The sequence below is a fragment of the Saccopteryx bilineata genome, chromosome 3 (assembly GCF_036850765.1).
Source record: "Saccopteryx bilineata isolate mSacBil1 chromosome 3, mSacBil1_pri_phased_curated, whole genome shotgun sequence".
Classification (NCBI taxonomy): domain Eukaryota; kingdom Metazoa; phylum Chordata; class Mammalia; order Chiroptera; family Emballonuridae; genus Saccopteryx; species Saccopteryx bilineata.
The window spans coordinates 278,120,148-278,181,095 of record NC_089492.1 but is presented as its reverse complement, the minus strand read 5'-3'; the positions used below and the strand labels follow the sequence as shown (position 1 = coordinate 278,181,095).

General features: G+C 55.2%; 1 protein-coding gene across 4 annotated transcripts; it reads right to left on the bottom strand.

The window, feature by feature from the left end:
• Nucleotides 1–3,190: 3,190 nt before the first annotated feature.
• On the bottom strand, nucleotides 3,191–53,749 carry RAP1GAP (RAP1 GTPase activating protein). 4 transcript variants are annotated; one of them, XR_010730501.1, is made up of 25 exons: nucleotides 53,609–53,749; nucleotides 32,139–32,232; nucleotides 26,105–26,140; nucleotides 24,988–25,035; nucleotides 23,768–23,806; nucleotides 23,243–23,428; nucleotides 20,175–20,278; nucleotides 19,823–19,901; nucleotides 19,359–19,412; nucleotides 17,834–17,917; nucleotides 17,531–17,631; nucleotides 17,271–17,400; nucleotides 16,085–16,240; nucleotides 15,581–15,652; nucleotides 14,875–14,961; nucleotides 14,343–14,480; nucleotides 12,140–12,271; nucleotides 10,011–10,088; nucleotides 9,012–9,121; nucleotides 7,947–8,060; nucleotides 6,500–6,623; nucleotides 5,286–5,388; nucleotides 4,840–4,974; nucleotides 4,627–4,665; nucleotides 4,088–4,222 (listed from the first exon to the last, which is right to left on the bottom strand). XR_010730501.1 is itself a non-coding variant. In XM_066270188.1 (25 exons), exons 1-24 carry the CDS (start codon nucleotides 53,650–53,652, stop codon nucleotides 4,657–4,659), a joined length of 2,226 nt encoding a protein of 741 aa, XP_066126285.1. In that variant the 5' UTR covers nucleotides 53,653–53,748; the 3' UTR covers nucleotides 4,088–4,222; nucleotides 4,627–4,656. The 4 variants fall into 4 exon arrangements, 3 of the variants coding, with proteins under 3 accessions (XP_066126283.1, XP_066126284.1, XP_066126285.1); XM_066270188.1 differs by having other exon boundaries at nucleotides 4,840–4,943; nucleotides 53,609–53,748; XM_066270186.1 differs by lacking the exon at nucleotides 4,627–4,665 and having other exon boundaries at nucleotides 3,191–4,222; nucleotides 4,840–4,943; nucleotides 53,609–53,748.
• Nucleotides 53,750–60,948: the final 7,199 nt, after the last annotated feature.

Genomic DNA, 60,948 nt, shown 5'->3' with positions numbered 1-60,948 from the left:
AGAGGCAGAGACACAGAGATAGAGGGACACAGAGAGTGAGCAGATGGAGACAGTGGGAGAGAGCCAAGACAGAGAGACAGAGAGCTCAAGGAGCCCACTAGGGTTTGCTCTGAGTGGACTGTGGCAGATGCTGGGCCCTGGGGCCCTAGGCCCTGGACAGGCAGGCCCTGGGAGGCAGCTTGGGGTCTCCGGCACTGGCGGTCAGGGGTGGGCATCCTCCCCAGCCCCTGCCCTTACCCTGCCTCCCAGGGACAAACATAAGGACATTCATGGCTTCCCAGAAGGGCCCATGGGCAGCCAGAGTGGCTTTTAAAATTAGCCTTGCTAACCAGATCTGGTTATTTCAGGAGGCTCCGTCCCTGGCTGTCCCCTTGGCAGGGCGGGTGCAGGGAGGGACCTCCACATTCCAGGGTCCCTGGTGAAGCACCCCTGTGGCCTGAGCAGCAGAAAACATCCAGGTCCCCGTCCCCTGGAACTGGGCGGGCCTGCGCCTGTGGCTGTCTCTTTGGCAAGGTGGCCCCAGAGTTAGCCATGGATGTCCGGGGACAACCCAGCTGCTGGGGGACAGGGCAGGACCCCTCCTATTGGGCATGGGTTCTATACCAGGTACTTTAGAGGCCATGACAGCCTCTTCACAGAAATAGGGCTTTGTTCCCATTTTACAGGTGAGGAAACTGAGACCTGGAGGGACAGGTTCCAGCTCTAAGCCAAGGAGGTGAGGATGCCAGGTTAGCCAAGTGCCCAAGTTCCTCCATGGGAGGCCTCTTGCCTCCTGCGTCTGGAGAAACCTCTGGCTGCCGTTGCCACCACCGGAGTTATTTCCAAGAGGAGTCCAGCGCTTCCCGGAACCTGCGGCCCCCCGCCCAAGCCCTAATTCCAGCCTCAGGGCAGTGTCCTGGCCCGCCCTCCCACCTCAGAGCCAGGGTGAGCACGGAGCTGGCGTGGGCACAAGAGAAACATCCCTGGAGGCTTTGATCCCAGAGGCCGAACTGGTCCCCAGCCTCCCCCAGCCCCACCTTGGAGCCGAGAGGAGGGGTGGGGGTCTAGGCTGAACCCAGCCCGAAGGCCTGCAGACAGGGTCTGGCACAACTGGGGGCAGAAGCAGGTTCAGCTCACCAAGCTGCCCCTGCATCTGCCACAACAGACCCCAGAGCTCGGGCTCAGCTGTGGGTCAGAGCTGTAGGGTGGGGGACAGCGCAAAGGAATACAAGTGGGGCTGCCTGAATATTTTTATAAAAGATCATCACCCCCCACTCCCACCCACATAAAATTGGGAAGCTGAGGCTCAGGGAAGCAACAATTGTCCATCGCCAAACCTCAGGTCAGACGTCTGTGCCTGGTGGCACCAGATACTTCATCCTCCACGCTGAGCGCTGACCCTACACCCTCTGATGTGGGTTATGGATGTGGTCCTCAACCCTGGCTCATCACCACCACCACCATCAACACACACACACTTTTTGGAGCCCACCATGGGCCAGGGCCATACCAAGAACTTAATGAAGTATCACCTCACTCAATCCTCACATCAGGGTACCAACCAAGGTCAGAACTGTTAGCATTCCCACTGTACAGATGAGGAAACTGAGGCCCAGAGAGTCAAAGTAATAGAGCTAGGAGCTGAATGACCTCAGAGCCAAGCTCTTGACCTGGGTGCTAAACTGTACCTGCTAACCCTTTAAGGGGGGATGGGAGGGACAAGTGAGGGGCTAAGGAAGAGATTCTGAAGTCAGGACCTGGGAAGGGGCAGGAGGGTTAGAGAACAGGGGTGAGGATGACTAGGGGAGGGGGTTGGGGTTTGGAGGGTACCCAGTGAGCCCAAGGCAGCCTAGAGTCAAACTTAATGTTGAGGGGAGAGCTGGAGATTGGTGTGGGTCAGCCTCTGGGTGGCCCCGGACATCTGCGAGTCAGAGAAGGTCCCTGCCAGGAACAGCATGGCAGCCCCTGGGGTGCCCTCAGCATCGTCCTGGGGAGGTGTGGGGGCTGGTGGCGCGGAGCGGCAGGGTGGCTGCGCGGCTGTCAGGAAGGCCAGGGCGTGGTGGATCCCTGGAACACAGTTCCGTGCCTCCCCCCAAGCCCAGTGTCCTCCACTCTCCCATGCTCCCCCCTTCATTCACCCAACACCCAGGCTGGTCCCTTGAGAGCCTACTTGACTCCCCCCTCGGTTCCATATCCCACCAGGCCCTTCATCCTGATGCCCAGGCCTTCTAACCCCTTCCAGGGTCCTCCTGGCCGCCCTCTGTCCCCAACAGCCTCCTCGGCCCTCCCCTCCCTGCCCTGCCACTGCCCAGTCTCCACCAGAAGCCCGTTTCTCTTGCATAGCACCTCCTGTTTTAACGTCTCCATGCCTCCCTGTTGCCCTCAGCATAAAGCCCTAACCCCCTTGGTCTGGCATTCCAGGCCATGTGGCCTCTAGCCTCATCTCTCCCCATCTCCCTGTCCCCTCAGTCATCACATTCCATCATTCAGAAAGTTTGCCACCTCTCCGATTCCAAGCACTCTCCCCTCCATCTTTGCAGTCCCCTCGCCCAAAGATACTTTTCTAAACCTTTCCAGGAGGCTCAGGCACCACTGCTCCAGTCTTCCCCACACCCCACTCACGGAGGCGGCCCCCCTACTTGTGCACACCGGTCACTCATCACCCTTTATTCTAACTGCTCTGCACCATGAGCTCCTCCCCAAGCTGGACGGATTCATCCCTAACTGTCCCAGTAGGCGATCCCTTGGCGTCCCCTGGTGGCCACATAGGGAAAATTCTTGGGCTTCGCTGAGCTTGAGTAGAAGGAAGTTGATCGTTGAGCACCCACTGTATGGCAGACATACAGCAAACTCTTGGGAAGGGTACCACTGCTCCCATTTTACAGAAGTGGAAACTGAGGCTCAGAGAGCCTAGTAAGTTTCCCAATGCTACCCAGGTAGCAGATATGCCAGAACTCAAAGCTGGGTTGGCCCTATTCAATGCCACATCCTTCCCCTGTGAAGGGGACAGACAGGGTGGAGGGAGGAACAGCACCCTGAGAAGGAAGCTACAGCTGGTACTATAGTTACAAAGCCCGCAGTTTGGCCTTGGAGGTGCTCTAGACCCGACTGGGAGGTTGGGGAGACAGGCCTCCTCTCCACCTTGGTACCAATGACACCTGTCTGGGGTCAAGTTGGACAGGTTTCACGCAAAGCCAGGTGCAACTCGGGGTACAATAGCGATAAATAGAATTTATTTTGTACAACTGTTACCAACATACACATGGCCACGGGGGCTTCCCACATGGGCGCTGGGGCGGGAAGGCTGGCCTTTGGCGTGGTGCCTAAAAAGTGTGGACAGACACACAAGAATGTAGACTCACAGCAGATATGCCTAGCTGTCCCCTCCATGGGAGTAGAGGGTTGCAAAGGTGAGACCTGTAACTCTAGGCCAGCCAAGACCCCTAAGCCTGGAGTGCCCAGAGCATGGATGGCAGGGGTGAGGCTGGGGGGCTGGCCGAGGGCCGGTAGGTTCCCCTCCCTCCCGCAAGGGGTCACTGTCTGTCATGTGGAGGCAGTGAACAGGGCATTGGCATATCTATGGTAGAGCTTGAGGGTCCAGGACAGGGAACAGGTGTAGCCAGCTCCCTGCCCCTCAGCCCACCTGGGGGCCCCAGGGACCCCAAGGAGCAGGGAAGGGTGACAGGAGGCCCCTGGGAGGACAGGCCCCCATTCTGCGGCAGGTGCATGGAATCACAGTCTTCTGTAAGCTCTGAAATAATCCTGTCCCTCTGGAGCAGAGGCGCCCACAGAGGGAGAGCCCAGAGACACAGCAGAACCCACACTGGAGCCAGGACCCAGGGCTCCCAACCCAGTGCTCATCCCGTCACTTCTCACATCCTGCTGCCTGAAGGCTCTGTGCACTGAGGCGTCTCAGCCCCCCTCTGTCTTACTCCCCCTGAGTCTAGAGGGGCACCAAAGTGTGTGGGGACAATCCAGGCCTGGAGTCTTACTGCAACTGACTACTCCTAGCCCCAGCCTGGCCCCCAGCCCGGAGTGGGGGGCGGGAGTGAGGATGGTGCCAGCAGCTTCCTCACTCCCAGGTATGGATGGCTCTGCCCCGCAGAGACAGCCCGGATGGTGGGCCCAGGGGAGGGTTGGGGAGACAGGGGGCAGCCCACAGGCTGGTGGCGGCCTTGGGGGCAGAGGTCCCATTTGCCTGGATTTGACACAGCATCTTCACCTTGTGCTTCTCCGGCCTCATCTGCAGGGTGAGAGGAGATGGAGACGCCGCGAAGCAGGGACAGGGCCCACGCTCGGCGTTCCGGGACTGGGACCTCCATCCCACTGGGAATCCCCCAGAGCCCTTCCTCTTCCTCCCAGCAGCGCCCAAGCCCCTTTCAGACTCCCATCAAGTCCTCCCAGCAACTCTGGAGCAGAGGTGAGGCAGCATTTATTAGCCCCATTGCACAGATGAAGAAACTGAGGCAGAGAGAAGCCAATGGTCTGCCCAAGTCTCCCAGTACCTGAGTGGCAGAGGATTCAAACCCAGATATAAAGCTCTCAGCCCAGAGAGGGGACAGAAACAGGAAGGAGTTGGCCCACCCCACTACCCACTACCCACTCCCCTCCCTACCCACCAAACAAGAGCTGAGGGCTGGGTCTGACCTGCTCAGGCACCTTCCAGGGGGAACCTGGCTAACAGCCCTGCACAGACAGAACGGCGGCGAGGCAGAGGACAGGACAGATGGCAACGTGGAGCAGAAGACACAGGCGAGCAGAAGTCACTGGCTGTGCCCAGGCCAGACGAGCCCAACCCTCCTGGCCTAGGGGGACCTCTCGGTCCCGTCCCGTCCCTCGGTCCCCTGAGGCTGCACGTACCAGCTGGGGTGTGTGCTGCTCAGCTGCTTCCAGCTGGATCTTGATCTCCGGACACGCAGGCTCCCCCGACTTGCTGGCGTCTGGGTGGGGTGACCGCGAGGGGCCTGGGAAGGGGGGCAGGAGGGAGCCACCTCACTGGCCGCGGGGAGGCACCAGGGAGACGGGCATGGATGGGTGGTCGGCACTGGCTGGTGCTCCCCAACATCGCCAAGTCCCTCCCCCAGGGACCCTACCCTGACTCCCTTCTTTACCTCCAAAACCCCTTCAGAAGCCACCAGCCCTCCAAGCCACCCAATCATCTTAGGCTGAATGATGAGACACCCACTGTCCCCTGTGTCACATACGCAGCAGCTGGGGCATGAGAAGTGCCCCCTGTCCCCAGCCCTGTCCCCCTCCCACCATTAGAATGGCCCTACTTAGTGGGGGAGCTGCCCCTGGCGTGCTACCTGGGGAGCTGCCCCCACTCGTGGTGCTGACGCTGTCTTCCAGCCACGTGCTGTAGATGAAGGAGTCCCGCTTGTGGGGAGTCCCTGAGGATGAGACGCTCTCCTGGGGTGGGGGGAGGAGAGGAAGAGGGAGGGTGGTCATCCACAACACTGGCTGGCTCGCCTCCCCCTCCAAGTCACCTTTGTCCTGTTTCAATCCACAACACCCCACACACCCCGCCTCCCTGCAAAAAGGATGGGGCCCAGCAATGTCTGCCCCAGGGAGATCACAGGAGGACAGCGTGGGAACAGGCACACACCACAAACTCCTATTCCTTCACTCAACATCCCCTGATTTCTCCTGGGCCAAGCCACTGAGAGACATCAGGCATGATCCTTGCCCTCAGAGACCTCAGAGTATAGGAGGCGAGACAGACTGTGAAGAGAATATTAGAATGCTAGACTCCAGGCCCCACTGGACAGGAAATGGGTCTGCACTGTTCCCTGCTACACTGTTCCCTGTTCCCTGCAGCTGCAGCATCTGGAACAGAACCTGGCAAGGAACGGCTGCCCACTGAAGGTGTGTTGGATGCAAAATGACAAAATGGTGCTAAGGGCAAAGTCCAGGGGTCTGTGAGAGCAGAAAGAGGGGCTCCCAACCTACCCTGGGACCAGAAAGTCAGGGGAGGCTTACAAAAGGTGATGTGAGGCTGAGGGTAGGGAGAACTCAGTCAGACAAAGGGGGAGCAGGAGGCAGTCAAGTGTGCCAGAGAAAATGGCACGTGCAAAGGCCCAGAGGTGGAGGAAGCCTGGTATGTTTGGGGGACTGCAAAGGAGTGCAGAATGGCTGAAGTGGTAAGAGATGAGGCTGAGGAGGGAGGGGAGGAGGGAGAGTAGAAGGAGAGAAGGAGGGAGAAGAGGAGGGAGAGGAGGGAAGGGAGGAGGGGAAGAGGAAAAGGAAGGGGAGGAGGGAGAGGAAAGAGAGGAGGGGGAAGAGGAGGAGGGAGGACTAGATCTTCAAATGTCTTAGAGATAGGGCTCTCAGAGAAGAGCACTGGGGAACATGGAAGGCTTCAGAGTCAGGGAGGTTTCACCTGCATTATTCTTTTGGGCTGGGTCCCCTGATCATATCTCAGCCACACCCAGGTTCATGCTTCTACCCAAAGATTCTCCAGGGTCCAAGGAGCCCCCCTTCAGGGCCACTGTGGAGTGTCCCCACTCCCTGGGCGTCTCACCAGGCCTGTGTCGTCCCCGTCCACACCCTCCGTCTCCTCCACCACACTGGCGAAGCTGCTGGCGCTGGATGAGGAGCGGGAGGAGTCCTTCAGCACTTCTGCTCTCTGGGCTGCTGTCTCCGCTCTGCCACAGACAGCACCGCGTCAGCCAGCATCAGCCCAGGGGCCTCCTGGCCAAGACCCAGGTCCCCTGCCCTCAGCGTGCCCAGCACCTCTGTGGTCGCTGTATAGCTCCCTAGGCCTCTGAGCGTCCCCCTGCCATTGTCCTTCCTAATACATGGATCTGGTCATGTTCCTCCCCTGCTCAACGCCCTCTCAGGGCTCCCCAATGCCCAGATAAAGTCCAATGTCCTTGGCTTGGTGCTCAATAGTAACTGTTAAGACTACCACCTAGTGCACATTTGCTTTGCTCCAGGCACTATTCTAAGTGCTTTTACCTGAATTATCTTATTATTAGACCCATCTTACAGATGAAGAGATGTCAAAGCACAAAGAGGGTAGGCACACAACTCGAAGACACCCAGCTGTAGGTGGGAGAACAGATAGGACTAGGCCTGCGAACTCCACAGCCCGCTTAGTCCTCGCACTATTCTGTTCCATGCTCAGGCCCTTGTCTCCTGCCAGGAGTCTTAGTCTTTCCCTAAAATCCCAAAAAGCGAATTCATCTTTCAGAAATCAGCCAAGGGCTCCCTATTCAGGGAGGCCCTCCCTGACTCGTCCTCCCATGGCAGGGTGACCCTCCCTGCTCTGGTCCTGCATGCCTTGTCTCTTGCCATCCCTCTCACCCTTTCCTGCTTCTGTTCACCTACCTGATTCTTCATCCTCGGCTGAGTCCTCTCGATGCTCCCAGAGCCAGAGGGGGCTCAGCCCAGAGAGGGCTCAGCTGACAAGCGCTGAATGGAGGGGCAGCCTGCTTGCGGGCCTTCCTGCTTCCATTCCTGCCCCTGCTGCAGCCCCTGCATGTGAGCCTGGCCCCTCACTTGCTCGGCTCCAATGCACTACCCTTCTTCTATCCTGCAAGCATGCCTCAGGGCCTTTGCACTGGCTGTGCTTCCTACCTGGAACCCTCTTTCCTCTGGACTGACTCTTCACTCAGCTCTCAATTCAAACCTCACCCTTTAGTTGATATCTTGCCTGAGCACCCCCTAATTCCTCCCACCCGATCATCCATCATCGCACCCCTGCCTTGTTTTCCTCAGACTGTAACTATCTAGAAATAGCTTATTAGGCTATGTGACACTAGGTTGTCACTCCATGAATGCCCAGGTCACCACTGTGTTACAGAGCTTGGTGGTGGGTGGGTGTCAAAGGACCTGAGAGAGTGTCCAGGTCCCCAACACCCTAGTGTGGCAGAGTCAATGTTCCCTGATGCCCCAGGCCCAGGCAGGGAGGGAAAAATGAGCCCACCACTCCCAAGTCCCTGTCCCAGAAAACCCCCAGCCCCAACCTGTTCTTGGTCGTTGGCATCTCTGGGGAGCTCTGAGTGGAGGAGTTCTCCGACTTGGGCTCCTGTGAGACGTGCCCACTATCTGGGGTCTTCTGGCCAGCCGGGGGGCTTTCCCTGCAGGGCACACAGGGGAAGCGGGGGATTCAGCACCAGGCCTGGCATCAGGGTAGAATGAGTCCCAGGTGGTAAGAGAAGGTCATGGGGGCATACCCTGCCTCATACCCACACCCTGCATCCTCAGGGCCAACCCAGAGCAGCCCTGCAGCTACGCGGCTGGCCTGGCAGGTGCCACAGAGCACCTACATGAGACAGGACACCCCCAAGTTCTCCTCTCCATAGAAGGAGGTGTATCTGCTCCTGTCAGGGATCGGGAAATGGGAGTCCAGAGATGGAAGGGAAACTGCCCAGGGATGCAGTGCTAGGACATACCAAAGCCAAGACTTGAACCCAGGATTTGCAGGATTTGGGGCTCTTGTGGTCACGAGGGCGGTGCCAGCACCATTCCTGAGCCTCAGTGCACCTGCTGCCCCTCTTCCAGTGCATTGCACCGCTCCCACACCACCCTATGACACTGGCTGTGTTCTCAGCCTCATTTTCCAGATTGAGACCATGAGGCTCAGAGAGGTATAGTAACTTTCTCAAGGTCACACTGCCCCATGTGGGAAAGAGGAGAGTCACAGCCAAGAACTAACCTTGGCTTCCCAGGGGCTTCCCTCCGCTGATATGGCCTACCACCACCCCTGCCCACGCAGATGCACGCACAGACCCCCAACACTAACCCCAAATCCCAGCTCTGCCCCATACTGCTGAGCCCATGGACCCACAGCATCCTGATGTGCAAGGTGGGACCCCCAGGGAGCCAGAGGGACTGCTGAGTAGATGAAAGCATTTCACGTTAGGTGCTAAGCTGGCCTGGTGCCTGGCACACAGCAGGGACCTGACCGTATAGCTGTCACCAGTGGGGGACAATGGGGCAAAGGGTAGGCACTCCCTCCTGCCTGCTTTGCTTTGCTTTGCCAATGAGTAGGGGTCAGGGATGGGGTCAGAGGAGACACGGCTACCCACCTTTTCTCCTGCACCTCCTGGATGTTCTCGATGCCGATGGCGCTGCTGCGGCGTGAGCCGAATGGGCCTGACTTCTTCCTCGTGGGGCTCTTCCCAGGGACAATCAGTGACTGTGGGGAGAGGCCCCCAACTCAGTGCCCACCTCCCCTGGGAGTCCTGGTGCCCCCCCACGCCACCCTGAGCCTTGCTGCTCCAGGCCCTGAAGCAGAGGCAATGAGCAAGAAAGAATAAGAGAGAATGTGCATCTCCAGGGAGAGCCCCCCACCGTTACAGAGGGACACAGCCCAGTGAGGGCGAGCCCCCCCCCAGATCACACAGCAAGGCCTGGCCTGAGGGGGCTGGCAGCCACTCCAGCTGGGATGGGAGAGGCCAAGTCCTCACAATGGCTGCCCCCTCTCCACCCCCAGGGCTTCTGGGTCCTGTGGCTTAAGGGCAGTGGGGAGAGAATGAGGTAGCAACCCAAGTCCCTCCCCCATGCCAGCCCTCTCCACCTCAGTCTCCAAACTGGCCGGGGAGGCTCTGGGCCAGCAGTTGACAGGTATCCCCCAGTTTCCACATACAGAGAAGCATGCCCCCATCTTCTCTGGGGAATCAGGAAGGTGGGCCCAGGGAGACGTAGGGCAGGAACCCCCAGGGTGGTTCATGGTGGGGGGGGTCAGGGCAGAGGAGAGGATGGAGCTCCATGCAGAACTGGCGATATTGGGGGACGTGCGGCTGGACATAGGGTTTTGGGTACCAGATCCTGGCAGGGCCTGGGCCAGGGTCCTAGCGGCCAGGGCAGGGCCAGAAGCCCCTGGCAGGGGCACTGGCTCTGGCACAGGTACCAGGCCCCAAAGCAGGTGCTGAGTGCCTTCAGAGCTGCCAGCACTCCAACCCGCACGCCCCTGGGCCTGTCCCAGGGGAAGGGGGCAACGTCCCCAATATGGCCTCCGTCCTGAGAGCGAGCGAGAGCAGCGCGTGCAGGCGGCCTTCAGAGCCGGTGGCCCCGCGGGCGACAACCTCTTCCACGGTTCCTATGCCTATGGCACTGCCCCGGCGTCCGAATCTACTCGCACTTTTCCCAGGAATAAGCAATGACTGGCAAGCAGCAGAGGGAAGGGCAGAGACAGACAGACATAGAGAAAGTCAGAGACGGACAGAGATGGCGGGAGGGGAGACCCAGAGAGGTGAGACAGGGAATGAGAGAGGGAAAGAAAGAAGAGAGTGGGGCAGGGCGGGAGTGGGAGAGAGAAAGACAAGGCCGGGGGAGAGGGAGGAGAGAAGAGGTGGGAGGAGAGACAGGACAGAGGAGAGAGCGATTGACAGACAGATGGTTATACAGAAACGGGACAACGGGAGGAGCCCATGGGAGGGGCAGAGTGGGGATACAGACAGACACAGAGACGGGCCCAGGGAGGAGACAGACAGAAAGGGAAGGAAGGGGGAGGCAAAAAGGAAAAAGCAAGGGAGAGAACAGTGGGAGGGAGGAGGAGGAGGAGAGGGAGAAAAAAGACAGGTACCAGAGGACAGAGGAAATACAAACATGGAAGAAGGTAGAGAGAGGCCAAGGAGAGGAGAGGGGAGAGAGAAAGGGAAGGAAAAACAAGGAAAGAGAGTGGAAGGAAAAGGCAGCAACATGAAGAGAGGGGAGAGTTGTGCAAAAACAAAAACAGAAATGGGTCTGGTTACTGCCATGGTGGGTGCTGCTGGCCTGGCCCTGTCTCTGGGGCCCCCTACAGCCACCCACAGGAGGCTGGGCCACTGTGGAAGGGAGTGGCTTGTCAATCTGGCTTGAGGGGAGGGTGGGCTTGTGTCTCCAATGACATTGGGCTTGGTGACTGCTGGACAGCCAAGGACCCAGCTTGTGCCCTGGCCAGGCCTGATCATGGGGCAGGGGCTGGGATGGGAGATCCATCTCACCACAAGTGACACAGCCTCACAGCACAGGGCTTGGCATGCAGCAGGACAGTCAATAAATGAGGGATGGAGGCGTGGAGGGGTGGAGGGGTGGAGGGGTGGAAGCATGGAGGGGTAGAGGGATGAAAGGGTGGAGGGATGGAGGGGTGGAGGCATGAAGGGATGGAGGCATGAAGGGATGGAGGCATGAAGGGATGGAGGGGTGGAAGGATAAGGAAGGAGGATGGATGGAGAGGGGGAGCAGAGCAGAGCAGTGAGTGCAGCGTTGGGGGTGGCTATGAGGCGGCGGAAAGCAGAGATAGGCCCACAATTGAAGGCCTTACCCATCTGTGTGTCCAGCACACCCCCTGAGTATTAGTAGTAGCAGAATCCCACAGAGCCCAGCAGGCAGTTAAGTAATCACACAGTAGGTGCTCACTCAGCAGGTGCTCAAACAGAAGCCCAATTCCTGACACACAATAGGTAGCCACAGCCACACAGGACCTGGCACAGAGTAGGTGCTCACACAGCAGCCTAGGGCCAGGCACACAGAGTAGGTGCTCACAGAGTACATGCTCACTTAAACAGCTCCCTTCTGGACACACAGTGAGTACTCACTGATATCCAGCTGAGTACACATTATATACTCACTCAGCAGGCCATTATCTGACATACAGAAGGTTCTCACAAAATATCTCAGGGCCAGGCACACAGTAGGTGCTTACAGAGTTTATGCACACACAGCAGCCCAGGACTGGACCTGACACACAGTAGGTGCTCACAGAAACTCAGGGCCAGGCACACAGCAGATGTCCACACCACAATCCAGGTCCCCCCCAGCATCTCAGAGCCAGGCACACAGCAGGTGCTCACACAGAAGTCCAGGCCCTGACACACAGCGCATGCCCACAGCCTGACACACAGTAGGTGCTTCCAGAAACTCAAGTAGGTGTCCACTCAGCAGCCCAATTCTTAGCACATGATGGACATGGGTGCTCAGTAAGGAATGTGATACAGAGGCTGCCCCAGAGCTGACCCAAACTCAAACTCACACCTACATTGGGGCGAAGGGTGGAGGGCTGAGGAGCTGGGAAGGGGACAGAAGGCTCTCAGCACCACAGTGGCATGGCCTGGGCACTAGACCCCATGGAGAGCAGTGGCTAGACCAGGTCTAGAGCCCAGGATGGATGAATGTTAGGGAGCAGGACAATGGGGGTAGGGGAGCGATGAAGGCCCTGGGGCAGGGCACTCACTATTCCAGCGGCCTTGGCCAGGTCAGGGTTGTTGGGTGCAAAGCTCCCGCTGTGGCTGGTGGAAACCGTGTTGGGCTTCTTGTTGCTTAGTCCCATGGCATCCATGGACTGGCTGCGGCTCCGGATGACCCGCTGCGAAGGTGGGGTGGGGTGGAGGAGGCACAGGATTCCTAAGCTCCCACCCTCAGGGACACCCAGAAATCCAGGCTTCTGGCTCCTCCCCACCAATGCTGCTCTGAGTGACCCCAGGGAGTCCTTTCCCATGAGGCCACACAAGAGTCGAGTCCATATGGCAGCAAGGGTAGTTTGGGCCTTGGCTCTGCCACCAGTTTGCCAGGTGACCTTGAGCAAGCCACTTACCCCTCTGAGCCTATAAGCCTCTCATGCGGCTGTTGTGAGGACTGCAGGAAATACTGGGTCACAGCCAAAAGCATACACAGAGAACCCTCCAGAAACGTCAGTTTATTCCTTTTAGGAAGGCTTACAGCTTTTCTTCCTCCTTCCCTTGCTTTTCTCAGCCAGTTCTACCCAATGGGGCCGGGTACTCTACATCAACTTTCTCATTTAGTCGTCGGCCCTACGAGGTAGGCACTATTCCTACGCCCTTTCTACACATGCTGGAACTGAGGCGGAGGCAGGTCAGGAACCCAGATGTCAAGCCCAAACCCTTAACTGTGGACTCGGACCTAATCCAGGTTCACTGTCCAGTGCCCACACCATGTGGGATCACTGGAGCCCCCCACCCCCAGAAGACATCCAAGACCCAGGCTCACCCGCCCACCCCTGTCTCCAGAGGCCAGAGGCTGGGCTCTGTCCTCGGGCCTCTTTCTCAAAGAGGGCTGTTCGTGTTAGTGCAGGGCAGGCCTGGGCAGCCAGCTGATCCCCTTAGGTCAGGGGTCGGGAAGCTTTTTGGCTGAGAGAGCCATGAACGCCACATATTTTAAAATGTAATTCTGTGAGAGTCATACAATGACCCGTGTACCTTATGCATTATACAATAAAAATTTGGTGTTGTCCCGGAGGACAGCTGTGATTGGCTCCAGCCACCCGCAACCATGAACATGAGCAGTAGGAAATGAATGAATTGTAATACATGAGAATGTTTTATATTTTTAACATTATTTTTTTTATTAAAGGTTTGTCTGTGAGCCAGATGCAGCCATCAAAAGAGCCACATCTGGCTCACAAGCCATAGGTTCCCGTCCCTTGCCTTAGGTGAGGTGAACTCATGTCTCCAGCTTTGTGGCCTGCCTGGCCTGAGGGTGGGGCCCAACCAACCTGGCTGGGCACCTGGAGGACAGACAGTCCTCCTGCTGTAGGTAGAGGAGCCGATAGCTAAGAAGCCACCGCCTGGGGACACACAGCCTAGGGGAGTTCAGGCACTGTCTGAGGAGGAAAGGACCTCCCTCCCCTGCCTCGCACTCTGGACAACAGTTGCTGAGGTAGGTGGTCAGGATTTTGCATTTTACTTTTGAACTTATATTGCACCAATCTAACGGCTTTACAAATAATTCTCTACACTTGTGTGAGATACCTTGCCATTACCCTACCTAACAGATAAAGAAGTGACAGAAAATGACCAAGCCAGTAAGTGACAGAGCCTAGAACTGTGCTCTCAATACTACACTAAGCCAGAGACAGTGGGTGGGTCACACGCTGAAGGTCACACAGGCCAGGTCCTTCTCCTACTGGACTCCGTTCACACACCCCCTCCAGGACCTTTGTTTTTTTACTTTCATCAGGACAGAGGCCTCCTCCTCTCTTCTCTACCTACTGACACCGCAGCCACCACCCCTGGCACCAGAGACACCTTGTTGCCACCCAGAGGGCTCCAATCTGCAGCTGAACTTCCAGGCAGCTTCGGTCCCCACGCCGAGGCCCTGCCTCCAACCATTAACTCCTCCCTAGACAGTGCCCCACCTTACATTCCCACCCACAAGCTCTACCCGCTCACAAAATACACCTTAAACCCACTTAGAGCCCAAGTCCACAGCCAGCCACGCCCCCACCCAACTCCAACCCGATGAGAGCCCTCATCTAGCCCCACCCCCATATTTGTCCGAAACCCCACCCAAACCACGCCCCCAACTCCACCTGCTGAGCCCGCCTCTAGCCACACCCCCATACCTTGTTCACATCCCCACCCCGGCTCCACCCCAGCCGGGTCCCCGGCTCTCTAGCCCCCGTAGACCTGGCCCTTCACCTTGAAAGACTCGAAGAAGCCGCCGCCACCGCTGCCATTCTCCATCTTGTCCTCGTCGCCACCCAGGCCCATCATGGACTGGCTGTGGATATGCAGTTCCTCGTAGAGGGTCTCAAGGAGGGCAGCCCGTGTCCGCTCCTGTGGGCCAGGCCCAGGCCATGGGGAAAGACCCCAGGGATTAGCCCTTCCTCCCACAATTCAAATCCAGGCCACTTGGGCCCCTCCTTCCCGCAAGCCTACCTGGGCTTCCCTCAGATCCCTCCAAGACCTGGCCTCCTGCCCCCACCCCCACTTTCCCCTGCCCGACAGAGTCCTCGGTGCCAGCCTGCCTACCTCCAGCTCCGCCCCACCCCCGCATTCCTAGAAATGCCTTCCATCCTCCCCCTTGACCCTAGCCCTGCTCACCCGTAAATCCACTCCCCCTATCAGCCCTCCCTAAGGCTGAGGCCTGGTCATGGCTTTTCCCTTCCTAAGGGGCAGGGCTGAAACTCCAAGTTGGGGGAGGGGCTCGGCCTCAAAAGCCCATCCTCACCTCCAGTTTGGCAAACTTCTCTGCTTTGTAGCAGGCATATTCAGCATTGATCAGTTTTGTCAGCAAAAATTCCTGGAACTCTGGCCCCTGGGAAACCCCAGAGTGGAGAGAAGAGAGTGGGTCAGGCGAACACAGAGACCAGGGGTGGGGCCCTAGCGTGGCAGGGACCTAGCGTGTCAGGGACTGAGCTGCACCCTGCTGGAGCCCAAAAGGTGTCCTCTTCATTCCCGGGGCTCAGCTCCCCAGCCCAGGCACCTGTGAGGGCCCCCTCTGTCCTTCATGACTGCCGACCCCTCAGGAGAGCAAACCCACAGATGTAAGGGGTGAGACAGGGTTTCCTACCACCTCAGTCTGTGGCAGACTGAGGCCAAGGCTCTACATGTGGATTGAGAGGTGAGAGAGACATGCCCCCTCGGACATTTAAAAATAAATAGGACTAACTGGCAAGAAGATAACAGAAATGAGGAAAGGCCACAGTCTGCTATGAAAAAGGTAAACAAATGATATATTGTTTTGTGACTTCCTAAATAAAGGTCCGTTTTTCTCAAGATGAACAGAAAAGTCAGGGTGTAATTGCCCAGTCAGGAGAGCCCAGCTGCTCTGACACACAGTAGGGCTTTAGGACCTAGTATGGCAGAATGTGTATCCCCCCCAGTTCCCACCAGTTTAGTTCTACCCATGACTGGGGCTGGGGGCGGCCTCTCACCTTCCTGAACACAGCAGGGTCTGGGAGCGGGGGCCCAAAGAAGGGCACATCATCCCTGGCTGTGACAGAGACCTGGAAGAGAGGGCAGCAGTCCCTGTGAATCTCCACCCCCAACTCGGTCCCCTAATTCCACCTCCCTATCCTGCCCCACGCTGGGCACAGGGCCTGTCCCTTGGTGGCCGAGGTTCAGTGACTGCTGATTGAGTGACTGAACCCCAGGATTTCAGCCAGCCATCCTTGGCCCTGAACTTGAGTGATGGGAAGGGGTGTGGAATCTCAGGAGTCATGAGGGATAATCAAAGGGGAGGAGGCTAACCAGCCTCTGTGAGGGTGGAAATTTGGGGAGCAGAGAGGGCAGGATGGGAATCCCCCATCATTGGAGCAAGAGGGAGGTGTAGAGCCCTCAGGACAGTCCCCCTATCTACAGGCTCAGAGAGGCCTCAGTGAGTAAGGCTGTGCTGTGTCAGGGTTGGCGAAGCCCTGGGAGGCTCTGAGATCACCCACCTTGTAGAGGGGGCCATCGGGCCCGCCACCCTCGGCCTGCACCACCACATAGGCGTGCAGGAAGTTGGACGCAATCATGTCAGGGACAAAGGGCGTGTTCTCATCCTGGAAGACCACAGCGACGATGTCATTCCCGATGTGCCGCTTTCGCTGCAACTGAGCACAGAGCCACAGGCCTTCACCACCTGGCCAGAGGGCCACTGGGCGTGGGGGAGGCTGCCTGCAGGGTGGCGGAGGGCTCTGGGGGAGGCAGGGGGCTCCTCTAAGGATTCACAAAAAAACATGATGAGAAACTTGTCTTATATTATTTTCATTTTCTTAGAATCTTTTGACAGATGAGGACACTGAGGCCAAGAGAGAAGAAGTGATCTGCAAGGCCCTATAATAAGTTAGAGGACGTGAACCCAGGGCTCCTGGTCCCCAGGCCCTGCCTCTCAACCCTTCTCCTGTCTAAATACCCCAAACATGGCCCCTCCTGAACAAGTTCCATCCAGTATAAATTCATGGTGCTAAAATGAACAGAAAATCTTATTAAAAGAAAATAAAATGACAGTAAAGGTAAGATGTAAATATATCCATTTTTCTCACATTACCGTTTTCTCTCCCTGGGGTGGGGGAAGGGGTGGGGGGGAGGGTAAGGCAAGCGGTCTGCAGGGAGCTTAGGACAAGGTGACAGATTTCCAAGCTCAGCACCAGAACACGCCCTGCTGGCCTTTGCAGAAGCCATTTTCTCCACCTGAGACACCCCACCCCCCACTTCTCCCAGCTTCTTTGCAGCCTAAAAAGGCTCTTTATCTGGAAAACTTGACTCCCACCTCTGCCAAGTCTAAGTTCCCCCACATGATCCCACAATGCCCTCCACTCCCTGTATAATTACTAACTCATATCTATTGAGCTCTTGCTATATTAGATACTCTTCTAGCCACTGTATGTGCATCGCTCATTTATGCTCACCTATGAGGTAGGTGCCATTATTATCCCCATTTCACAGATATGGTAACTGAGGCTTTCACAATTTTGTAACAGCTTGTCTCCCCTTCCCCAACTAGAGCCCATAAGTAGGGGGGACTGGATCACTTCCATCTGCCCAGGGCCCACTGAGCCTGATGTAGTGGACACTCAATGGACAGGTAGTGGGGGAAGGAGGACAAGTAGAAGCAGGTGGGTGGATGGGTGCCCAGGCTACCTGCTGGGCGTCCCCTTCTGTGTAGGGCAGCTTGGTGGACACGTGAAACATGATCTCCTTGTTGCGGAAGTTGCAGTACACAGACTCGGTCCCCGTCTGCCCGTGGGTCACGTCCAGGCCTCCTCGGAACCTGCCCCAGGTCCCCCAGGCCACGGCTCAGTCTCCAGCCCCGGCCAGGCCTTTATGGGGCCAGGACGGGGACTCCCTCCCTGCCCAAGGGCATGGGTCAGATTGTACACTGCTTATCCCCTAATGCTTACCCCTTAAAATCCTGCAGTTTGACCTTCTGGCCAAGAAATTCGAGGAACTCCACGAAGGCAGGGCTTTCCTCATTGGTACTAAAGAGTTCTTCCTCGGAGGTCTGGGGACACACAGAGGGCAGAGGTCATGGAGTTAGGGCTCCTGAGCTGCCCCTTCCCCACACCCCAGAGATGCCTGGAAGGAGGACGCCTGGCAGCCCTGGGAAACTGAGTCCCTGAGGAGGTACACTCCCTGGCAAAGGTCTGAGGTCCCAGATACATGGCCAGGTAGGTGGGGGAGCAGGGAGGAGTAGGTGAGCACACCTGCCCAAGCTTCTGATAAATGACTCCAAACTTGAAGTTATTGCTGATAACATGTTCATCAAAGGTGACGATGAGCCGCGAAGCCTGGGGGGAGAGGGCAATGGCTGAAACAGACTGCTTCTTCAAGGTGCTGTTTGCTGCTCCTACGTGCCAAGCACTGTGCCTGGTACGCCTTGTGCATCATCTCGTTTAATCCTCAGGACAGCCCTGGCTGGTTGGCTCAGCAGTAGAGCATCTGCCCGGCGTATGGAAATCCTGGGTTCGATTCCCAGTCAGGGCACACAGGAGAAGCGCTCATCTGCTTCTCCACCCTTTCCCCTCTCCTTCCTCTCTCTCTCTTCCCCTCCTACAGCCAAGGCTCCATTGGAGCAGAGTTGGCCCGGGCGCTGAGGATGGCTCCATGGCCTCTGCCTCAGGTGCAAGCATGGCTCTGGCCGCAATGAAGCAACGCTCCAGATGGGCCGAGCATCACTCCCTGGTGGGTATGCTGGGTGGATCCTGGTCAGGTGCATGAGGGAGTCTGTCTGACTGCCTCCCCACTTCTAACTTCGGAAAAATACAAAAAAAGAAAAATCCTCAGAACCGGCCCATGAGGGAGACATTCCTGCTTTTCCCATTTTACAGATGAAAAAACCAAGGTTCAGAGCTTCAGTAACTTGTCTAAGGTCAATAGCTTGCAAGGCAGAGTGGGGACTTGAATTCAGGTGTGTTGGATTCCAACCTCAAGCTCATTGCTCCTGAGTTTTGCCTTTGAGCCCCCACCCCCACTCCATTCTACAATATCCAGCTCCCTCCTTGGCTCCTCTATAAACCCACCTCATTAATCTAGAACAGGCCAGTCCCACTGACATGCAGTGGACCTTGAGGCTAGATCCTGTCCTCACCTTGGGCCGCAGTTTCCTCTTCTGTGACTGAGAGATGGAATCTAATCTCTGAGGCCCCTTCCCTCAAGAACCTTCCCTGGCCCACAGCACCTCTCAAGGACTACATCTTGCTCTAGAATGCAGTCAGAGCAACATGTCTTTCAAGGCCTACTTCTTTCAGGAAGCCCCCCTGGCCTCTTGAAGACAGAGTCACTACCCTTTCCTCACATTGTCACAGCACCTGGAGATGCAGCTGCTGTCTGTGGGCACCATTTATGAAGGTGTTTGTGTTATTCTCTCCCACCAGGCCCCCTCTGGGGTCAGAGAGAAAGGCCAGTGAGTCCCCTGGCTCAGGAGCACAGGTCGCCCTTGGGAGGGTTGCCAAATTACAGCGAGAGTTTGCAGAGGTAAGGCATGCCTCCAAGGCCAACAACACTGGGTGTAAATGCAGCCCTTTGTTATCTGCTGGGCATCCCTGGGTAAAATACAGAACCTTTCTGGGCTTCTGGTTCCTTTTCTGCAAACTGTGGACTTGGCAGGCTTATTATAGAGATTAAATGAGAAACTGAGGAAAATATTCTGCACACAGCAGGTGCCCATCAATGCTCAGTCCCCCAGTCACCCACCTACTTTCAGAAACCAGGGCCCAGACCCAGCTGTACCTTGGGGTAGAGCACAGGATAGAACCGGTCCACGTTCACATCTTCACACACCAGCTGCAGGAGGAGATAAGGGGCCGCCTAAAGGTGGGGCTGGGAGGGGGGTGGGGCCTCTGGGTCTCCCAGGCCAAGGTCCAGGGGGCACAGTGGAGAAAGGAGAGGGGACAAACAAGGCAGAAGCAGGACTGAGGGCTCACTGTTGCTCAGAATGGGGTAAAGAGGACTGGGGTCTCATTTCCAAAAGTGCTCCAAAACAGTGCCAGGACGCACAGGCAGGGGACAGGGTCTCCCGCACAGGGGCATCATGGGAACACGTGAGAGGCAGGGCCTCCAAGATGGTGCTGCAGGACGCAGGGCTAGGACCTAGCTAAGGAGGAGGGTGTGCTAAGGCCAAGCCGTAGCCCCCAAGCTGTGTGCCCACCTACGGTATCCAAAGAGAGCCCAGCACGAAGGAGCAGAGGCCTCACCTTTGCCATCTGGACCACATTGGGGAACTCGGTGAGGCAGGAGATTGGGATGACATCATGGTATGTCCGGCATTTGGTCCTGGGAGAAGAAAGCCCACGATCAGGGGCTTTCTAGGGGCTAGGGTGCGGGAAAGGGAGGCAGGAGCCCCTCCACACAAAGTAAGACTCCAGCAAGGACCACTGGTGATGATGGGAGCCAGGCCTGGCTCCACACTAACATGCTGTGCAACCTCAGGCACACCCCTGGCCCTCTCTGGGTCTCGATTAGAAGACTAGGTAAAATGAGATGGGTTTTCAGATTATAAGACCTCAGCCCTCCCTACTGTCAAAGGGCCCCTCACCCGCCCCTCACCTGAGCAACAGCCGCAGGTGCTCCTGGTCCCCGATGACATCATACTTGAGTGAGAAGACAAGGTGGCCCAGGGCAGTGTCCAGTGAGTAGTAATTGAAATGCTCCTGTGGTGGGAGGTGAGGCCAGGGGAGTGGGTGAGGCTGAGCTCGGGGTTTCTGGAAACCAGACTAGAAAGCCAACTCACTCCTAGATGGGGGTTCTTCACCAAGCTGCAGGTGTCACCGCTAACAGACTCTGCACCAGAGAGACCTGCCTTCAAATCCCATTCCCCACCTGCCTGCTGAGTAGCCTCAGCTTCCTAGTCTATAAAACAGGAGGGAGGCCACCTACCTGTGGGCTGGTGGCAGGGACTGAGATCAAGTGCCTGGCACAGAGTAGGTGGTCAGTGAATGTTTATAGAAACCTCGGCTCTCTGGGTTCTCACCAAAGTCAGGACCACATTTGCATCTCCATGTGTATCCCAGCCCTGTCCTTTTCTGGGCTGAGCACACAGTAGGGGCTTAATAAAAAAGATGTTGACTGATGGATTGCTCAACCTTTGGCCCCTGAAGCCAGGGCCTGTGAGAAACAGGAAGTGAAACATCTAGTGAACTCATTGGGTGGCTGACCTGGCAGGTTCTCACCCTCCTGCCTCACCTGCAGAAACAGCAGCAGGTTGGGAAGAAATAGAAGAAATACCCAGAGGGCACAAGGGAAAGCTGCTGCAGGGCTGGTATCCCCAGACAGGAGCCCAGGGCTGGCACCTCCAGGTGGGGAGTACCAAAGCCACGGGCCAGGAGCACCAAGCGATCACACACCAGCCTGGCTTTGGGCTCCCTCCTGCCAGCCTCGGCTCTGGAAGTGGGGCTGCCTCCCCAGCCACACCTACCCCAGGAGTCATCCGGGAAGTGAGTCCTGTTTAAACATGAACACCTGTGCTCAGAGGGCAGGAGAAGAAAGTGGCAGGGGCCCAGGGATGCGCCCCACAAATCCACAGCTCAGGGAGAGTCTGGGTGCACCTGGGGCAGAGTCCCCCTCAGCCCTGCCTGGGCACAGAGTGGCGGAAACCCCCAAATGCTCGGCACCATCTGCAGAGCAGGAGATGCAGGCACTTGGCAAGGAGGGCTGCCCAGGTCCTCAAGCTGGGGGGTTTCCCTATACCTCCTGACTAAGCCCAGAGGATCCTCCCCCTGGGATCCCCTCCTCTCTGTGTTTCTATCCTGACTCTGGTCATCATGCCTCTCTGACCTCCCAACCTGCACCTCCTCAGATCCTTCTCTGCTCAAGGCATTTGTTCTATCACTTGTCACTCCTTAGCAGACTTTTCCGAGTGCCAGTTGTGTGCTAGGCTCACCCAGCCCCCAGATGCCACCACCCGCAGCCCCAGCCAAGAGCCTCTGGACAGTGGGTAGCAGGACGCAGGTCTCTCCGCCCGCATGCTCGGCCTGGAGGTGGGGCCCTAAGCCTGACCCGGGGCTGCGAGTTTAGTCTGTCCCAGTGGGTTCCACCCCTTTCCCCCCAACCCCAGCACTAACAGCCCCAGGGCCAGGCCTTCAGCTCAGACTGAGGTCACACAGCTCCCAACTCCCCAAGGAATCACACCTCCTCCCAACACATACATGTGTACATGTGCAAGCACACGCCTGGCAACATGACCCCTCCCGTAATATGTCTTTTAAAAATATATTTGACATATAACTGTATAAATTTAAGGTATACAACATGCTACTTTGACATATTCATATACTGTAACATGATTGCTGTTGTAGTGACATTTGCCACATTACATAATTATAGTACAATATTGTCCATTCCCATAGCGTGTCTTAGTAGAAGATCAGCCAGAGCGAGGTCCAATTCTCAGCTCAGTAATTCTGTGACCTTGACCAAGTTGCTTTACCTCTCTGAACCTGTTTCCTCTTCTGAAAAACTAGGACCCTGATCTCACAGAATCAGTAAGATATAATAATAACAGCTAACATTTATTAAGTACGTACTATGTGCCAGGCATGGTTTTCTACGCCCTAATATACGTTTATTACCTCATTTTTTTTAAAGATTTTATTTATTCATTATAGAGAGGGGAGAGAGAGAGAGAGAGAAAGAGAGAGAGAGAAGGGGGGAGGAGCAGGAAGCATCAACTCCCATATGTGCCTTGACCAGGCAAGCCCAGGGTTTTGAACCGGCAACCTCAGCATTTCCAGGTTGACGCTTTATCCACTGCGCCACCACAGGTCAGGCTATTACCTCATTTTTATAGATGAGAAAACAGGATCAGGAAGGTTAAAAAACTTGCTCACGGTCATACCATTAACAAATGGTAGAGCCGAGATTGCCACCTACGCCTCAAGACCCTAGGTCCCACACTACAATCTGTCACCTCAGAGTAAACTGATGTAGAGATAGCACCAGGGGAGGAACCTGGCACACACACGGTCCAGTGTGAGACCTCCCCTCCAGCTCCCACAACCTTGCCCAGGAACTCGTGTGGAATACCGCTGGGTGACACTCTAATAATTTGTGACCGGGCAGGGTCCCTGCTCTGGGGCTGGTGATGGGGTGGGGGTAACATCAATCCAGGTCACACATGACACTTCTGTGTCTTCCATGCCCCACCTCGGTCCACCTGAGGGAAGGGCCTGGGTGTGCTTTGTTTGCTGCTACACATCTGGTGCCGTGCACAGGGCCAGGCACACAGCCGCTGCTCATTATTTGCTAACTCCCAGTGAGCCTTACTCCATGCTAGATGCCATTCAAAACCTTTTACAAGCATCCTGTCATTAGAGTCGTGTGGCAGCCTTATGAGATGGGTATCATCACTAGCTCCATTTTTACAGGCACAGGGAGGATAGTGACTTGCCCACGTCCCATGCAGTAAGTGGCAGAGCCAGGAGGAGGAGCCTGGTAGTGTGTCTGCCATTGAACGCTACACCATGGGACTGCTTTTTGCAATAAATATTTGTTGAATGAATGAGTGAATCTACCATGCATGCTTCCTGAGACTTGGGGCTCTGGGACTGTCACCCAGCCCTAGCCCAAGGGTCCTCTCCCTCCCAGACCCAGCCCTTCAATGCCAGCGGGCCGCCCACCTTGCCAAGGAAGTGCTTCCGGTAGATGCGGGCTGTGGGGTCGCACTCCAGCTTCACCTTGGTCGTGGGCGACTGCAGCGGCTCCGTCTCTGGGGTGCTGCTGATCTCGTGGTTGGTGCCTTCAATCCAGTAGCCCCCAAACTGGGGCAGCAGGATGAGGGGGAAGGGCCCTTCTCGCCCCAGGACCTGAAGGGGAACTCAGCTGAGAGCCACCCACACTCCACCCCACTGGGGGCCCCCAGGACAGCTCCCCAGCTCAGATCTAAGGGGTACAGGGACAACCCAGAGCCTCTGTGGGTCCCAGAGCACATGGAGCCCCACATCCCATTCTCAGAGGATGGGGGTAGGGGCAGGTAGAGGCCTTGGGTTCAAACGGCCTCTGAGCCTTTGGCCTATAAACTGAGCCTCCAGCCCCCCACTGCGGTTAGGCCCCTGACAGGGAGGAGAGTCAGGCACCCTGACTCTCTGTGTGAATGCCTCCCAGGCCTGGAGTGAGGATGGGGTCAGGGCCGTCCAGCTGGCTACCTCGTGGACACTTGGGTAGGGAATGTAGTCCTCTTCAGTCTGCAAAACACAAGGAGGGCCGAGACTCAGCTGGGATGGGTCCGCAGCCTTTGCTTCCAGCGTCCCTACAATGCTTCTCTGCTTGGCCAGCCACCAGGCTGGGCGTATGGATGGCCTATATCCTGATCTCTCCACCTCCCCATCTCACAGGAGGGGCAGGGTTTGCTTTGGGGTGACCCCACGAGGCTGAAGCTGAAGCCGGCGTAGCTCACTGAATGCTGGAGGCCTCTTCTGGGCCTCGTCCCGCCTGCGGAGGCGGCCCAGTGCCTCCCCGGAAGGAAGGGACATCCAGAGCAGTGGTTCTCAGTGCATCAGAATGGCCTAGGGGCTCATTAAACACAGATGGCCTCATGCCACCCCAGAGTTTCTGATGCCCTGGGTGGTGTTGATGGGGCTAAGCTGAGGACCCCACTTTGAAAACTCCTGTCTTAGACAAAGCATCAGGCTTATGCCCATGAACTCCTTTTAATTCTCACCCCTGCAGCCGTGGGCCCACTACCCCAGGCCCAGCCTCCAGGCTTCTTGGATGGCTGGGGTCTCAGATCACCAACCAGAGAACCATATGCATACCTAGGGGGGCTATGCAGTCCCCCCTGCCCAGGAAAATCCAAGAGCCCCCTCACTCTCCTTCAGTCCCAGGCTTCCTGTCAGTCTCATCATGGGAAGGTTGGTGGGGGGCAACCATGTCTCGCCTCCCCCAACCCCCTCAGCTTTCCAGGGAGCAGGAGAGCATAAGCCTCCCGGGTCCTGGGTCTGAGTCTCCCTACAGCCTTCCATCATAACTGGAGAACAGCTGACACAGGCTGTCTTGTGAGGTGCGGGGCTTCGACCCTGAGCTGGGAAGCCAGGAAAGGCAGGGTGGGTTTGACTGGTGAAGACGGGGTGGGGAGGAGCTGCAATGAAGACCTCAGACCTAAAGCAAGGGAGCGGTCCTCCACATCTCAGAATTCCTAGAGGGCCAAGCTGGGCACCCCAGCACCTAGCCCACAGAAGGACTAACTCATGAAAGGGGGTGGGTTCTCTTGGGCTAGCTCCGTGGGTGGCAGCACTTCCCAGGCCCCACCCCCACCCAAGGGAGGGAGTCTGCCCCCCTCTTCTGTCCCTGTCCAGGTCCCCACACCCTTTCGAGAGGCTGCTCAGGAAATGCACGGAAGGATGGGGCCTTCGTGGTTCAGACCTACTTTGAGGGGTGGTGGGAAGGAGCATCGTTGTTCATCCATCCTGCTTCCCTGCAAAGAGAGGGCAACAACACTCCTGTTACACCCCTCCCTCTGGTTATACCCCTCCCATGCTTGCTGCGGGCCACCTCCCTGGGGCTCCCAGTCCGTCCAGTGTAGAAGGGAAAAGCCCACCAATGTGGGATGCTCCCAAGGCAGGGAGCTGGGCTACTCAGACCTCTCTGCAGGGCTGGCCTCCTCCTGCTGGTAACCTGGGCTGTGGGAGGCCGGCGGCAGCAGGGAGGGGCTGGGGGCTTTGTACGGGAATGTCTGCCGCTGGGAGTGGGGGTGGGGGTGGTGTGCAGGTGCCTGCGTGTGAGTGCAGGGAGGTGGGGAGGGAGGCTATTGCATCTACACAGATACGTGTTGTTGAGAGAGACCTGGAGAGGGAGAGGGAGAGGGGGGGAGAGAGGGGGGAGAGGGAAAGAGAGAAGAGAAGGGGAGTGATGGAGACTGAAAGACTAAGTAAGAGAGGCAGAGAAACAGGAAGGGGCAGGAGAGAGGGTTAGAGGATGAACTGACATCAGGGAAAACTCCGGCCGTTTTTCCAAGTCACCCCAGCCCCCTGCCCACCTCCCAACACACATTCATTTGAAAAACAGACAAGGGCCTGGAAGCCCAGGGCTGGGGAGTGGAGGGCAGGCAGGAGTCAGAGGGGAAGGGGCTGCCTGGTCATCAACACCTCCCTCGACCTGCAGCACACCTTCTATGTAGTGGCCCTGGCATCTGCCCCTCCTCCCATTTTATATGGGGTCCTGCAGAGTCTGTGTCGCCTCTCGGGGGATGGAGGATGCTATGTGTATGTGGGGTGGGTTGAAGTGGGGACCCCAGCCGTGCTGGGGACCTACACAGGGATGGTAGATGGGGAGATGAAGTGGGGCCTGGACCCCGGGGTCAGATAGGGAGTTGGGCGCTATCAGTCCTCACCCTCTACTCTGGACAGAGTGCTCCGGACAACACACTGCCCAGGGTTCCTGGGCTGTCTCAGAGAGATGTAGTGCTAGAGATATAGCAAAGGCCCCCCACCCCCAGCCCAGCCCCATCTCTGGCTCCCAGGAGTGGGCAACGGATCCAACCTCACCTGCATCTTTTCAATCATCTCAAACAGATCTGTGTTCTGCAACAGAGATGGGGGAACAAACAGGTCGGCCCTCAGGGTGGTCCAGCTGATCCTGCTGGGCCCCCAAGGCGTCTGCACCCAATCCATCTGCCCAGGTCTCCTTAGCCCTGACCAGCCACCTTGGACCTATCAGCCCAGAGCCCGTGGGGCAACCCATTCCACTCAGTCTCTTTCTCCAAAGGAGGAGGCTGGTGTCTCGGACAGGGATGTCCCCACGTCACTACAAAGTTGGCAGTGCCAGGATCAGCCCGTGTACCCCTCAGAAGAGCCCCCATCCCAGCCCCAAAGAGGAACTCAGCTGGAAACCTCAGAAGGGTCTGTGGTTCCACCCTTCCCCCCACAAGTAGTGTGGGCTGGGAGCCTTTGGGGGAGAGGATGCTGGGATAGCCTGTTGGGCCAACACACATGTGTGAGTCCATACGCACCCCCCCCCACAGACAGCCTCTCCTGAGGCTAGCCAGGGCACACGCAGGGTTAATCGGGCATCTGCCAGCTGCCTTGGCAGCTTCAGCCTCTCCAGAGCCAACTCCCTGAGAGCCTTCCTGGAAGGCGGCATCCTTGAGGCTGGTGGGGCTGGGGGCTGGACCTGGGAAGCCCCCAGAGTCTCCAAGACCGTGCCCCTCCCCCAGTCCCTCCAGGCTCCTGCTGCCCTGTGAGCACACCACCTGAGCTCACACACATGTGCTATGCGGTTATGCACCAGGAAATTCATACTCTTTCTCTCTCTCTTGCTCAAACACACACACACAGGCCTACACACCAATATTTAAACAGTCTCACTGTACCAAAGAAAGCAAACAGACACAAACCCACGGGGTCTGTACACACCAATTCTTAGACTCAAAGCTATATGCTAACCTGCAAACTCCCATGTTGCTGTCCTAAGTTACACAACAGCACACCCACTAACACATACACAGGTCCATGTACAAGAACCACACACACAAATGCAAACCCACCCGCTGTGCACATCTGCACACCAGTAATTTCACATGAAGCTACACGACCACCACAAAACCACCCTCACATCTGCGTGTGGAGACACAATAACAGGCAGGCTTGTTCATGGAAACTTCCGGTACAAAGCCCACTCCCACGTACCTTCTCCATCGGAGTCACACACCCTGTTGTAGCAGACATGACAGACTCAATCCCACAACATTAGATGAATTTTAAGAAAAAGGAAAAGCATGCAGCAACTACAGAATGGCTAATCACCAAGGGTGAGGGGAACAGGTCTGAACCCTACACCGCTTGAGTGCACACCACTCTTCGCTCTCTCTCTCTCACACACATGTAGAGACAGACACATACACAGAGCTCTGTTAAAACGTCACAAGACACAAAAACTCCATGTGAACACTCTGAGGCTCGACCACAGGGGCAAAAGCCACCCCATGAAATGAACTACAGGTGTTCACAGGAGACGCTGACCCATGGTCACTTATGGCTACACTCAACAGTTCTGAGCTTGGACAATACAGTTCCACAGGCAGTCAAAACAAACCAGACACACACCTGCAGTCCAAGTAGACAAACATGCCTGTCAATCCAACACCCTGTACAACAGCAGCACTGGCATCTATGTCCACACAACCTCAGCCCAGCACAACCAGCATAACAGTGATGGGGCGCACTGATGTCCCCCAGAGCACCCCACTTAGGGTGACCTAATATGACCAGGAACAATGCACCGGGAGTCACAGAAACACAACCATGCAACACTGGCACATGGTCTTGTCACCCAGGGTATACACACTGCAACAAGTGACACTCACAGTTACAGACTCACAAGAGCAGCAGACACCTGACACATGGAAGGCTGTGAGCTAAGTGGCCCAGAGCATTATGCAAAGTTACACTGTGACACTCAGATCACCCTAAAGGGGTAAGGGATGGACGTGAAGGTTAGTAAGCGCGCAAGCGCGCGCAAGCGCGCACACACACACACACACACACACACTGTAGCCCTGAGCCACAGTGCCACCACGGGCACTCTTTCGTGGGCAGCGACAGAAAAAGCCCAAGGCCCGGGACCCTAGGGCAGGGGTGTGCCCTGTGGCCGCCGTGGCAGGGTGTCAGCCCCAGAAGCTAACACACCCTCCATGACGGTGCCTCGCACACGCTCCCCAGCTGGGAGAGAGGCTGCCAGGCTTCGAGGAAGTCGGACGGACCCGGCGGCGCCGGCAGAGCCCCGGGCCATCTCACCCGGGTCCTCACCTGCCAGCCGGCCCCCGCGGGCAGTGAGCCCCTCCGCGGGCGGCCGGGGGATGCCAGGGACCGCAGCTGCGCCATCCCGAGCCCAGCTCAGCCCCCGCCCCGGTGGCGCTTCAGCTGGTCCAGCCGGTTCCGGCCCGCGCGCCCCGGCCCGGGCCCCGCAGCGCCGAGCTCCGCGCTCCGGCTCGGGCTCCCGGAGGCGCCCTGCCTGCGCTGGGCTCGCCCGGCGGCCGGGCCCGGAGGGGGCGGGGCGCCAGGTACGGGCGGCGCGGGACCGGGGCGGGGCTGCGGAGATCCGGGGCGGGGACACACGAGACCCCGCCCCCCGGAGCGGTCCGACCTGCGGCCCCTGGACATTGCGCCTGCGCACACTTGCCCGAGTGCTTGAAGGTTTCAGCGCGCTGGGTTCTGTGGCACCCCAAGGATCTCCCCTGTGCTCCCCTATCCCGCCTTCTCTATCTTCCCAGACTTTAGGACCCCTCCTCAGGGCCTCAGGGACAGGGTTCTTAGGACCTGCTGTGAAGCCAGACAGGATGATAAGGAGGGGATTACTTTGGGGACAGAGGACTTTTCTTGAGCACCTACTTAATGTTGGACCCTCAGCAAATCGCATTCTCTCCCCACAGCCCAGGAAGTGCGAGTGTCATGCCCATTTTACAGAAGAGAAAACCTATTCCAAGAAATGAAATATGCTCAAAACCACAGAGCTAGGAAAGACAGAACTAGGAATCCAGGGAGAGGCCTGGGGCAGCTTTCCTTTCCCTCCCCCTCTCCTCCTGTCCCATACATAATGCCTGACAGTGGCTGGCCTGTTCCCTCCCTCCTCCAGACCCCATGCTGTACCAGGTTCAAACTACCCCCACCTCCGTCCTGATTGCCCCTGACCCTAGGGGAAACAGTCACAATGACTGGCAAGGGGCTGCCAAGGACCCACCATACGGAGCGGACTTCAGGTCATACGGTTCTTGCTCTGGCCCTTCTACAACTTGCTGAGTGAACTTGAGTGAGTCCCTGACATCTCTATAGCCCTCAGTTTCCCCATTTGTAAAATACAAAACCTCTGCAGGCCCTTCCAGCTGCCCCTGCATTGTGTCTCCCATTGTACAGTACGAGCAGGGCTGGGCCGCTAAACCAGCACTGACAGATGCTGGGAGAGCGGCAATTGCTTCCTGAACTGTGGCCAAGTCAACACCAGCTGCTTTGGACCCTGCACAGGCAGGACTGTCCACCAGCCCCGTGCCCAGCCTCTCTTCATCCTGAAGGAGCTGTTGGCAGCTGCCTACCACCCTCCAAATCCAGGTCCAAGGGCTCCTGGGAGGAAGGCACCATGCCTTCCTTTCCCCCAGACCTGGCCCTGTGTCAGGCTGAAGCCCAGGGAGCCAGCAGGAACTCCAGAGATATGTGTCCCAGACATGGTGTAGCTTTGTTTTTAATAATTAACAGCAGCAAATATTGATTTATGCAGGCACTTCCAGGCCTGAGCGCTTCCGAGCACCCATCAAAAAGAAGCCAGAGAAATATCCATTCCCACACTGGGAAAAGGCAAGACCTGCTGGTATCACCAGAGACATCTGTGTGCCAGGCAGATGGGACGGGGTGCACATGTGTGCATGCAGCTGTGTGTGTGTGTGTGTGTGTGTGTGTGTGTGTGAGAGAGAGACTGAGATCAGATATGGATGTGTGTACCTGGAGATCCTAGGTGTGCTTGTGTGTTTGTATATATGTGTCTGTACATGCTTACATATGTATGTGTGCAAGTTTCTGAATACATGAGAGACAAGTGATTGTGGCCATGTACGTAAGTGTGGGTAGGTTGTATAAGTACAACTGTGCAGATTTCTGAATCCCCGAGTGAAGAAACCCCTATAAGAGGGCAGCATAGGAGGGTCCTGGGTATCTCAAGTGTGGCTCCTCAATGAAGAGAGTCCCTTCTGGGTGTTCTGTCCTACCCTGGGAACATAATACTGATAATATAGTTCAGCTTCCTGATTTCTACTTTCCAAAGCCTTTCAAGGTCATCACTCAACTGCAAGCTGGCAAGGTGGGTAGAGGAGGCAGCTGTCACCTCTATTTTACAGAAGAGAAAACTGAGGCCTAGAGAGGGGCAGGGATTTTCCCACTGACACCAGGAGATCTGCCCCTCAAACCAATTCTATCAACATTATAAACTGGTGCCCAGTTAGGGTGCTGGGGTGGGGGTGGGCAATGTATCCAGGCCTGGTTCCCTCAGCTCCACCGCTGGTTTGTTGGGTGTGCAGATGAATCAGTCTCTCTGGACCTTCGTTTCCTCCCCGTCAAAGGAGATAATTCACAGACTGTGTCTTGATTCTGGAGTAGGGGTGGGCTGTGCTAGAGGTTTCTACACAAACTAGGTGGAGGCCAGGAAGTCCAACGGGAGGCATCACAGACCTAATACAAGAAGGCCAGCCCCAGGCTTTCTGAGCGGGCAGGACTTAGGGTTATAGGCTATTCCAACCCTAATCTTCCAGATAGGAAGACTGAGGCCTGGGGAGGAGAAGATATGGTCCAAGGGCACACAGCCCCTGGTGAGAACCCAGGCCTCCTCCCAGATGCTCACTTATTGAACCCAGCTGCCATCAAACCACTCCCTTCCTGCTAAGCCCCAGGATCTATTTGGCTCATTTTGGGCTGTTGCTGAGGCACAGAGAACAGAAAAGGGACCCCCTTGGAGGTAGTAGTCCCCAATAAGGACACCATTCTTTGGCTATCTGTCTTCCCAACCTAGGAGAAGAACATGGATAGTCCTTGTAACAGGCCAGATGCTGGGAGAGAAGTTTGGCAGATTCTGCCTCTGCTATTTTCTGTGAGACCTTGGGAAAACTACTTCACCTTTCTGAGCATCTGGATCCTCATCTGGAGAATGCCTACCACCCGAGGTATAATGAAGGAACCAAGAGGCATGATGTCTGTGGACGTGCTTTAGCAACTGTAAAGTGTACTGCAAAAGTGAGGGCTTACGACTGCATTTGAGAGGCCACAAGACCAGGCACTCTGGTCAGACAGCCTGAGTTCCCGTCCTGACCCCATAACATTCTATACTATGTGTCTTTGAACAAGTAACTTAACCTCTCTGAGCCTTGATTTTCTTATCTGCAAAATGGGACTAATAATTGTAGCACACAGTATTTACAATTTGAAGATGAAATGAGATACCGTATTTAAAGTATTAAGTACCCACATGGCCCACCAATAAATCTCAATCAATACTACCAGTTATTACTGGTATTTGACACTCTGCATAAGTTTAATTATTTCTCTCCAAACCAGCTATGACTCCTTGAGGGCAGGTTCTGCGTCTAGTTGATTTCTGGCTGCTTAGCACCCAGCACAAAGTCTGACACAAAGCAGGTACTGCGTGAACATTTGATTTTGATGATAACAGCAGGCTAATTTATAAGGCTTTTACTCTGTGCCAGATAGCATGTATGGGGTGCATTATTGGCAGTTCTCTATTTAATCCTCGCAATAGCCCTGTGAATTAGGTACTGTCATTATACCCAATTTACAGATCAGGAAAGTGATGGCGGTGTTGGTGATGAAAATAAGGAAGAATAGTTGGAACCAGTTTATTCCCAGCTGTTCTTCCCCACCCCCAGCAATGCTACAGACCCCTGTTCAACCTCTGAGACTGTGCTAGGCCCATCCAGGGGTGAGGAGTGCTAGTCGGAACATTTTACCTCTGCCCGGTCATCACTTTTAGGTATCCCTCAGCCCAGGGGGCCTCCAGACCAGGGACAGTGGGGAGGGGGGCACCTACCTTTGGGTAGAGTGAAGCAGTGTGTGGGGAGACGAAGTCCACTTGTGGCAGGTCTAGTGCCTGAGGGAAGCGCTGGCTCTGCCCATTACTCCTCCTTGAAGAGAAGAATAGTCTGAGGTCAGGTAGAGCCCCAAGCTGGGAGATCTGTGAAGTTTGGGAGGAAGAGTCAACCTCAGAGTTGGGGGATGTGAGGGGATAAAGATTTTGTGGAGGAGGGGGTACTGGGTTCCCCAGGAGGAGGAAGAGGAGGAGGAGGAGGAGGAAGTGCTTCCTGAGCAGGGCTCCTAAACAGGCCCCTCCCCCAGGGACCAGCATATGAACAGGGCCTCTCCCCAAGCTCTCCATTAGGCCTCCCTCACACCTTCTCCAGCCAAGAAGACAGTCCACAGCCCATTGGGAAGATAGGTGGCCTGAGGTGGGGGCAGTGACAGCTGCTGTAGATGGCTGAGCCCCTGACCTCGGGATTAGGTAGGGCGCCCCAGCCTCTGTAATAGTGCCTGACACTCATTGGGCCTACTGTGTGCCAGACCCTGCGAGCCTGCTCTCCAGGCCTGAGGGCACAGACTCCTTGCCCGACTGGTATTCCCACTTGACAGACAGGGGCCCAGAGGCATGCAGAGGTCACCCAGCTGGGCTGCAGCACAGCCTGCATCTGAGTGAGGCCTGCCTGTCTCCAAGCCTGGACTCTGCCCACACCACCCCTCCCTGAGGAAAGAAAACAGGTCTGGTGAGGGTGAAGTCAGCCCCTGTCACTCTAAGAAGCCTGCTGAGGAGGCCACCTCCAGGGTCAAGGAGAGGAAGTGCCGCGTGGTTCCTGGGACCCAGGGAGCCCAGGGCTGAGGGAGCAGGCCTAGCTTCCGCTGGCTGCCTAGGGCCACCCTGACGTGGCTGCCCCCCCAACCCCCCCGCCCGCCCAGGTCCCATCAACCAGGAGGATGAGTCATGTAGGCACACAGCTGCTTGAGTCAGGTGGAGCTGGGGCTGCCACACCCCAAGAGGGGACGAGCCTGCAGGAACCTGGCCCCGGAAGGAGACCCTGAGGAAGCTCTGAACCCCTGCTGACTCCCCTCAGCCCTGTTCCTCCAGTAGGAGAAGCACCCCAGAGAGAGTGTCCACAGCCCTGCCACGTGCACGCACGCACGCACGCGCCTCTCCACCTCCCAGGGTACATCTGAAAAGAAGGTCTTGACCCAGAAGGATGGATATGGAGACAGTAGCATTTCCATCCTGTAGCATCAGTGTGGGGGAGGTATTCCCAAGCACTTATCTGCTGTGTGACCACAAGTGACACACTCCTCTCAGCCTCAGTTTCCCCCCCAAATTGTCACAGAGCCTGAGCAGCTACTAGTTATTCACTCAATATACTCTTTGATATTCATTCATTCATAGTAAACTCTGGCTCTGCAAGTTAGGATCTCAGTTAGTATTTTTTGAATAACTGAATGACTCAATGAAGGTCGGCAGTGGGGAGGTATGGAAGGTTTGTGAACCTAAACACAGGCTCCTGTAGATTGCAAGGCATGCTGACATGGGGAGAGACTGGGGGCAAGGGACTAGAGAGAGGCCTATAGAAATGGCCCAGGCAACTTCCACTGTGGCTGCCACAGGGACTCTTCGTTGAGACCTACTGTGTGCTGTAACCATGTCATGCACATTCTATTCTCACTACGGTGCTATGAGGTTGGCATTATTTATCCCGATTATTTATTTGTTTGTTTGTTTGTTTGTTTGTTTATTTTTATCCCGATTTTTATAGATGAGAGAAAATGAGGCTCAGAGAGGGGAAGCCACTTCTCCGAGCAAATGGATAACAGACTCCAAACTTGGAAAGGCCGTGCCTGTGACCGAGCAGAGCCAGGGCCAGCAGGATGGGGAGCAGAGGTGGCCCAGGGGTCAGGACACCCTGGGCTTGAGGCCCCGGCGAGGTTGGGCTGCCTTGGTGGCAGGGACCACTGTCTTGCCATGGCCCTGCCTCCCGAGCGGAGGTTGCTGCCCTAGATGGAGCTGTGCCAATGGTATCCTCCTGACGGTCCCCGTCATGCCCCCAGGCTCCAACAGTGGTCACTGCAGGTCAGCCTGGCAGCAGCTGCCTCCCATGCTCCCCTTCCAGAACCGTCTCAGCTTCTGTTTCTCCATGCCCAGGTGTCCGCCTCACTCAGGACTGTCCATGTTGGCACAGGACCAGGGAGGTCTCTGAAGACAGGGGGGTTCTGACTTCCATCCAGAATCCAGCCCTGAGGCCCCTGGCTCTCCGGTTCAAGGCCGGCCGTAGTCCTACTCCTCACAGGAAACGCCCAGTCTTCCTACCCTCACCGCCAGGCAATTTCACCTAAAAGGTCAGACTGAGGTCCTAAAGGGCAGGGGCAGGAAAGGAATCCGGGACAGGGCAGGGATCGGAAGCTCTGGGCCTTGCCTACCCCCATCATCCCAGCCGTGGGGGATAGAAGGGCAGTAAGAACACACACAGCCAACCTGTGCCTTGCATGACCTTATTTAATCCTCATAGCTCCCTCAGGAGACGGGTATTTAGAAATGGCCAGCTTGATGCATGAGGAAACTGAGGTACGTAAAGGTCCATTAACTTGCCTTACACAGTTCATGAGGCAGAGCAACCATTCAAACCCAGCTTTGTCACTCCAGAGCCCAAGATCTGAACTTCACAGTGTAGGCAGCTGGCCCCATGGACCCTGTCACATTGGAGAGTAATAATCACAGTAGCGACGTGACAGCAGCCAACGCTGATCCAGAATGTACCATGTGCAGGCCCGGTTTCAGCTGCTTCCCTGGCATTAGCTGATCTAACCCTCACCTTTCAGACTAGGGAACCAAGACACAGAGAGGGCAAGTGATTTGTCCAAGGTCACACTGACAGTAAACGTAAGTGAAATACAGAGAGGATTTGAACCCCTGACCATCCAGGTCTAGATGCTGTGCCCTAGTGCTACCTTATACTGCCTCTTAGTAAATAGCAATTTCTCAATAAATACTTCTGAAGGAATGAATAAATTCAGCCTCTCACCTCCCTCCCCATCCCTCTCGCCTCCTCCTCCTCTCAGCCTTCCTCACCTCTCCATCTCTTCCCCATCTTTCTAGCCCACCCCTCCCTACTTTCCCTTCTGCCACGGGAGATCTCCCCCAGCTTGGTCATTCTCCTCCCTCTTCTTGAACTTGAACCTGTCTGTCTCTCCCCTTTCTCTCTTATCACACCCTTGACTCCTCCTGGTCTCCACCATTCCATTCACATGCGGCCCCCTAATCCTCTGTCCCTCCCCACTTAGGACAACCTTCCTGATCTACAGCCTGACCCAGTTTAAATGCTTTGCATTCTTTCTGCAACATGTAGCAGCTGGAAGGTGCCCGGAGCATGCCTTCCCCTGCCATGACCATCGTCATATGTCTGCACAGCGCTCTACAGTTTACACAGGCATCGTCTCATTGGATCACCACAGCAGCTTGGTGAGGCTGGCGTATTATCAACCTTTTTCCAAATAAGAAAACTGAGGTTCTAAGAGGTTAAGTGACAAGCCCAAGGTCATACCCGGGAAAGGGCAGTGCCAAGGTCTGACTCCAGTCCAGGGTTCTACTATACACATCACAGTGGCTCTCACCCCGGGGCCCTCAGTCCTGCCACCTGGCCTGGGCCCCCTGTGGCTCCCAGCCCAGCTTCTGGCTCTTGCAGCCACTACTAAGCATCTTCCCTAGGTCCAGCATTAATCCTGCCCTGTTTGGCCTGGACACCTGCCTACAGGGACAGGACACCTGGACACAGAAAAAGGTGGTAGCCAGGGAGGAGGTGACTTGCTCAAGGTCATAGAGAAAGCTGGAGCCAGCCCGGAGCTCGGGCCAGGCGCATTCCTGGGTCACCTTCAGGCCCTGCAGAGGCAGGCCACCAGCCAGCTGACTTCAGCTCCCTCCCTCTCAAGCACCCATCTCTTGCAGGGGAAGGGTGCGGTGGGTGTGGGGGGAGGGCCCAGTGGCCCGGCTCCTGAGTGGGATGGGCCTGGCAGAAGCCGCTGCTGATAGCTCCCGGGTTTCTTGGCAACTGTCACTGTACCTCCTCTCCCTCCCTTATCTCCACATCGAGGTAACAATAATAATCTCACCGTGGTAAGTACAGCTCTTTGTACTTTTCAAAAGCCCTCTTTATCTGCTCACCCCTGGGAGACTCACTGGAACTGGATCCAGAGATAAGGTAGTCACTAAAATCCCCAATTCCCAGAAGGGTAAACTGAGGCTCAGAGAGATTAAATCACCACCTTCAAATCAACCAGCAAGATGGGGACAGAGAGGGGACTAGAACTCAAGTTTTCCATCAGTCGAGGGCTCCCGATGCCACATTGGGGCGAGGGGCATCTCAGCGATGTCTTACACTCTGCAAAACACAGGTCAGACCCAGACATGGTAGGGGAGATAGGGGAGACCGAGGACAGGTGACCAGATGCCGCTCTGGGTTGCTTCCCTGTTAACCCGCTGGAGAGTTGGCAGGAAGGTCCTGTCTTTTTCTCTCATCTGCAAAATGAGAGTTAATGTACCTACCCCAAAGGTTGATAGGTGCCATGGAGCAGAGTGAGCACTCCAGAAGTGATTGCTGTTATTATTATTATTATTAGCCACTCTCCTGGAGAACCCCACCCTTTCAGGGCACTGGAGGAAGCACTAAACTGTCCTGGGGGTAGGGCTGGCTTGGCCCTGGGCCCATCCAGAAGTCACTGCTCTGGCTGGAGGCCCCCAGGTGTGTCTGGCTGCCAGCCTCATCTCCACATACCACAGGCCCTTCCTGTCCTGCGCCAGCTGCCTCATCCTAGCCTGGCTGGGCTGCAGGCAGTTCTCCAAACAAAGCACACTGTTGCACACCGCTGAGCCCCTGTGCGGGCTGCTCCCTCTGCAAGGGGCAGCCTTTCCCTTCTCTTCTGCCTAGTGAACTAATCATGCTTTAAAATTCCATTTAAACAGGTGAAACTCCAGAGGCCAGGACAGGTGACACATGACCACTAAGGCAGGACGCCTGTGATGGGAGCAGGGAGCTGGACAGGTGCTGGGCCGCACATACACGAGCTAGGGAACCAGAGCGGGGCCCGGGGTTTTCTGGAGCGCAGAGGAGCGGCTCCACCAGCCAGCACACACAGGGCTGAGAAGGATTTGGGCAGACTAGCCCAGGACCAGCCTGAGGGGTCCAGGGGCCTCCAGAGGTCCATGAGACCAGCTGGTTCTACCAACCTGGTGATTCATGTAGGGGCCGGGGGAGGAGCACAGAGCTCAGAGTGAGAAGAGGGTACAGAGGGCTACCCCTGTAGGGCACCCCTGAGATCGGCTTCTCTGGATGGGGCCTGGGAGCTCCCTGGTCCCCCAGTCAGGGCATCAGGTCTGAGAGAACTCTAATCTGAAACCAGAGACTAGAGCCGCCCTGAGACTGCCCCCTTCCCCAGGGGCCACAGAGGCCCATTGTCTCCAGAGCTTAACCACCTGGCACTGCCCCCTCTGCTTGCCCCTGGCCCTGCCAAGGTGCCAGGGAAGGTGGCCAGGGGCAGTCCGGTGAGTGAGTTTTTGAAGCTAGGCCCAGGGAGCCTGGCCACCTCTTACCAGACCCACGGCGAGGGGTGGAGGGTGGGACACAGGTATGGCCACCCTGGGCTCTCTTTCCCAGGCCCCTCTGACCTCTGCCAGGACTGAGGAGGGAGCATGGGGGCGGGAGAGGCAAGCACTGTGATATGCAACCCTTACACTAACAACCCTGACTGGGGGCTGCTGTCATCTCCCCATTTCAGAGATAAGGAAGTGGAGGCTCAGTGAGATTGCAAGAGGGGCCCACAGTCTCACAGTCACCGAGGGGTAGAGCTGAAAGGGTCCCCCTGGGGGTGGAGGAGAGGGCCTCGGGCTCCAGGCTGGGCAGAGGGGTGAGCTGGAAGGTGGCACGTAGGGCCCCCACCCTCACCCCAAGCTGGCAGTGTGCCGAGACACCCGGATCCCGGAGCTGGGCCAGGCAGCGGCCTCCTGAGCAAACAACAGGTTGGCAGCCCTGAGAGAAGGTCACAGAACTGGCCCCCACCCAGGCACACAGCACCTGGGGACCGGGCCTCCCATCCACCTACTCCATGCCCAGGTGGCCTGAGAGCCTGACCTTCCCTCCTTCCTAGGGGAGGGACTCCTCCCTGCACAGCGGATGGGGGCGGGGGTGACACTGAGATGACCTAGCCACAGGGCCTCTGCTCGGGTAATACCATCTGTTTACCCAGCCTGGGACTTCACAGTTTACAGACTGACTCCAGTCTAGATCCTCTCGGCAGCCTCACAAGGAACCTAAGTCTGGTAACGTTATCTCCCTTCTACACGGAAGAGAACCGAAGCTGGTGACTTGCCCGCCCACGGTACCACACCCCGAGCTCAAACCCAGCTGCTCTACGTCTTGCCCCACGGGTGCAGGACCACTCCCAGTGCTGGGCCTGGAACACGCTGCCCACCCTCACAGCCCGTGCACAAGGACCTTCCCAGCACCCAGGGGCTGGGGCCTGATGCACGCAAGGTCTTACAACCACCTACACCCCTCCTCCCTCATTGACCTGGTGACCTCACCCCCTTCCCCCGCCCTGCCACTGCAGCCAGGGGAGGGGTCTCCCTCCTCTGAACTCCAGCATTCCTTCACTCACTCACTCCATCATCCACCCACTCCCCCATTTTCCCTTCATTCCTACGCTCAGTCACGCATTCAGGACACGTGTCCTGACGCCTGCCCTGGGCTGGACAATGGGGCTGGGTGCTGGCATCAGAGCTGGGTGAGTCAGGCCTCCCCCACCTCAAAGCAGTGCCCCAGTGACACTAGACTGTTTTCTAGCACTTCCTGGCAGTCCTTAGGCCTCACGGCTCAGACACTGAACCCTCCAATGCTGAGGCCTTATTTAATCCATCCCTCTCCCTCCCTAGCCAGTGGGTTTGCCACTTCGTGGACCCTAGAGCAGGCTGGTGAGCAGAAGTTCCTGCCAGGCCATGGTGAAACTCCCTTGGAAAAGGACAAGGCCACCATCTCCTAACCAAAGGTGACAAGGAAAAGCTCTAGCTCTGTCTCTAAATTGCCATGTGTTCAAGATTAAGTCACTATAACCTCTTAAAAGTTTCTTTCCACTGAAACCTGGAACTTAAACTAGATGATGCTGAGGTCTGACTCGAGCATTCTGCAGGAGGGTGGATGGGAGGATGAGAAACTGGGAGCTGAGCCCACCGAGGACTGATTGAAACTGGACCCCTGGAGTCCTCACTCTGCCTGGCAGGGTCTGTGGAAGGGGCCTCAGACTCTCCAAGCTGCTACTCTTCTGAGCCTCAGCTTTCTCAGCTGCAAAATGGGACAGTCCTACCTACTGTGCTGGGTTGTTGTGTAGAATAAATGAGATATTGTACGTACAATCTGGCTAGCCTAGAGCTGAGCACAGTTACGCGCTGCATAATGACATTTCAGTCCACGACGGATTGCGTACGTGCTGATGGCCGCAGGACAATTATTATGGAACCGAAAAATTTCTATCGCCTGGTGACGTCGTAGCCGTCTTGGGGCTGTGGCACAACACATTACTCACATATTTGTGGTGAGGCTGGTGTAAACACACCTACTGCCCTGCCAGTCATATAAAAGTCTAGCACATGCAATTATGCACAGTACATAATACTCGATAATGATAATAAACGACTGTGCTACCGGTTTCTGTATTTACTGTGCCATACTTTTTTATCATTATTTTAGAGTGTACTCTTCCCACTTACATAAAAGAAGGCTTGCTATACAATAGCGTGCTGTGCGATGCCAGCAAGTCTCACACACCTCATCTTTATCACGTCTCTTGGTTGCATCCTTCTCTTTTGTGCTTGCTGTAATCTCATGTTGTTGTAAAAACTTAGTGTGGTCTAAGCGTACAGTGTTTATAAAGTCTACCTTAATGTCCTGGCTCCTTCACACTCACTCACTGACTCACCGGAGCGACTTACAGCCCTGCAACCTCTGTTCTCGGTCGCTGTCCTAAATAGGTGGATCACTGTTTATCTTTTAGACTGTATTTTTCCAGTACCTTTTCTATGTTAGATATATTTAGATACACAAACACTTACCATTGTGTTACAATTGCCTACAGTATCCAGTACAGTAACATGCTGTACAAGTTTGTAGCCTGGGAGCAATAGGTTATCTATACTATACCACCTAGGTGTGTATGTAGTAGGCTAGACCAGTGTTTTCTTTTTTATATTTTCATAACATTTTTTTTATTAAGTCAGAGGCAGGGAGGCAGGGAGGCAGACTCCCACATATGCTTCGACTGGGATCCACCTGGCAAGTCCCCTATTGGGTGATGCTCTGCCCATCTGGGGCCACTGCTCTGTTGTTTGGGCAATCGAGCTATTTTAGCACCTGAAGCAAGGCCATGGAGTCATCTTCAGCACCTGAGGCCAATTTGCTTAAACCATTTGAGCCATGGCTGTGGGAGAGGAGATAGAGGGGAGGGGGAAGGGTGGGGAAGCAGATGGTCACTTCTCCTCTGTGTCCTGACTGGGAATTGAACCTGGAACTTCCACACGCCGGGTCAATGCTCTACTCCTGAGCCAACCAGCCAGGGCCTAGACCAGTGTTTTTCAACACTCATGTACATCAGGGTGGTTAACTTTTTCGTGGGCAGACATGAAATTTCTGGTGGACTGACAACAATCCACAGACAAGTGGTTCAAAACCACCGGGCTGTACCGTCTAGGTTTGTGAAGGCGCATTCTATAATGTTTGCACGATGATGAAATCACCTAACGATGCCTTTCTCAGAATGTACCCCTGTTGTTAAGTAGCACATGTTTGTATACAGTAGGTATTCAATAAATTATAGGATCCTGCCTGGAGAAGTATCAGAGGTATGGGTTCTGGAACTACACTAAGTTTGTATCCTAGCTCTGCCACCTAACAGCTATGTGACCTTGGGCAAGTTACTTAACCTCTCTGAGTCTCAGTTTCCTCATTTATATAATGGGATAGCAGTGCCTGCCTCCAAGGGTTGTCATGATTAAATGAGTTGATACATGTCAAGTATGTAACATTAACCATGAGCATTCTCTGGCCGTCTCCTCTCTCTTTGTTCTTTCCTTCTCTGCAAGCTGCTAAGGAGTGAGGTAGGATTCCCAGGTGAAAGCTGAGAGACTAGACTAGAGTACACACACGAATCAATGTGATAGAGCTGCCCAAGGGTAAAACCACCAGCCGTGTAAGGCACTGAGCTCCCTGTCAGGCAAAGGCTGGCGAAGCCTCTCAGGGCCATAGTGGGTGGCGGGGGTACCAAGGTGTAAGAACAGGAGGAGTAGAGGGGGCATGGGCTTGACTACATGACCTCCCAGGAGCCTCCCACATCTGGAACCTATGCCTTCTGGTGACTTTAGGATCCCCATGGTTGAGGACAAAGGCAGTGGATAATTCCCATCATTTTGAAAAAATGGACTCTCCTGTGTTGGCTAGGGGCACATGGATAGCTACTACTTCTCTACAGGGTTATATGGCCACCCCTATTAAAGATGAACATGTGCATTGGCCCCAACTCCACTCCTAGGCATTTATCCTCCAGAAACACAGAAATGCACAAGATTATATGAACAAAGGACCATCATTGCAGAAGGGTATGCAATAATAAAAGCTGGAAGCCACCACATAGGTACATTCAAAGGAGGCTGGTTAAATATATCAAGGCACTTGCAAACCATGAAATACCATGCAGTAATGACAGAGGAAGTCTCTAGTCCTGACAGAAAAAGGGGTTTGAGGCATAATGATTAAGTGAAAAAGCAAGTTGCACAACAGAAATCTAGTAAAATTTTTAAATTACATGTGAAGTGCACATGGCTTCCTCCTGGGAAGCAGGACCACAAGGAACTTCTACCTTCTCCAGGGTGTCTTTTCTGGCATTGTTTGAATTTTTTACAATGAGCACTTATTTTTATAATCAGAAAAAAAAAATTGATTTCTTAAAAGTGAACATTTACTATGAGTCAGCTCTCTGAGTGCCTGACTCTTTTACCTTTTTAAAATTCATTTACTGATTTTAGAGAGAGAGGAAGAGAGACAGAGAGAGAGAGAGAGAGAGAGAGAGAGAGAGAGAGACAGGAACATTGATCTGTTCCTGTATGTGCCCTGACCGGGGATCAAACCGGCAACCTTTGCACACTGGGACGATGCTCTAAACAACCGAGCTATACAGACAGGGATCCTCTACCTTTCTCAATCATCTTGAGAAGAAGACAGTCTTCACTCCTCATTCCAAGGAGGAGACGCTGACACCGAGGGAGGTTAAACATGGCTGAAGTCCCCCAGCCAGGAGTGACAGGGCTGGGCTGCACTGCCAGTCTGGCTGACTCCACAGCTCACTCCTTCTCCTACATTAGGCACTAGGCAAACTGCAGCCTGCTCTGAGGGTCAGGGGAGAGAGAAGCAGAAGAGAAGCAGCCTGGGCAGCTGGGACCTCAACTGTCACATCCCGGGAGCCAGGCCAGCTGAGGTCAGCGTGTGAGGGACAGCGCTGTCTCATTTGCAAATGCAAATGCAGGCTCTGCTCCTGGCTTCATCTCCCTGCCCTGAGCTGCCCCAGGCTGGCAGGTGCCCAGCCCCACCCCTGGCACTGCCCCCTTCGAAGGCCACAGGGTCACTAGCAGGTGGGCACGCGCCAGGACTCTAAATAACTTTCCATGTTGATCCACCTGTTTCTGGAAGAATTTGTCATCGAAGGTCACTTGCCACCTTCTCAGGCACAGCCTGGAAAGATGGCAAGCATGGCTGCACATGCCTGAGTCCGATGGGCGAGTAAACAGATTTGAAAGTCAGATGGACCCGAGTTCAAATCCTGACTCCAGCTATGCAGCCCGAGGCAAGTCACTGAGCCTCTGTTTCCTCAGCTCTAAAATGGTGCTGATAATTCTTCTGTGCAGGGTTGCTGGGAGAATTCCAGGAGATAATGCTTATGAACGTCCTCCCATGAGCTAGGAGCCACCTTCCACGTGCAGGGAGTGTTATGATCCTGCACGTGTGTGCACGGGGCACATGCATGTCTGTGCAAATGTGGAGTGAGCAAAGGTCGCTCCTGAACGGAAGAGGGCCCTGCCCCACTGAATCAGCAAGCAGGTGCGCAAACGGCTGACACTTTTGCTGGCAGCCAGCGCCGGGTTTTCTGCAGCTCTGCCCAGTGGTGAGAGAGGGAGTGTGACTCTGTGGGTGAGGATGTAGATGGGAGGCCTGGCAGGAACGTGAGATGTGGGTGGAAGAGAAAGTGTTCGTGTCTGAGGCGTGCGTGGGTTTGTATGTGAGCATGTGTTATCCGTCGCGTCATCCACCTGCCTAACAGCCCCCGGGGCTTCCCACTGCACCAATGGAGACTCACCAGCCTCACGTGGCCCACGTGGCCCTGCGTGTCCACCCCACCTCCAGGCCTCGGCACACTCTGTACTCTCTACCTGTCACACTCTCCCCTGGCCTGCCCATCACCCCTCACATCCCCGCATGTAGCCAGTCCTTCTGGAGCCCCTCCCTAGACCGGGTCAGCCTGCGCCCACTGACCGGCTTTCCCAAAAGCCTGTGCTGGGCCATCAGATTTATCAGGGTGGTTGGCACATGTCCTGTTGTGATTATTCGCCCCACTAGAAATGGCGCTTCCTCAGGTGGGGACCGGATCTGTTAGGGCAGTGGTCCCCAACCCCCGGGCCACGGACCGATACTGGTCCGTGGGCCATCTGGTACCAGTCCGCAGAGAAAGAATAAATAACTTACATTATTTCCGTTTTATTTATATTTAAGTCTGAACGATGTTTTATTTTTAAAAAATGACCAGATTCCCTCTGTTACATCCGTCTAAGACTCACTCTTGATGCTTGTCTCGTAAGTTTGACAATTATATTTAAAAATACCACAGTTTTTACGCCGGTAGCATAATTTTATTTTGTGCATTTATCCATCCCTCCCTAAAGGCCAGTCTGTGAAAATATTTTCTGACATTAAACCGGTCCGTGGCCCAAAAAAGGTTGGGGACCACTGCGTTAGGGGGCCTGGCACACAGCTGATGGCCAGTTGTGGTCTGCTGGTCAGGTGATAAATATTTGTTGAATGAACAAATGGCTAATGGAAGCCATAAAAGAATCCTGTGAGGTGAATATTATCCCCATTTACAGGTGTAGAAACTGAGATTCAGAGAGGGTAAGCCTTTAGTCCAAGGTCACACAGCAAACAGTCAGACCAGGTCAAGATTAGAAACATATCTGACTCCACTAGAACCCTAACGCATCCAAGTGTTTTGTAAACAGTCGTCCCATTTTAGACAGGAAAATGAACCGCAGAGAGCAATGCTCCTCCAGATCACCTGGGCCTGTAATGTTTCCTTTCTCCTGCAACACGTGGTCTGGAACAGCCACACTGTTCTGCTAAGCCAGCCCTTTAAAAGTACCTCCCATTCCTCTCACTCACCCTGAGGTGGGGACTACTAATACCCTGGGCTGCACAAAGGAAGATACCATTGCCACCATTCAGCCGGGGGAGGTACTGCCGAAGGTCACCCAGTCAGGACTCAGTACGAGCCTGTCCGGCTCAAAGCCAGTGTGCTCAGGGCCAGTGTCAAGGTCAGCGCCCAAGGCCAGAAAGCACGCTCACCTGTAAGCAGGTCTCACCTCTAGGCAGGTGGTGTGCTTCCAGAGGGCAGAGTCTGCACACCGAGTAATTCCGTCCCTTCTGCAGGGCCCAGGACACAGGGTGATACAGCAATAACTGTGATTGCTGGCATGGCTCTGTGCCAGGCCCTGGTTTTTTACCTTGGCAAAAATTACCTCTTTTAATCCCCATAACAACCTATGAGGCTGGTGCTCTCTGACTGTCCTCATTCTACAGGTAGAGACCTAGAGCAATTAACCTGCACATTACACAGCACTGGACAGACAGGAAGTAAGAAAAATTGAAGTTGATATTTGAACTCTGCCTGAAAACAAAGCCCAACTCTTTGTTTCGGAGGTGCATGGACCACTCAAACAAAGGGACCCAAGCCTGAGAGCGTCGCCAGGATGGAGAGGCAAGCAGGGCCAGCCAGGCTGGGAACCACAGAGCTGCAAGAGGCCTGAAGGAGCAGCCTTGCCTCTTCACTGTGCCAAAGGTGGGCATGGGGAAGCTGCCCAGGGACGGGACTCACTGCCCACGATCACACGGAGAAGTAGCGGTCCCAAGACCAAGCCCCATCTGGAGGGGATCTTCTCTTGTCTCCTTAAGCGAGAGGGGTGTTTTTCTGGAAAAGGGAACATCTCTCTGGTCTTGGGTCTCTCCCAGGAGTCCCTTCACCAAGGATGCAGCCTTCCCCAGAAAGAGGCCTCTCCTGGCCCCATAGGAAGATAGAGGGGGACAAATAAAGGAGCCTCAAGGCCTGCAAGAGCTGAGCTAAACAGAGAATGAAAAATCAGGACAGGCTAGGACCAGTGACTGTTTAGACCAGAGAGAGCAGACTTGGGGAGAGACTATGTAATCCCCATCCTTATCTCCTTGAAGAGCCCCTGGGGGAGGGCTGGGAGACCCAGGAGGGCATCCAGGCTCAGGCACCTGGTTCCGAGTAAGGAAAAACTTTCGATATCTATCTGAGTTGCCCAGCAATGGAATGGGTTACTTTTAAGCAAGGAAGGGCTAGTCAAGGAGCTTCTAAGAAGTCATGTTGGCCTCAACCAGGGATGGTGGGTTTTAAGGGTCTGTGAAGTTGCTGAAAATAAAGGTGCGTATTTCTCAGGAGACACCAAAGGCTTCTTCCAATACTCAAAGGGTCATGAACCAAAGGAGGGGTTCCTTGCTAAGTGGGAGGCCATAGGAGGGTACCTCAAAGGTCTTTTCCATCTCCAAAGATTCTAGGAGGTCCAAGTTCTCTGATTTTAAGATTTTACAAAGCCGGGAGTCTAAGATTCAGTAATTCTGCATAACAGTCACTGACATTATATCTAAACTCCTACTCTGCCTATAAGACCCTGATCAATCCGGTCCCTCCCCTCTCTCCAAACCCACCTCACTCTCCCATATCCCTCTTTACTTCCTCCCTTCTCCCAGAACAAACTAAGTTTGTTTCTGCCACAGGGCCTTTGCACCTGCTACTCTGTCAGAACTGCTCCCTTGCCCCTGCTAACTCTTCCCTCAGTTTAAATGCTACCTCCTCATAAAGGCCTTCTATGACTCCCTCTGTCTTCCTCCATCCCTATAGTTTAGGGTAATTGCAAACAGGAGCCTAGTTGCTTAGGTTCAAATCTCAGCCTTGCCAAGAGACCTTCAATAGATTACTAAACCCCTCTATGCCTTAGTTTTCTCAGCCCTAAACCAGGGATAATAACAGTACCTGCCTCATGAGATGGTTGTGAGAATTCAATCCATCAATATATGAAAGTGCTTAGGACCACAGCCCAGCATGCCGGAAGCTCTAGCTCAGGGGTCCCCAAACTTTTTACACAGGAGGCCAGTTCACTGTCCCTCAGACCGTTGGAGGGCTGGTCTATAAAAAAATACTATGAACAAATCCCTATGCACACCGCACATATCTTATTTTAAAGTAAAAAAACAAAATGGAAACAAATATAATACTTAAAATAAAAAACAAGTAAATTTAAATAAACAAACTGACTAGTATTTCAATGGGAACTATGCTCCTCTCACTGACCACCAATGAAAGAGGTGCCCCTTCCGGAAGTGCAGCGGGGGCTGGATAAATGGCCTCAGGGGGCCGCATGCGGCCCGTGGGCCGTAGTTTGAGGACCCCTGCTCTAGCTTGTTAGTGTGTACTCTTGCTTTAGAATTCAGCACAACTATCATAGTTTCTTTCTTGCCTATTTATAGACCATTTGCCCTGCTTTATAAATGAGGAAATTGAGGCTCAAAGAGGTGAAGTACTGGCTAAATCAAGCTTTCTGAAGACAGGGGCTGGCCTGCTTCATTTTTCACTAAGTATACAGTCCCCAGAACTGTGCCTGGCATAGAGTAGGTGTTCAGTAATTACTGTGGCTAAATGAAAGAATGATGAGTTAATGACCACGACTCTATCACTCTGAAGTGCTGTGCAAGCAAGAGCCTATGCACTTAAGATTCTACTTCAGCCCGCCTCTGGCCACCCTAGTCCCAAACGACCTCCAGCTCAATCAAGGCCCCAGACTTTCTTAGAAGTAAATGCTGGAACAGGCAGGCTAATGAGGTGGGGACCAGCACCCACGCCTCTATCCCCAGTGGGACCCCCTTACCCCAGCTGGGCCAGGGGGGTGAGGCAGGAGCTGCCTTGGCATTCGCTTTGGGGGATCCCTGCCCAGAGGTATTGGTGGCAGGTGTGGGCTCAGGAAGCAGCTGCTAGCTCCCTCGTTCTTGCTCTGCCAGTTACCCGCCAGGGGCTGCCCACCAGATGCATAATAGATGAGGAAGCCCAGCAGGCTGTGCCTGCCTGGCATTTCAGAGCCGCTAATGAGGCCAGGCTCATGCTTCTGGCAGTGGCACACCGACCCCCAGGGCCTCCGGCTCAGCGACTGCAGAGAGAAGCCACCTGAGGACAGGAGCCGCCCACCCAAGCCCCCACTCATCACAGGCAGCATCCGGGAGAGCCAGGGTTAAAGGTCAGGGCTCGGCTGACCACTCTGCCAGACTTGGTTCACCACTCATGGACTATGAGTCCCTGGGTCAGATAGGTCCCTTCCCTGAGCCTCAGTTTCCTCACTGGTAAAATGAGGGAGATAGATGGTAATAATCTCTACTTTTTAAAGCTATTATAAAGATAGAATGAATTAACCCAGATAAGTGTTCAGCCTAGGGTCTAGGACCCAGGAAATGCTTCATACAGGGGAGCAACTGGTACCATTACTGTCAAAGGGGGAGATTTCAGTGACCAGATGGGCCCTCCCAGCGGGACACCTGGGGTGGGCAGTGACTACTGTTCCGAAGTCAAGACCATCTCACGCTCTCTCTCTTCCCTTACCCCTTAACCAGGACTTCCCTCATCTCTGTGGCTCCCTCATCTCTGGCTACAAGGTCCCTTCCTTGACGAGAGAAAAATCTGGCTTCACATCCAGCCCTCACCAGCTCTGTGACTTTGGGCCACAGCCTTCACCATTCTCAGTCTTGGTTTGGGCCTCTAAAATGGCGACACTAAGGCCAACTTGCAGGATTTGGTCATGATTTCATAAGACAACCATAGTAAAATGCCCGGTACCCTGTCAGCACTTAATCCTTGCTGGGTCTGGCCTCTTCTCCCGGGTTCCTAGCTTTAAGGTCAAAGTTGACTCTCCTCTTCCCAGGGTATTTCCAGAGCCCCCCCATCCTGCACGACTGCACCCAGCCATCCCCAACCCTGGCACCACTCCTTCCTCTCCCTGCCACTTGAATCCACCTTAAATGTCCAGCTCCCATTAGGGCTGCAGAACCAGAATCTCCCACTGTCCCAGTGGCTCCTAATCCTCACACTGGGCCTCATGCCTTGACATCTGCACACTCGTTTTAAGCTCCTCCACTGAGAATAACCTGCTGATGAGATGGGGGGGGTGGAATCCAGTCATGGTCACATCTGGCCTCTACCAGCCCTCACTGCTCTCCTGATCCAAGCCCCAATCCCTTAATCCTTTTTCAAAGAAGTAGGAAAAACACACCCCCTCCAGGAAGTCCTCCCAGCTTAGTTGGCAAAGTTTCACCTGTTCTGCTCCCTGGACACATTCCATCAATTCCATAAATATCCATTGAGCATTTTCTGGGTTTGGGAAGTTGTGCAAGACCATGTGGAGGACACAGAGATGAGAAGAGCACAGCCCAACTATTATGGAACTAGTGCTGGGAAGTGGGCCAAGTCAAAAGTAACTCAAGCAATCCCTTCTTTCAAGGACCTTAGAGCCTGTCCCATACTGTGTAATATAGATATGTTCAACTGAACTGATGTCAGCTCCCTGAAACTGAAAGACTCAATTCAGCAGATACTTATTGAGCATCAAGTGGATCTCAGAGAGGGGAAGTGACCTGCCCAAGGTCACACCCCTGGTATGTGGCAGAGGCAGGTTCAAATCCATGTCTCTCAGACTCCAAAAGCCATACTGTTCCCACTACCCCAGGATGAGCACTAACATGTGCTCTACAGGCATGATACGCAGCAGGGGAGGTCTTCTAAGGAGACAAAGATGGGGTGTGGGATCAGGAAAGAAAACGCTTCGCTAACAGTGATAAAGGTGGGCTAGAGGCATGGGGAAGGCTTGTGGAAACGGAAAGGGAAGGTATATCAAGGGGAGGGGACAACAGGAGTAAAAGCATGGAGGTTGTACTCATAGAGGCCATATTCCTGTTGATCAGAAATGCAGGGCAAGGGAGAAGAGAGTTCCAGGCTGGAAAAGGAGGTAGGGACAAGCCTTGAATGCCAGGAAATCACAATTAATTGTCAAAATGATCCCTGTTTTATACTAATTATATGCCAGGCACAGGCTGGGGGCTAAATTGGTTTCCAGAAGTAGGGGTGGGAGGGGGAAAGGGAGGACTTGGAGGTTAGCACCTTGGACAGCACCTCCAGCAAGGAGTGCAGAGGGGCAAGGCATTGTGAGTAATGAGCAAGTCCTGGTAATTTCAGAATCTTACTTTATGGGAGTCCACTAAGGCCCAGAGGGGAAAAGGACTTGCCCAGCATCACAGAGCGGGTAAGTTACTATCAGTCCTGGGCCCTCATCTCTGACTCTTTGTTCAGGGCTCCCTAGAGTGGGTGACCTGGGTCCCCCCTCCATCTTCAACTCTTCCCCAGTTCATCCTTCACTCAGACCTGCCCTGTGGCCTGGAGGCCCTGGGGCAGAGTGGGTGAGACTCTGGGCTCTGCAGAGTCTGGAAGATCAAGATCTAAGTTCCAGCTCTGCCACTGATTAGCTGTGTGAACTTGGGGATGTCACTTTCCCCGCTCCATGCATCATAGTTTTTATCTGTAATTAGAGAGAATAGTCCCCAACTTGGAGATGTGGTAAAAACAATGTGAGATGAGACAGTTCAAGCACCTAACAGTACCTGGTCCACAGAGCTGCTTGACAAATGGCAGTGGTTGGGGTGTTGTTACTAAACTCCTTGCAGAGGCCTGACCTGTGGTGGTGCAGTGGATAAAGCATCGACCTGGAAATGCTGAGGTCGCTGGTTCGAAACCCTGGGCTTGCCTGCTCAAGGCACATATGGGAGTTGATGCTTCCAGCTCCTCCCCCCTGTCTCTCTCTCCTCTCTGTCTCTCTCTGTCTCTCTCTCTCTCCTCTCTAAAATGAATTTAAAAAAAAATTAGTAAACTCCTTGCAGAAAAAGATGGCATCTTCCTCACTTCCCTCTCTGCCTCCCCTCACCCTACCTCTGCTCTGGGCTTAGCATACAGTCTTCCACAGAGTAGAGGCTCATATTCACTGGGCACAGCAGCAGGACAGAAGCCCAGAGAGGGAGAGTAAATGGCCCCAGGTTACACAGAGAACATGAAAGGAAAATAAAAGGGCAGACCCTGGAGCTCTGCCTGAGTACCCAATATGCCTCCCACCCCAGATATGGCTTCCTGGGGGCAACAGTGCCAAGTACAGTCACCCAGCAGCTGGGGGGCACTGCAGGGCCTGGAGACCCTGGCATTCCCTCAGCAGGGGCAGCAAGCAGGAGCCAGTGGCCTTGGGGGCTCTCCTGCTGGAGTTGAAGTGGCAGCAGGAGCAGCCAGCTGGGCCCATGTGATGTGGGTGCCAGGGAAGCCAGGAGGCGCCCGCCTGCTGGAGCCCTGGGGGTGCTGGGAGTCCTGAGGTGAGGCTGCACCTCCGCCCACCGCTCTCGGTGTTGGGGAAGCTGCAGGCACAGCTGCCTCCTTCCCTCCTCCTTCAAAGACAGGGCAGCCTCACACTTAGGAAATGGGCTGGAGGAGAGGGTTCCGAAGGCTACGCATGGAGCGGGACTAGAGGGTTTAGGGGTCAGTGAAAAGACTAAGGGCACCCCCAGCCCAGCCGGGAGCCACCATGAGGCGGGAAGGAATAGAGGAAAGGGAAGGAAGCACTTTCATTGAGGGCTGACAACATGCCAGGCCCTGTTTTGTTTTGTTTTTACAACTTACACTCTTAAATAGGCATTTCAGTCTCCACTTCACAGATGAGAACACTGAGTTTCAGAGGTCAGTGAATTGCTTAAGGTCACACAGGCAGTGGGAGAGCTCACATTAACCTGATTTGCCTGATGCCGGAGCTCTGGAAGGCACTGTGTGGGGAGAATATGAGGGCGCAGAGCTGGAAAGAGGGTCTGCCCACCCCACTGCCTGGAGAGGACGTTTGGAAGGCTGGTGGGGGCAGGGCTGGACTGGGCTAGCATTTTAGGGGGTGGTAATGGCTTGAGTGTGTCACCAGGGTCCAGGCAAGCAGCCCAGCGCCAGCACTTACCACACACTCCGGAGAGGGGTGACGGACTTGTCCACCGTGAAATACAGCAAGAAAGGCAACAGGTGAGGGGGCAGCCCCTTCTTACCCAGCCTTGCCCAGCACAGCAGACCACCCCCACTCACCCCCTCCCCAGAGGTGCCCGATGCATTGTCACCATCTCCCAGAGGCTGCGGAAGCCCTAATGTCAGATGAGGGACATGGGAAGGCGTGGGGTAGAGTATGGAGAAGAGGCAGGATGGTGGACACAGGGGTTGGGAGCAGGGGCCCAGGTCCAGGGTGTGTGGTGCCCAAGGGGCTGGGGTCAGCGTGGGAGGTCCTGGAAAAGGTGGAGTGGGACAGCGACAGAAGTTGGGATCAGAGTAAAGATGTGGGGTGTGGCTGAGGCCAGCTTAGTTCCCACAGACAGGACTAAGCGATGTGGGTATTTAGGAAAAACCCTACACACACACACACACACACACACACACACACATCCCAACAGCCTGTCGATCCAGGAGCTGAAGCTCACTCATAGTCACCAGGAGACAAAAGTTGTGGACTCTGTGAGAAGGAGATCCACAGAGCTCCCTCACCTACCCCACCCCCAACACACACACCTACCCCCAAAGCAGAGCCAGATGAAGTCCTCAAGCCCCCAGAGTTCAGGGGCCACTACCAGGCTTTGTCTCCCCCAATCCCTCCATGTCTGGCTTCAGAGAAAGTGTGTGAGCACTACCCCCTCCAAGATTCTCCCCCTACCCACCTTTGAGGGCACCTTGGGGTTGGGAGGGCTGGAGAAGGCTCCACCCTCCTGCCTAGCTGGGGGCCAAGCAGCTGTTGGGACAACAAACAACTCTTGCCTCCTTCCCAGAGCCCAGGGGAGAATGGCAAAGGAGCCCCAAACCAGACACTGCCAGCTGGGAGGGCGCCAGCTGGGGGGGGGGGAACTGGGCTGGGGGACCCCAGGGATCAGCTAATGTGGACTCTGCAGACCAGAAAAGTGAGGCCAGAGAAGCCAGGACTTGCCCAAGGTCACACTCCAGCCCCACTCCCTGGACTGCCTCTTAGAGCCAGCCGACCAGAAATCTCAGGGCTCAATCCAGGCTTTCCTCCTCACCTGATGGCTTAGCAGGGCCCAGGACAGGGAAGGCAGCTCACCCAGCCCCTCTGCCAGGGGTCCCCTTGTAGGTGGGGTATCCAGAGAGGGGTGGCGCCCTGGACACACTCCCCACAACTCAAAGAGCACCTAGTCTGCACCAGCAGCATTACATGTGTGAGCCCCAACTGCTCCATACCCCAAAGGTGTGTGTCCAACTGACTGCAGGGAGGCAGGGCCTAGTGCTGGTTATGCAACACCTTGCCCAGCCAGAGAAAGGGCTCTGGCCCCAGTCTGTCCACCCAGTCTTCCATCCTGTTTACCAAATCTCTGCCTAAGGCAAGGATCCGCCAGCATACCCCCACACCCACTCTGAGGTGGGCACTTGACCCCAAGATGGACAGGCCACCACTCTACCTCCCCCCAGGTCTCCAGACCCAGGCAGCCAATAGCCCAGGGAAGACGGGGGTAGCTGAGAAATGGGGGCATGATACAGGGGCAGAGCAAGTGCCCAGCGTGGGGTGGGTAGGGGCCTGCTAATGTCTTCTTGCTTCCCTTCTTCCAAAGGCTCAGTGCAGGGGCCCAGAAGATTCCGAGACCAAGTGGGGGCCTCCCAGGCAGGGTCTCCCTCAACAGTTTCTGCTCACCCCCACTATACATGCACCCAAGAGTGCATACACACAGGCCCAGCTTCCAGACCACATACCAGCCACATGCATTAGCACTGTCATGCACTTGGGACACAAACCCAGAAATGTGCACGACCCCACACGTGCACATGGACAACCAACCACAACACCCAAGAACACACACACAGACCGATCAACAGTGCACACCATGCACTGACATCAAACTGCGCTCGTCACACTCAAGCACAAATTCACAACCACGAAGAGAACCACCCGAACCGGGACACGGGTGGCCGTGTGCGTGCGCAAACGTGCTCCCTGGAGCGCACCCACCTCACCCCGCCGCGCGCGCGCACGCGGGCGCCCCCGCCCGACGCACCTACCCTCCGTAGGCCCCGAAGGTGAAGCTGCGCTTCCGGCAGCTCATGGTGCCGCCGCCGCCGCCGCCACCCGCCTGCCCATCTGGCCCGCACCGAGCCAGAGCCGCCTTCCCCGTGCCCGGGTCACCTTGGCAACTCGGGCCGCCCCGCCCCCGGCCACAAGCCCCGGGATTGTCCGCGGGCTGCGGTCCAGCTGCCGGGGGCAGCCGCGCGCAGAAAGGGCCACTTGTTCGCGCCGCCCTCGGGCCAAGGGCAGGGGCTTCGCTGGACTTTCCCAGCTGGAACCTCGGGGGCGGGGGGGGGGGGGGGGGCAGGCGTGGCCTCGGCGGCCGCGGAACAAAAGTCAGAAGAGATAAGACAAAACCCCTAGACCAGGAGCTACCGGGCTGCAGACCTTCTTTGGGGGGTGACACCCTCTTCCACTCCCCACCCCCCATCCCCAGCTGTCGGTAGATCTGTCCCTGTCATCACGTGGACAGAACTCACAGCAAGCAGGTTGGGTCAAGGACTTGGAAGCCAGGGTCAAATGATCTGCAATGTGGGCAGACCTGTGCCCTCCCTATAGGTAGCTCAAATTTCTCATCTGTAAAATGGGACTAATTCCCACCTTCCCCCGCCTTTGTGGTAATGGAATGAGTTAATACATTGTGGTAATGGGCTGAGTATTCAGCCCAGGCTTGGCACACTGTAAATGCTCAGAAAAACAGCTACGAGAGTCCCAAGCTAGGTTAGAAACTCTGCTCAAAGGAGTGAGTGAAGAAGGAACCGAGTCTCGAGTAGCCCCTTCTATTGCTCATTTTTATCCCCCTCTCCCTGGGTGAGAAGGAGGTGCAAAGGGACAGGAGTGGGGGTGCTCCATCTTTTTCTTGAAAATTCTTCCAGCCTGGGTTCCCTCACTCAGCAACACCTGGCTCTGAGTCCTGTAGTTGGTCATGCATTCACTCAACAAACACTCTGAGCCCCTCCTTTGCACCCAACCCACCCAGAGCTCACAGTTCAGTCCACCTCACAGGAAGCTGCCTCTCCTGCCCCAGGTAAAAACATGTCAGGATACAGGGGACACCGGCCCTTCCCCCATAACTCACCCACCCTTTCCAGAATGCCTATGCTGCCGCCCCTAAGAGGAAGGGATAATTCCCCACCCTCCTGCACCCAGGGAAGCTCCCAGAGCCCTGAGGTTTTCTGTTTAAAAAGACTGCAGGGAACAAGTGCAGTGAGGGGTCAAAGGAGGAAGGGTGACCAAGAGCACAGCTATAGGGTGACAGGGATTTTCAGAAGCCTTTCAGGAACCGCTTTGCCTGAGCCCGTGCTGGTCTGGGTTCAGGGCTCCACAGTTTGCCTCACGCAGGCAGAGGGAGGCGGTGCGGCAGTCTCCCCATTTCAAACCAAGACCTCGGATCACAGCAACCACTTCTCTCTTAGGGGGCCCACCCCACACCCTCTCTGCTCCCCGCCCTGCGCCCCTTCTCCTCTCCGCACACTGGTGGGCAGAGCAGCCCTCGAGAGCCCCTTGCAGAGTCCAGACTCCCAGCAGGGAAGACCTGATTTCTATGCCCTCAGAACCACCCCGGGTTTGGTTCTCAGAGGAGGGTCTGGCTCCCTCTTGGCAGGGTGCTCTGGAGCCGGGGCGAATTCCTGGGTGGAGGGACCACACCAAGGCAGGGCAGGAAGCCCCCTCCTCATAGGGTAAGCCAAGAGGGCTCCAGGGGCACTGCGGTTGGCCTGAGGAGGGAGGAAGTCGTCCCTTCCTGAATGGTGGCAGTGGGAGGGGGGAGGAAGGCAGAGAGCTGGAGGGAGGGGAGCACCAGGAGGCCTGGGCCAGGAGTGGGTGGGTATGTGCGCACAGTGCCAGGGCTGGGACCCAGGACTCCAGCCACATCCAGGTTGCTGTGCCCCATAGGACAAGGCCCTCAGGCTCTCCAGCCTGTCTTTGCAGTAGGAATGATTCCTAAGTGGGCTCTGCATGTTCACTTGGGAGGGGGGTCAAGGGGCCTCCAATGTGCCAAGTTTCCCAGCAGGCCTGGCCCCCGGGAGGTCCCACTGGTGTTGGACAGTGGGCGCTTGAGAAGGGCCATCGGGGCCACAAGGTTCCTACTGAAGACAAAGAGCCCAGTGTGGGCTCCCGCCTCTCGGGTTCTGACCGGCTGCAGCTGCCTCACTGGCAAGAGCTGGGGGTGGGGTGGGCGTGGGGGTCATGTTCTTTTAGCCAGGAATGTACAGGACACTCCCTGGCCAGCTCCTGGTCCCTCAGGCAACAGCATAATTGAAATGCACTTTTTTTTTTGAGAGAGAGAGAGAGACAGGAAGGGAGAGAGAGAAAGAGGGAGAGAGAGAGAAGCATCAACTTGTTGCTTCACTTCAGTGATTGCTTTTCGTAGGAGCCTTGACCCGTGATCAGACTGGTGACCTGGGGCTCACGTCAAGCTAGTGACCCCTTGCTCAAGCTGGTGACCTTGGGATTGTGTCAGTGGTCCTGCATTCAACCTGGTGACCCACACTCAAACTGGTGAGCCCGTGCTCAAGCTGGCAACCTCAGGTCTTGAATCAGCAACCTCAGCATTCTGAGTTGATGCTGTCACCTGCACCACCATCTTCTTAACCTAAAAGGTTACTTCCAAGAATTTAGCCTCTATATCACTGCATGTGAGCCTGAAGATGAATGACCAAGGACAAGAGACAGGGAGGTATGAGCTTATGTCCTCATCCCTGTGAAATTTCACCCCCATCTCCGATTCAAATCCCAGCTCTCCCCCTTGGCAGCTGTATGACCTTGGGCAAGTCACTTGATCTTTCTGTGCCTCAGTTTCTTCACCTGCAAAATGGAGTTGATGGTAAAAATCACAATACCTACTTCAAAAGGCTTTGCCAAAAATTAACTCTAAGTTAATATTTAGAAAGCATTGAGAATAGTATTTGAATAGCATGTGTTTGTTAAATAAAACACATGCTGCAGCATCCTCTGTGTTAGGCTAAACTATATGAAATCACAATTTTCGTAGAGTTAGCAAAGATTTATAGTAAGAGCTCCAAAACAAACTAATGGCCATCCAGAGGGAGCCAGACAAATGAATTAAGGTCCATTTATACCACGCAATATCATACAGCTGTTGGAAAGAATGTGGCAGATCTACATGTGGACATATGGAACCACTTACAAGACAGACAGAAAGACAAACACACAGAGGCAGGGGAGCAGGCTCTGACACTTCCTAGCTGTGTGACCTCTAATGCATTACATAATACCCCCCAGACATCCGGCCTCCGCTGGTCCTCTGTGACCAGGAACTCATTCCTCTCAAGTTAACCCAGAGCCCGTGCACGTCCACTGGCACTGGGAGGTCACTGCCACCTTTGGGGTGGGACAGAGCTCCTATCTTCCCTTCCCTCCTGCCTCTCACCTAGGAACTGGAGCCAGGCTGCCCTCCAGGGGTCAGGCCCTCCTGCTAGAAGAAAGACTCTTCTCCTAGGCCTTCTAGATTTGCAGCCGAGTTGCTCAAACAGGTGCCACACTGTGTGGAGGAGGAGGGGAGGGTGCAGGGCCGGAGTGTTGCAGAGCTCCCTTTCCAAGTTCACCCTGGGTTGAGCTACCTCCAGCTTCCACTTCCCAACCCACAGCGAGGGGCAGACTTGTGAGAAGATCTTAGGCCGGGCTCCAGGTACAGCTGGTGGGGTCAGTTCTTGTCAGGGTCCCCAGCAACCTCCCCTGCCTCTGTCATTCCCATTTAGGATATCTGTCTGGGGCTTCCTGGGCAGGAGACAGGGCAGTCCTGGGCTTCCTGCTTGGCCAGCAACCTCCTGTGTGGCTCTGCATTAATCAGTTTCCCTCCCTGAACTTCGTTTTGCTCATCTGTTAAACACCCACTCTCACCTTACTGGGTTAGAGACAAAATAAAGGGAAAATGCATTTGCCTTCAGAGAATTCCATTATCCACTATCCATTATCGCAGCATTATTACCCTTAGCCCATGACCTTTCTATCTAAGCACACCTACCCAATCGCAAGATGCAGCAAACCCTGAGTTCCTGGAGAAAGAGTCTCCTGGGGGGTCTCCAGGCCCTGCCAGGGAAGGAGGAGTGGGTGTGGCTTGGCTCACACCATCTCCCCAAGCAACTGTCCAGGGAGGTTACCAAACCAGCCATCCTCTGTCCTGGCTCTAGGACTCCTACCCCATTCAATGGTTCCTGCAATCCCTGCCTATTCAAAGGGTCCCTGGCAGGGATGAGGAAAATCTGGTCTTGACAAAATGGCCAGAATAAATGCCTCCACTCAGGCCAACACCCCTAAGGATGTAACTTTGATCAACCATAGGGCCATGTGCTTCTAAGGTCCTTGAGTGCAAAACCCTTCTGGAAACACAGACATACATAATGGCATGTTTTTCTTCTTTCCTTCAATTATTCAGCAAACACATATGGAGCATCTATTGTGTGCCTGACACTGTTCAGGCACTAGCAATAGAGGATGAACAAGACAATTAAGTCTGGGGTGAGCCTGCATGCACACCTACACAAGAACTTCACCAGGTCATACATGCACTTGTCCTTGTACTGTGCACACAGACCTCTCACTCCTGCCTATAGAGACCATATCAGATCAAATGCATGCAGAAATGCTCACAGGAACACTAGCCACTGACACTGCAAATCCACATGCACATATACATGCAAAAGTCAAATCAAGCTCACACCCACAGGTTCCCAAATCAGCTGTGTTCACCTACTAACTGGCTGGGTTTGTACACATATGGGAACACACACCAAGAACAACAGATTCAGCCCTGGCTGGTTGGCTCAGTGGTAGAGCGTCAGCCTGGCGTGCAGAAGTCCCGGGTTCGATTCCCGGCCAGGGCACACAGGAGAAGCACCCATCTGCTTCTCCACCCCTCCCCCTCTCCTTCCTCTCTGTCTCTCTCTTCCCCTCCCGCAGCCAAGACTCCATTGAAGCAAAAGATGGCCCAGGCGCTGGGGATGGCTCCATGGCCTCTGCCCCAGGCACTAGAGTGGCTCTGGTCGCAACAGAGTGATGCCCCGGATGGGCAGCGCATCGCCCCCTGGTGGGCGTGCGGGGTGGATCCCGGTCGGGCGCATGCGGGAGTCTGTCTGACTGCCTCCCCGTTTCCAGCTTCAGAAAAATACAAAAAAAAAAGAACAACAGATTAATGCACAGAAGTGACAGGCCCAGACACCCTTAGATCACACTATGCTCACACACAGTATGTATGGACACATGTGCATATACATACATCACAAATACATACACACAGTGCCCAGCTAACTACTGGGAAGAAATAAAGGTAAGAGAGAGGATGGCTCTTTGGGCGGTGAGGGGTGTGCACTCACTGCATCCTCAATGAGAGGGGAAGCCCAGTCCCTTCTCATACATTATAGCCTGGAATCTAGACAGTCTCCTTCTCTTACCTACCTCGTTCAGAGGGCATGGTCCTCCTTGCCCATTTTCTGAGGCAGGTAGACCGATCCAGAAGGAAAGCTGCTTCGTGCCCAGAGCTCCACCCACCGCAACTAGGCTTACGGAGGTCTGTACCAGGGGGCAGGAGGCCTGGACTGTGGCCCCATTTCTGCTGGTCACTCATTGTGTTTCCTAAAGCACAATCCATTTCCGCTTTGGGCTTTTGTTGGTCCATCTTTAAGATGGGGGACAGGATCCCCTGACCATTCCTTAAGGTGCCACCCTCCCATTCGGCCAGTCCAGGATTCTGTGAGCCAAGGCCCCCACTTTGGCAGTGGTTCTTAATGGGGGTGGCACTTCCCCCAAGAGGGCATTAGGAAAATACATGAGGATGGGCTTTCTCTTTAACAGTTACTGGGGATCACAACTGTCGTTCAGTGGGTGGGGGCTAGGAAAGCTATGCCAGGGAAAGTCCCACCCAAGGAAGAACTGCCATGCATCAAATAACTCCCCAGATGTTCATGTGGGTGAAAGCCTCTTTATACCATCCTAGGACCTAACTCTGGTTTATATATGTATATACACATACATACAGGTAAAAGTACTTGGTTACTTCATTAAGGTCCTGAGGTGTGACCATGCTAGAGTATTTATCTATGGAAGTAGAGGGCTTTTATTTCTCTTAGGGCAAGATATTGTTTGATTTTTGGAAATTAGGTGTATAGGTAGGCTATTACAAGAAAATGAATGCTTTTTTTAAAAAAAACGTGTTCTGAACCAGGCCTGGGGAGTCCGCCGCGGTTCCGGGCGCCCTCCAATGGCCATCACAGGAACTGCAGGGCAAGGGGCAAGCGGGCTCCAGGACCAGGGACAGCGGCCCAGGACAGCGGCCCAGGACAGCGCCCCAGGCGTCTCTACTGGGGAGGGCGGGGACCCGACGGCTCCGGGAGGTAGCGTCCTGCGCACCTGGCCATGCGCTCGCCACCCGCACCCCCGTACTCTGCACTCCTCCCCTTGTGCGCAGGCGGCGCCCAAAGCCTGCCCTCTCCCTTCTCTCTGGTGCGAACTGCCGCGCCTCTCTCCTGGGACACACAGCACACCTGAGCCCCACAATGACGGCACCTGCGCCGCCACCCACCATGTTCCCGCCGCCCCCTCTCTCCGGGGACTGTTTGCTCCGAGTGCAGATCACGGAACCGCACCTACGCTTCCTGGGAGCTCTGTGATCCCCACAACAGCCCCGTGAGGCAGATCACGCAACAGTTGTATGTCAGCCATGACTGCTTGGGAAACAGGCTTGCAAATAGAGCAGATCCAGCTCTCGGTTGCCTCCTCAAGACCTCGGCCCCCATCACACATGTACCCCGGCTCTGTAGGAGAAGCTACTGGTTCCCGAAGCCCTTGCCAAGCACTCTCTTTGGTTCAGTCCTCGTGGTTACCCTGTAAATTAAGTGCTCTATCATCCCCAGTTCAGACCAGATAACTGAGACCCTACTGGGTTATGCGGCTTGCCCAAAGGTGGGTGAAAATAGAAGCGGCTGTAAAGACCCTTTGAGGTCTTAACTCTGCTCTGAGTCACTCTCTCCCGTCAAGAAGCCCTTCAGCCCTGGCCGGTTGGCTCAGCGGTAGAGCGTCGGCCTAGCGTGCGGAGGACCCGGGTTCGATTCCTGGCCAGGGCACACAGGAGAAGCGCCCGTTTGCTTCTCCACCCCTCCGCCGCACCTTCCTCTCTGTCTCTCTCTTCCCCAAGGCTCCATTGGAGCAAAAAATGGCCCGGGCGCTGGGGATGGCTCTGTGGCCTCTGCCTCAGGCGCTAGAGTGGCTCTGGTCGCAACATGGCGACGCCCAGGATGGGCAGAGCATCGCCCCCTGGTGGGCAGAGCGTCGCCCCTGGTGGGCGTGCCGGGTGGATCCCGGTCGGGCGCATGCGGGAGTC

Bases quoted from the DNA above. Each gene is read 5' to 3' on its own strand.
- RAP1GAP (XM_066270186.1), bottom strand. From the start codon at position 53,652: ATGAGCTGCCGGAAGCGCAGCTTCACCTTCGGGGCCTACGGAGG. The intron at 14,481-14,874 runs GTGAGGATGGGC...CCTGGCCCACAG, and splicing joins AGAAGTTTGCCAAACTGGAG to GAGCGGACACGGGCTGCCCT. The intron at 9,122-10,010 runs GTTGTCGCCCGC...CTCTCCCCACAG, and splicing joins GCATAGGAACCGTGGAAGAG to TCACTGATTGTCCCTGGGAA.